Below are 72,089 nucleotides of genomic sequence, written 5' to 3'. Positions count from 1 at the left end.
GTCCTACATAATGTGATGCTTACTATTAATTGTCAACTTGACAGAATCCAGAATCATTTGGGAGAAGGGCCTCTGAGCATGCCTGTGAGGGACTATCTTGGCTAATTAATTGACTCGAGGAGACCCATTTTAACAGTGGGTGTGACCATTATTGGGGGATCCTCATTGCAGGAAATGGAGAAAGCAAGCTGAGCACTAGTCCCCACCCACCCACCCCTCTCTACTCCCAGACTTTGGATGTGCTCTGTATGACCAGCTGCTCCCAGCACCTGCTGCTCTGATCCATCCCTTCCCCCCCCCCCCCCGCAATGGACTGTAAACTGTGAGCCAGAACAAACCCTTTCTCCACTAAGTTTCTTCTGTCTGAGTATCTAACCACAGCCACAGAGAAGCAAGCTAAGACACGGGTTTGAGAATGAAAGAAGCTAACGCTTGAGAAATAGTTGGCAGATGGCAAGCGTACACTCGATCTCTGTTACTGTTGTTTCCTGATCAAGTCAGTTAGATAATTTCAGCCTCTCCCTCCATAGTGTTTGGTCTTACTAGAGTCAGATGATCTTCTTGCTTAGTCTGTGGCTGCCTGGAATTACAGGCACACACCAATCCTACCTTCAGATTCAGATTCACAACTAAAAAGTGAGAGTGACAGTTGCTTCTCAGACATTACAGTGGCCTTCCAAGCTTGAAACTTGATGTCTATGTGATATGTATGTATACACAGATATAGCTCATATATAACTAAACAGTCTACAATTAATTAATTAATTTGTGGTGTTGGGGCTTAAACCCAGGGCCTCACACATGCCAACCACATGCTTGCCACGGAGTTGGCCCTATGTTGCTTTTCTGTCACTCACAGAATCTCACACATGGCTGTGCACACAAGTTAATCATGAGCTTGTTAAATGCTTGTTGAATTCATGATAAATAGTAACATCATCGGCTATGTGTCTAACATGATTTATTTTGCATATAAGAAGTTGATGTGGGCTTAACTAATATATCCTGTCTTTTTTCCCTTATTCACTCATTTAAAAATTATGCCTTAAGTAATGAACATTTGTGGACCAAATCTTTACTAATCCCAGGGACTGAGCAAGGGGAGAGCGCTAAGGTAGCCAATGGCTCTAGTTCTCAGTGATCTGCTTTCTGCGTGGGGAGATAGACAAATGTAACACGGCAACGCATCACTCATGCTTGCGTGTTCCCCTTACAGCAAAGGTGGATGAGCTTGTCCTTCTGATAACTGCATGCCATGTGGTACGGCAAGACTTAGGGAGAGCCTACGGGGAGTGGTGGGAAGTAAGCAACTTACACATATTGTCTGGAATCTAGAGTGTACATAGCTGGGCTTGGTGGTCCACACCTTGAGCCTAAGGCAAGGCGGTCATAGGCGAGAATATTCAGAACCTAAGTCTGAACGGCCACATTCCAGGTCCAGTGTGCATAACATTCTGAATTTAAAATTTTATTAATTCTTTGAGAAATTCCTGTATTATATTTTGTACATATTCATTCTCTCTTTCCCCATGCCTCTCATATCTACATCTGCCATAGCCACACAATAGTGTGTCCACATAAACAAAATAAGACAACCCATTGAATCCAATAATTTGTACCTCACAAAGCTAGAGCTAGCTCTACCACATGGTCCCCATGTGCCATTGTGGGTTTGTACTCAGAGGTCCCTCTATCCTACCACAGAGATACCTCCTCATCCGTGTTCACTGCTGCTCTAGTCACAGTAGCCAGGGAATGAGAACAGCTTATACAATTTTCATTTTTAGTTCTTTAAAAAATATAAAAGCATTAGCAATTTGTTCTAAAAACTCTCTGTATTAGAATAATAGAACTATATTTTTATAATCTGCAACATTAATCATCATAATGACACATTTTTATCTAGGTGAACTGACCCATGTCTATAATTCTGTCTCAAAACAAACAAAATTCTAATTGTCCTTTATGTAATGAGCCAATATTATTTACCTGGTATTATGTTTAATATCTGACATATATCACTTTGCTTATTCCTAATCAGAATCTCTTGTACAAGAAGCCCATCCACCAATAAAGGGAATTAAATTAGGGGAGCCAACTGGGTTTATCCACTCACCACTGTATTCCTACATGCTGCCCAGCATATACTAGGGACTTATGAGATTTATTTACAGATAAAAATGATAAGACTTACTCAGGGTGGCATGACCAGTAGGTGGTGGAGTCAAGTACAAAGATGCTTGTTTTTGATGATCAGGATTTGATGTAATCAAAGCTAAAGGAAGTTTTCTTGTGAAATGCAGGAGAGACTCAAGTCCAGCCTACTGATCCTTGCTGGGAAGGAAAGCAGCTCTGGTACTCAGCTGTAGGCTTTGAACTTTTTCAAACCTACTTTATTTGCGGTTCTCTAATGCTTACACCTCCATTCCAACCCACCCACCCTAGACAGGAGAGAAAAGAGGTTAATGGGATCAAGAGAAGTAGAGCTTTTTAGACTCAGTTCCTTGGATGGATTCTGTTCTTCATAGTCAGGATTTCAGAAGACCTGTTAAACAGCAAACCAGCTATTCAGCAAAGATGGCTGCAACCACAGCAGCTGGAATCCTGAGCAGCAGCCGGAACCCAGAACCTTGGAGTGTTTCTCTCTAGGAGCATCTTGAAGCAGAGTGATGAACAGTAGGAAATTATGTGGAGACCAAAAAGCCCAAACCTCTTCTTTTGGGGCATATCTATCTATATCCATCCATCCATCCATCCATCCATCCATCCGTCCATCCATCCATCTATTCTCTCAGAGTCTGTACTAGGATGTTTGTCAATTGGCAAAGACCATACCCCTGTAAAAGGCAATTCCTCTTCTAATGGACAAACATTACGTGTTCTGTCACAAGTCTATTTCCAGCAGACAAACACTACACACCCTCATACAAGTCTGTTTCATATCCCACACTTGGGATCAAAACAAAAACAAGTTTACATCCACTACATTTAGGTCTTCTTCTTCTTCTTCTTCTTCTTCTTCTTCTTCTTCTTCTTCTTCTTCTTCTTCTTCTTCTTCTTCTTCTTCTTCTTCTTCTTCTTCTTCTTCTTCTTCTTCCTGAGACAGCATCTCTCTGTGTAGCCTTGGTTGTCCTGGACTAGCTTTGTAGACCAGGCTGGCCTTGAACTCACAGCAATCCACCTGCCTCTGCCTCCCGAGTGCTAGGATCAAAGGTGTGCGCCACCACTCCTGGCTTACATTTAGGTCTTCTGCACCTGATTTGTTGATTCTAGTGACACTGACTAGCTGAAGGCAGATGACAGAGTAAGGGCACATCTTCCTCAATCAGAACTAAGGGTGACAACAACAAATAGGATTTATGCTGAACACATCCTTTTTGCTTTGTCTTTTACTTATTAGTGGTCTTTTTTCACCTCTTGTGATGGCTCAGTGGCATTCAGGGAGTTCTTAATATGTGCTGTTATCTGTGAGACAGGTGGGCACCTTAAAGTTGGAAATAAACATATCTTCCTCCTCTTTCTTAGTTTGAACAAACAACTGAGTAAAATGTATTCTAAGATAATTTTAGCTTCTGGCTTCAAGAGTCATTTTGATCAAGGAAAGCTCATCAAAGTTTTGAGGACTCAACTTTCTAGAAACTTCTGAGATCTTTGAGTTTTAAAGGGAGTTTTACGTCCTCAAAGAAAGCAAGGGCTGGGGCGATGGGTTGGTGGATACAGTGCTTATTGCACAAGTGTGAGGACCCGAGGTCACACCCCCAACACCTATGTAAAAGCTGGGCGTGGACAGCACGCCTGTGACCCCAGCATGGAAGGGGTGGGCAGGTGGAGCTTTGCAGTTTACTGGCCAGCCAGTCTAGTCAGTTGGCCAGTGCCAGGTTCAGTGACACTGTCCCCCCAAATCAAGTGGAGGGTGGTGTGGTTTGAACGAGAAATGTCACAACGGTCTCATGTATTTTGATATTTTGTTATCTGTTGAAGGCTTGGGGAAGTTATGGAAGCTTTACCTTCTAAAGGGGGTGGGTGCACACTTCAAGGGTTTATAGCTCCACTTAACTTCCTGTTCACTTTCTCTGCTTCCTGTGTGTGGACAAAAATGTGACAGAGCAGCTTCCTGTTCCTGCTGCTATGCCTTCCCACCGTCAGGAACTTCAGTGCTCCAGAACTGTGAGCTGAAACAAACTCTTCCTTCCGCAAGCTGCGTTGGCAGCAGGAGGCCATTAAAACAGAGGGCTATAAAGGAGGACATGGGATATTGACCTCTGGCCTCCACAATGTCACAGGCACACAGGTGCACATGCGCCAAACATATATGCACACGATTGACTAAATTGGCAAATGGTTACTAGTAATTACTAAGCAGCCAGATCCCGAGGGCACAATGTGGTAAGACGCAGCTCTCGCTTTCAAGGGTGAGTGGTAGAGACAGACCTATGGGCAAATTGCCACTGTATTTGCTCTATGTAAGATCCATCCCGCCCCCCCAAGGGGAATATAGTCATGGATGCTTAAAAAGCAGAAACGGAGACCTCAGATCGTTTCTCACCATCAGTAACTGGAGGCTGATGGCAATGAGGAGAGGACGGACTTCCAGGGCGAGCACAAACATCTGCGGGGTAAGAAGGGGCACGTAAGCTGCAGTCCCAATGGTGTAATCTCAGCTCTCCACATCATCACTTAACTCACCCCACAGTGCTCCAGGTTTTACGGCCAGATTCGGCACGGCATGTGGTGTTATGACCTGTTTCATATGCACCAGCTGCTAGCGCCCAAGTCCTAATTGGCTGAGATGGCTCTCAGGTGGAGGAGCGGGCACTGTGCCTTTTTTTCTATCAGTGGTGGTCGGCTGGACGCACAAACCTCCCATGCTTGTCCTGGGTCTCAGCACTGGGTTACTGATTTGTCTTTGGCGATTCCCTTGAGCTTTCGACTTGATCCGTTCTTCCTGCAGTGCCGGCTTTCCCTAAATCCTCACTTTGTTTCTGGCCCATTGTTCAAGCCCAAGCTGAGATCATCTCTGGTTATTCTGAGGATGTGTGTATGGGTCACTGCAAAGTAAGTACGAAGGCTCCTGAGTGAGAAACCGGTTATCTCATCCCTGACTAGGCTCCAACAACACTCACTCGTCTGACTAACCCCTGGGCTCTCCTCTCCTCTCCTCTCCTCCCTCTCTTCCTCCCTCCTTTCCTCTATCTGCCTCTGCCTCTGTCTCTGTCTGTCTGTCTGTCTCTCTCTCTCTCTCTGTATGTAAGAGGACAATGTCAAGTATCTTGCTTAATTTCTCTCTACCTTTTCTTTTAGAGACAGAGTCTCTCAGAGCGCCTGAAGAACATTGATTTGCTAAGACCCATTCCCCAGTGAGCCCAGGCCTCTCCCCGTCTCTGCCTCCTCAGTGCTGGGACTATAGGTGCACGCTGCAGCACCCAGCTTTTAACACGGGCGCTGGGAATCTGGACTCTGGTCTTCATGCTTGTGTTTTTCACTGACTGAGCCATCTCCCCAGCCCCTCACTCTCTGCTTTTGATTCCCAATTTTAGTTCACTTTACTAGACAGGATCCTGTGTCAACACAGTGAGTCCATCTTAGGTGTGAGAGAGAGCCAACCCTACAGTTTGTCTTCTGACTTGAAGCAAAAAAGCAGGCAGCAACCATCCGGCTAGGGAATGGATCTTGAAAACGAGTCACCGAAACACTTTCTTTCCAAACATCTGCAGGTTGTTAGCTTGATTTATTTTGAATTAAAGAATCTTTTTGAGCTGGCTGACAGCTTATTTTAATCCCCAGCTGTTAAAATGTTTCGGCGGTTGGAAGGGGACTGTGCCTGTGGCTTTTGATGTGGTGGGAAGCAGTTGGGCACTCAGGTACACCTGTGGGACCTGCGCCTTCCCATCACAGCCCTCCACACTTTCATTTCTTCTGTTTAAGAGCCTGCTGCCTTGAGCCATTGTTTACAGTCTATTTGCTTGGGTCCTCGGGCCGGGTGGCTGAGGCAGTTCAGCTTACATCCTGTGATGTGGTGGCCTTTATCCAGCCTGTGATGCTTTGTGGATGCCTTAGATTCTTTGTGGGACACTTTGGGGGGGGGGAACAAACAAAATGCACAAATAAGTTAGTTTATCTTTAATTATTATTTCCCCTCTCCCTTCCCAAATTTTTCTGAATTAACTTTCTGTTCAGAACTGTGATTCTCATGAATGCTTTGAAGGTTTGTGGCTTGGTAAAGGGCCTTGACTTACTCTTACGTTTCCTTGGTTCTGAATGAACATCTTTTACTTTTAATGCAGTTTTGGGGCAGGGGACCCAAGGACTAAGTCCTCTTCCTCACAGTCTCTTGTAATGTACAGAGCTACCATTCCTGCCACCTTCGCCCATTGCAGGTGCCAAGCAGTGCTCCTGGCCACCTTAACTCCACCAGACTCTGCCCTGTCATTCCTTTGCTGTCTGGGTTCCCCAAAGAACTATCCCTACTGGTTATTTTTATACTAAACTCTCCTTATGCCTCAAAGACTTTCAGACTCTTGTGGCTCACTCTGCCTTTTTGCGGTACTGAGCTCTCAGAGTTCATTTGTGGTTTTTAAATCGGTTCTCAGTTGTTACTTATGTCTTTGTCGTGTAACCTCCTCTGGATCTGCTTGGAGGGACACCATGAAATTGAACCCTGGGACCACAGGCTTAAGCGCTAAGTGTGGGAGCACAGGTTTAGGTGGGCACTGGGGTCCAGCCTGTTTCTAAGCTGTGTTCAATTAATGAGTAAATAGAGTTACTCCGAGACAAAGAATGAGTAAAAGGGACCTCTCTGAAGATCTCAGCAGCATCCTGGAAAGGGAAAAGCTACTCTGGGCAGGAATCTGGATACTAGAAAAGAGATTTGAATAGAAGGCAAAGATCAGAAAGCCTGAAAGAGGCCAGAAGGCTCAAGCAGAGAGCGGTGAACACTGGGAAGGAAAGGAGAGGCCTACAGCTCCATGTGTCCATCTCAAATGATGTTTTCATTTTTATCCTTCAAACTCTATTTACATTTTCTCTCCTTTGAATATTCTTTGTTGGCCATTTATTTTTATAAAACTTTATACTTTTTTATCAGAACACTTTCAAAATATTTTTTTATGAACTCTATCTTTTTTCATTCCTCCTTTTCTTCTGCTACCTCCCCCCATGAACACATTATCTATCTTGTCTCTTTTTAATGATGGTAGAATTCTTTACCTATTAAAAAAAACACCTAATTTAACCTTCCTATTCTGGTCCTACACAACTTGTAAAGGTGTATATTTGTTGAGGAAAATAGTCTTTGATTTCATATTTTTTATAAATTAGTTTTTTTTTTTTAACCTAGGGAAGGAATGATTTCACTACGGCATTTTGATAGATCCTTTGTTCCTGTTTCTGTCTCTGTCCCACAGGTGGGCTCATCTTCTCTCCCCTTTCGTGTGTAAGCGTGTGCACACGTGTGTGTAGGTGCACACGTGTGCAAGTCAGAGGAGGGCACCAGGTGTTTCTATCACTGTCCGTCTTATGTGTTTGAGGCAAGGTCTTTTCCTGCACTTGGAGCTTGTGTTTTTCAGAGAGGCTGGCAGCCAGCGAGCTGCAGCGATCCTCTTGTCTCTATTCCCTGCAGTACTTGGCTTAGACTTGTAAATTGGAGCAAAGGTCCTAGGATCCAAACTCAGGCCTTGTGGTTACATGGCACGTGCTTCTAACCACTGAGGCATCGTGTCAGTCCCATCTCTTTGTGAAGACGCTAATTTAAAGTCCATCTTCAAAGATTCCTTTTGAAAGTTCTGGGATAAGCTGGGTGTGATAGAATATGCCAATAATCCTGACACCTTTGAGGATGAAGTATGTTGACTTTGAGTTGAGGGTATGTTGGGATATATAACAAGTTAAAAGACAGCATGGGCTTCATGGTGAGACATTGCCTTGAATCATCAACAGAACAAAACAAAGAACAAAACCAAACAGACATCTGGGATGGAGTCCAAGAGTCTGCATTTTCAATATCTGTACTACACCTGCCCATTTTGTAAGGATTTAGATAGTGCTGGGCTGTGCAATGGGCCATACTGGGAACACTGGGAGGAGCAGCTGTGCAATGGACCACACTGGGGACACTGGGTGGAGCAGCTGTGCAATGGGCCACACTGGGGACACTGGGTGGAACAGCTGTGGAATGGGCCACACTGGGAACACCAGTGGACAGGGCTGGTGATACTTTGCTCTTCATGACAACACTCTTTAGTTGGCTTGATCTACTAGTGAGTAACTCTTAGATTTGTAAATTTCTCCTAACATCTTTTTTGAAGGGTTCATAGGATTGTAGACCCCATAGAGACCTCCGGAAAGGATGAAGGGAACTAGGTGGCATTTGCGTACAAATTGGAAAGTTTTCTAAAGCAAATCTCCTCCGTCATTCTTAAGGGTCTCAATCTTTTGTTTTTATTTACATTTGTTTCATACAATATATTTTCATCATGTTTTTCCCTCCCCCAATTCCTCCCAGACCCTCTCTACCTCATTACCCACTCTTTTCTCTGTCTCTTAAACAAACAACTCAAACAACAACAACAAACCCAAACCCCAAACCCAAAACAAAAATCAAACAAAGAAGCAAAAGACCAACAAGACAAAAACAATTCTAAAAGGCTTCCAAAAGTACACACACACACACACACACACACACACACACACACACACACACACACACACACCATACCACACCATACCACCACCACCCATCCAAAAACCAGAAGCAATCCTTAAAGTTCATTTGTGTTAACGTCTTCTGGGCGTGGGCCTGTCCTGATTGATGTCTATCCAGTGAGACTCCATTGGAGAAAACTGATTTCCATTTGCCAACGGGCATCAAGTCTGGGTAACTTCACAGTTAGGCTTCTGTGTCTCAGTGCTGAGACCTCGTTTGGCTTGGATCTGTGCTGGTCTTGTGTATGCTGTCACAGTCTCTGTGGCTTCATTTGTGCATCAGTCCTGTTGTGTTAGAAGACACTGTATCTTTGGTCACCCACCACCTCTGGCTCTTACAACATTTCTGCCTTTTCTTCCTCATAGCACCCTGAGCCCCAAAGGCATGGGGGGGTTGATAGAGACATCCCATTTGGGATGAGGTATTTTAAAGTCTCTGGCTTTGCACATTGTCAGCTCTGAGTCTCTTGTTAATTCCTATCTAGTGCAAAAAGAAGCTTCTCTGATGAGGGCTGAGTGAGTCAGTGACCTATGGGTACAATGATGCCATTAGGAATCATCTTATTGCCCATGTCCTCTTAGTTACCTCCTAATCCTGGGTTGTGACAACTTACTGCAGGGATTCCTCAAAGAGACTGTTGTTTTTTTTGTGCTCTATAAAGTACACTAAAAGTAAAAAAAAAATATTTCTTTTAAAATGTCATATAAGGGTTTGGTCTTAATGATGTTGAAATTCTGTAATTCAATATAATATGTTTGTATCTGTTATATTCCTCACATAATTTTTACATAAGCTCATGGCACATTACGTGTTCTGTTCTCAGAGAATATACAGCTAAGACTGTTTATTTGCCTCTCATCTATTTCCAGCCTTTCTTTCTCCTACTTCATGTGGAATATTTGTCTTTATAATTGGACATGCTATTGTTTTAGTGTTTGGTGTTTAAATATGCCTATTGAGGATAACTGGGCTTGTGATTGGTGTTGTTTGACATGTATGAATAAACAACACTTAGGACAGAGAAAAGCGCTTGATGCAAGTAAGCATGAAGAAGTGAATTTAACCACCAGAACCCACATAAGAGCTGGGCACAGTGACATGTATTTGTTATCCCAGCCTTGGGGAAGTAGGGCCAGAAGGATTCCTGGCTCCCTGGCCAGCCAGTGTAGCTGAGGCGGTGAGCCCCAGGTTCAGCGAGAAAGAGCCTGTCTTCAGATCTACCGAGGGAAGTGATGGAGACTCTTCACTGTGACCTCTGCCCCCCCCCCCCACGTACTGCTCATGAGTGTGAGTGGCGATACATTGACTAGATTATAATGATATTGATCTTTTAATTTGACTGCCTGATAACATCTGATTATATTAATTAATTAATTAATTGATTGATTGATTAACTTTACATCCTGGTCATAGCTACTCCCTCCTTTTCTTCCAGTCCCACCCTCCCTCCCTCTTCCCCATTCCCCCTCCTGATGGTATTGATCCTATGGCTGTATATACATCAAGGACGGAGGGAATGGGCTCATGTTTAGTATGACAGATACCAACTGTGTTAACTTTTGCTGTCTCCTTTCTAAAAGCATTGTTCGTGCTCTTGCTATCTGTGACAAGGATAATTATCCCAGCTTGACAGAGGGGAAGATAGAGACTCAGAGGGTAATCTGCCCTACCTACATTCACCTACTGAGTGTAGGCATGATTCTAGCTGCCCGCTCCAGTATCCACACTTTCCCACTCTATTGTGCTGCTATGATGCTCAACTCAGTATAGGTGCCAAACGCACCCCAGCAGGCTTTGGCTAGTGTAAATTCTCTAGGATACAGTGATACCTATGTATCATTCCACATTTGTGGCTGGGATGTAGTTAAGAGGAGGAGAATTTACCTAGCAAGTGGAAAGCCCTGACTTGAATCCCCAGTGCTGGGAAAACCAAATGCTTAGTAACCCACTGTAGAGTTATTCGGCCGAATCCCACTGGAATCCATAGACTACAGGGCACCGAGGGCAAGCTCTTGTAGACTGTGGACCCTAGGTGACAGCGCAGCGTCCTTGTAGAGTCAGTGCAGGAAGCTCATGCTTAGGAGAGCCCACGGGAAATAAGTGTTACTTCTAATTTTGCTGTAAACCTAAAACCAGTGGGAAAAACCGAGGTCAAAGGGAATTTCTCTGATCCTAATGAGAAATGGACTTTTCTAAAGCTGCCAGCATTTGTATATCTGATGGCTAAGCATAGTTCAGAAGGTTTAGAGCCTCAAGGAAGGAGGGAGGGAGGGAGGGAGGGAAGGAGGGAGGGAGAGACAGAGAAAGACAGAGACACAGAGACAGAGAGACCCAGAGACAGACAACTACAGCGGCAGAGAGAAGGGGCTCATCTAGAGATGTCCAACCCTTGCTGCGCACTCCCCAGACTGCCTTGAGTCCTTTTCCCTCCATCAGCTCTTTTTATCTCAGTTTTTACCCCTCATGGACTTGGCCCAACTCTCACCCTTTCTGCTGGTGGCTCAGCATTCACAAGGTAGCCACCAGATGTGAGTAGCTGACAAACAACCTGTCACTGATTGTCCTTATGAGTTACACACCCAGGCCTTGGTGGTGGCACTGGAGCTTTGCTCTGAAAGCCTGGCTTTAGACGCCACTGAGTGGTGTGCAGGAGCTGGGCGTGGGAGTGAACTCCGGGCTCTAATTTGTTCTTTAAGTTTATCTAATGGTTCGCAAGGGTGGACCTCTCTACCCGGGTGCACGTGATATGCTCTCCTAGGAAACTGAGCTCAGCGGATAATTCTTTGGAGACTGCTCAGGAGTAGGACAAGAGGCACGAATGCTTTTACAAATGGAGCGTCCTCTGTGTCTGCTCAAAGGCTGAGGAAGGCAGTCCCACTGCGGCGGCACAACTTGTCTATCTGTTCAGGCTGCACAAACACACACCGAGTGATTTTCAAAGCCCTTCCAGGGCATTTCTCAGGACTTTAGGTACATTTTCCCATGTTGCCAAGGCACAGAAGAGAAGTCCTTTTTGTTTTGCTTGCCCAAGGGTAGAAATTTAGGGGTAAAAGGTCATCTATTCTTATCCCACAAAAGAATATATATTTATCAGTTGTCAAGTAAAAGAGCTTTAGAGTGTACAAATAAGGGGGCTGCTAAGAGTTTGTCAGCAGTACCCACCCCAGCCTGAGGCTCTGTGGAAGAAGATGCCATTCCTAAGGGGTTTCTTCTGCTAAAACATCTCTTAATTTCAGTGAACACACACACACAATCCAAAACTATCAAGCTATTTTTTTTTAATTAACAGAATTTTGAAAGAGAGAGAGAATAAACATATGAGCAAATGAGATAGTTTTTCCATTTCCTGTGATCTTTAATTCTTTAATCTGGGTGGTAGTGGTTTGGCCTTTTTTTTTCCTTTTTTTGAGATAGGGTCTCTTTGTGTACGCTTGGCTGTCCTGGACTCCCTTTGTAGACCAGGCTGGCCTGGAACTCACAGTGGTCCATCTGCCTCTGCCTCCCGAGTGCTGGGATTAAAGGTGTGCGCCACCATGCCTGGCTAGTTTGGCCTTTTTAATTCAGGCCCAGATGAATCTCACAATAGGTCTGTGCACTGGTGAGCTACCTGAGAGCCTGCGGGTCCTTGAGTAGTACCAAGGTGATAGATGTTGGCCAAGCAATGAGCTCCGACCATCAGCTCAAGTGGGTACTAATGAGAGCTGGCATGTGACCACAGCATCCCTGAATTTCCTTTTCATGTCACCCATGGACATGACAGTTCAGGTTAAGGCGTCTGGGAATCCATGGAGACCAGTGTAACATAAGGCAGAAGGCTGCCCTATGCCTGCCAATTGGTTCGTATCCCCTCAAGGGGGAGAAACTTTCTCTTGTAGCACGGAGAAGCAGTGGGAATGCCCCAAGATTTTATGGATCAGTTTTCACTTTTCCAGATGCAGAAAGAGGGGCCATAACAGTCTTGAGAACACATTGAGAATATCCTCCAGGAGGGAGGGAGGGAGGGAGGGAGGTAGAGAGGGAGGGGTAATTCACCAGAGATAAGCTGTGTGCTTGCTCCAGCATCGGCTCCTTCATCTCTCCATGGGGGTGTTGAGTGATGCCACAGGCAGCTGGAAGGACTCATTTATTTGACCTAATTATTCCCCATGTAGACCTGACTCATCCTAACGGGCTCTTCTTCAAAGGAAACGAGAGCCAGATTGCCTCCTTGGCAGCAATGAAAAACAAATGTTATCCACGGAATGGTTGTTAGATTGAAAAAAGATGCAACCTGCCTTTGGGCCCAGCCAATAGTTAATGATGTTACCAAGAATAGAGGACTGGAAAGAGAGTAGTGTCAGGTTCTGACATTCTAGCTTTCTAAAAATGGTCTTAATAAAATTAACTTGCCCTTGGATGCCATGGACAAAAAGCAACCCAGAGCCCAGGGAAGAATGGAAGCCTGGGGGTGTTTTTGTTGTTTTCATTAATGATCCACTAAATCCTGATGGTACCACAGGGGACTTTCACACAGGGCCTTATTACTTCTTAGTCCTCTTGGATGTGCTATTGAAGAATTAAGAGTCTCTCCCCCTCCATCCCGCCTCCCATCCCTCAGGAGATGGGGGAATGGAGACAGAACTGAAATGGCTCTCCCTTTACCACTAAGCAAATCAAACACAGAACAAGACAGCAGGCACATTCCTTCTGTGAAGCTTTAAAATGAACCAAGGATGCGTTTCTGAACGCTGTGAGTTCATCTGGGTACATCATGCAACCCATCCGTACCGAAACCTGGTTGAGGGTCAGGAAGAAACCTCAGCTATTAAGACAAACTTGATTCCTACAGCCCATGCATATAACTTGGGCCATGGAGGTACACACTTGTAATCTTAGCACTGAGGGGCTACCACCAGGCAGGCCCCTGGGCCTCACTGGCCAGCCAGCTTCCTACATCATGAGCTGTAGGCTGACGGGAGGCCCTGCTTTGAAAAACCATGGTGGATGGCTTCCAAGGAAGGACACCCAAGGGTGACACACATCTGCTTTGTGTGTGTGTGCATACATTTGTATTTGCATCCACTCACATATGAACACACAGGCTCACCAAGGAAAATAAATGTCTGAAAGCAATCATATGCGTCTGCCTGGTTCCCACCATCTTGTTTTAGAGTTGATGCTGTGAACGTCACAACTCTAAGACTGTGGGAAAGATGTGTATACAGGTGACTGACCTTTTTTCCATTGTAATTTTGTGCCTTGTCTAGGCGACTTCAAAAGTCTGAGATGGTTAGAATCTTAAGGGCCGCCATGTTTGATCTTAGGCGAGGTTCTGTCATGGAGATGAAGAGGGAAAAAAAAAATCCCCTGATCACTTGTAAAAAATAACCTGCAGCTCAGTCAAACCTTTCGACACCATGGCTGCCCAGCCAGCATGCTGCTGCAAATCGCATCCTGGCACGCCCAACTGTGTTTACATCTCTTCCCTGGTGTTGGAGCCAGAGCCTGGGGTTCCTTTTGAAACAATTCTGAAAATACCTGGGGCTTGTGCTCCTCTGGGCTCTGCAATAACAAACCTGCTCTGCGGCGGCTCGACTGGTGTTTACCTAATTTGTGGGAGGACTTTTTTAATATCAAAAAGAAAACACCGCCGAGCATTCCACATAGGTAAGATGTGGTCTGTGGTGCTATGTTCTGGCGTGGGGAGACGATGAAGAAAAGAAAAACAATTCAGTTTCTTTTTTGGGCTAAAGTGAAGGGCAAGGTGGGGGTGGGCGAGCAAGAGAGAGAATTGAGCAAAGGATGGGGGGCGGGGGTGGTGGTGGAGATGAAGGCTCAACAGATGTTGTTTTAAAGGGAGTCATGACTGAGCCTGTGTTTCTTTTGCAGTTAGCTCCAAAAATAGATGGTAAGTAGTGAGAAGCAACTGGTTCCTGATGCTTATCTGAGGGTCAGTTAATACCACTTCCAACTGTTGGGGTGAGGAATGGGGCACACTATATATCCAACAGAAAAGGATCACTGTACCTCATGGCGCCTTGTGTTAGATTTCATATGGTTGTCTTCTGGCCAAAGCTATTTAGCTAAGTAAAAGGAATGTACCCCAGGATAAGAGGGGGTGGTAGCTTACAGTGGTCATTTTAAATACATGTGGATGTGTGTGTGTGTGTGTGTGTGTATGTGTGTGCACGTGTGTGTGCATGTGTGTGTACTCACAATCACACACACACACTTACTTGGAGTCTTCTCATTGTGTAGCTTAGGCTGCTATGAGCCCAGGCTGGTCCTGAATTTGCCATATGCCTGCCTCAGTCTCCCTATTGATGTGACCACAGGCATGTGCAACAATGCCCAGAAGAATACCATCTATTGCTATTAAAATTTTTTTGATAAGCTGGCCTTGAATTCCAGAAATGACTTTGAAATCCTGATCTTCCTGCCTCCACCTCCAGAGTGCTGGACTGTAGGTGGGCACCACCATGCATAGCTTGGCATCTGTCTGTCTGTCTGTCTATCTATCTATCTATCTATCTATCTATCTATCTATCTATCTATCCACCCACCCATTCATCTATCTATTTTATATGTATAAGTATTTTGCCTGACTGTATGTCTGTGTACCACATTTGTGCAATGGTTAGATGAGGGCATTGGATCCCATGGGATTAGAGTTATAGATGGTTATGGGATACCATGTGGATTTTGGGAATCCAACACAGGTCCTCTGGAAGAGTAGACCCATCTCTCCAGAGCCCTAGAATCTATTTTATTGGCTATTACGGAGCCATCAAGGAATGGAGAAGGAACCGCGACAGCAGGGGTGTATGTGGGCAGCGGGGAGGAATGCTTGAAAGAGCTATTAGGAGTAGACACATGATGTGAAGGAGGAAGTCAGAATTCTATCTACAGATCTCAGAGTGAATGACTTTGGGGCCATAAAATTCCCAGAGCCTTCTATCCCGCCTCAGAAATTTAGAGGCTGTGTATATGTGTACACAAGGAATAACCTCATTCTAAGTTGTGCTGGCAAATTATTTGTCAACTCAATTCTATTTCTTAGTTTCCTAAGAGTAGAATTTGCCAAAGACTCTCCCCAGGCTTTGGTGCTCTAAAAGGACAGAGGCATCAGGATTGGTGGAACAGAGCCAAGGGTGAGGACACGGCCACAGGAGACCCCAACACTTACCAGATGTGTTGATGTGACTTCTCTTCCAGATGTGTCTGGCTCAGCGCCATCCCTCTTTAGGATGGAGGCAGTGCTGCAGGCCTTAAAGTCAGAATGCTCAGGTCACCAGGCTGCAGGGACCTGCAATGAACACCAGAGATGGACGTGCTTCAGATGGAAGACACCACCTGTATTAGTCCCTAGGACCATTGCACCTTATGGTCACTAACACCTGGTTTGCATGTTCAGGCCCAGCTCGGAGCAGCTGCTGCACCTTTGATGCCCACACCGAAAGAGGACAGCGTCTCAGTTGGCCACTTGTTGTGAGCCCTGTGTTCTGGGATCCTTGAAGGAAGTCATGGGCTTATGCTGGTAAGCATCGTTGAGAGTGGGGCTGAGTGCAGTGTGAGCTGATCTCGTCACTGACTTGGCAGCAGACGGACAATGATGTAATGCAGCCTTTAGTATATTTTGTAGACACTTATTGGAAATCTACCTGGGTCAAGCTGAGTGTAAGGTTTAATAAGACGTTGAACAGCCATCAGGATTTTATATTTGCTTACCACATCTTTTCCTTTGCTTGGCCAAGGTCGGCAATATTGTTAATTATTCCCCAATCTCTAGATCTAACAGACCCCCCTCACCCACAATGAGTGTGTCAGTACAGACCCCGTCACCCACAATAGGTGTGTCAGTTACTGTTCTCATTGCTGTGACCAAATACCCCACAAGAAGCAACAGGGGAGGTAAGTGTTTCTGTTGGCTTACAGTTTGAGGGACACAGGCCGTCTCAGTGGGGGAAGGAATGGTGGCAGAAGCAGGAGATGGTTAGTCACACTGTGTGCTTATAACAAGCATGAGGTGGCTAGTCACACTGTGTGCTGATAACAAGCATGAGGTGGCTAGTCACACTGTGTGCTGATAACAAGCATGAGATGGCTAGTCACACTGTGTGCTGATAACAAGCATGAGGTGGCTAGTCACACTGTGTGCTGATAACAAGCATGAGATGGCTAGTCACACTGTGTGCTGATAACAAGCATGAGATGGCTAGATACACTGTATGTTGATAACAAGCATGAGATGACTAGTCACACTGTGTCCTGATAGCAAGCATGAGGTGGCTAGTCACACTGTGTGCTTATAATAAGCATGAAGTGGCTAGTCACATTGTGTGCTGATTATAATCAAAGTGGACAGGACAGAGGGCCAGAGACTAAAACCTTAAGACTTTCTTCCCCAGTGAACCATTTCCTTAACTGAGGAGCTGCCTCCTAGGTTTCGAGAGCAATACAACTAACTCAGGTCAAAGTGCTCAGACACAGGAGGCTACTGGGAGACACAACAGACTCCATGTTGAAGTGAAGTGCAAAGAGAAGTTTGCCCTTTTCCATTTTTTTTTTTTGGTGTGGAGTGTGTCTGTCTATATGTATATGTATATATATATGGACATTTTTGCATATGTATGGTGCACTTGTGTGTGAGTGTATGCGCATATATGTTGAGGCCCAGGATGGAAGCTGGGAATCACCGTCTGTTGGCCTCCCTGAGTGACCAGGCTTGCTCTCTTGCTTGCTCTGGGGTTCCATCTCTATGGCTTGAGGCTGTATAGTTGGACCACTTGGCATCAGGACGGGATCTGGTTTCATGTTTGTATGGCAAGTGCTATAACAGCTAAGCTAGCTTCCCAGCCCCAGCCGGGCTTTCCCCTCCTAACAGTCTTGCCTTGCATGTACCATATGATCCCCCCCTGTAGTGACATCCTAACCTCTTACAATTCTGCCCTTTTTTCTATGATAGGAAAATGGCTTCTCACTAGTATATATTATGTCCCACAGAGGTTTCCTTTCCACTGTTTTGTATCCAACATAAGAAAATTGCATGAAATATACTATGTTATTAGTCAGTAACTGTCAAATAAATATATAAAATTGGGATCAGGACAAAATATGTTGTCTATAGGAATCAGGTTACTGCTTCGCTGCAGTAACAAACATGCCAGGAAATCTCCATTTCTAGCATCTTTAGGTTTGTTTTTCTTTATGCAAAGATAGCTGTAGGTCTTACAGTTTTCCAACACAGCTTCTTTCCCAGAGCTATCTTGCGGACCCAGTCTACTTGTGTCCTACAGGTGTCCTATTCGGTACATGAAGCTTTTGAGTTGCTGTGGTGTGAGAGAGGCTAAAACAGGCCCATACCGACTCACAAATGCTTTGGCCTTGGCACGAGCCAGGTCACTTCTGTCCACAGCCTTTTGGTATAAAGACTGGGAAATTTGATTGAGTTGTGGGCGTGTCCCAGCAAACACCCACACCAGTGCTAGCAAACGAGTGAGATGATAGCTGGGCGGAGTAACCGGTGTTAATCTTAAAATCTGACCACCTCAGCGCACACCGCTAGCTTCCAAAGGGTAAGAGCCATGCCGCTTTTCTGGCCCCAAATCTGTGTCAGGCTGAGTGGGATTCAGAGTAACAAGACAAACTACCATTGGCTCAAATGAGGACTGCCCAGAGCTGGTGTAGGAGCCCTTTGCTCTCCTCACTGCTCAGGTGGTGTGACACAGGCATGCACTTTCTACTCTGGCTCCCAGGCGCTAGTCACACTGAACTCCAGTTGCCCACAGTGGTCACTTGCTCAGCAGCAGCTCCCTCACCAGCTGTTTCCTGCCATTCCTAGTCTAGTCTCCTTACTCCTCTGACAGTGTCTCCTGGGACTCATTAAAAGTTAACCAATTGCATTTGAATAATACAGTTTGTAAGGTCTGTATGTGTGAGAGAGTCCCAGATTAAGAGAGGTTACCTGGATAGTTTGTGTGTGTGTGTGTGTGTGTGTGTGTGTGTGTGTGTGTGTGTGTGAGAGAGAGAGAGAGAGAGAGAGAGAGAGAGAGAGAGAGAGAGAGAGAGGGAGGAGAGAGAATGAGAACAAACACTTTACATAGGGGTGGAGGCCTCCATTTTCTATTGTAGCTTGGACCAAGGAAACAAGAATGTAATATATTATTGGTTTTTCTTTCCATCTCTCTCCTCCTTTCCTTCTCTCATACCCTTCTTTACAAACTAATGCCCAGCTGTCCCAGTACCACTTGTTGAAGACTTGTCTTTTGCTGTGTGGGTTTATGTCTGCGTGTGTGTTTTTGTACCAGCGTCATGCTGTTTGGGTTACCACGGCTCTGCGGTGTAACTTGAAAACAGAAGCTGTGGTGCCCTCAGCGTTGCTCCTGTGCTCGGGTTTACCTTGGCTAGTCAAGCTTCCTGATGCTTCCACGTGACTTGTAGATACCGTTTGTACTCCACTGAAGAATGTCACGGGATTTTGATGGGGGATTGTACTGAATGCGTAGACTGCTTTAGCTAATACAACCACTTTCACAATCCTAATTCTGCGTGGGCAGCCTCCTCATCTTGTAGTGTCCTTTCCAGTTTCTTCTTTGTGCTGGTGTCTCACGTTTTTCTTTCAGCTTTACTCCCCGGAGTTTACGCTTCTGGAGGCTGTCATGAACGTGATGGTTCTCATGCTTTCTCAGCAGCTGTGATGCTGAGTCCAGGGAACCAAGACTCTTACATGTTCATTTTGGATCCTGCGTACGCCGCTGAAGCTGTTTATCAGATCTGAGAGTTTTCTGGTAGAGTTACCGCCTTGTAGGTATAGGATCATATTGTCAGCCGATGGGGAGAATTTGAATTATTTGCCCAGTTTTTAGCCCGTTGGAGTCTCTCCCTCTTGCCTTAGTAATGTGGGTGAAATATTATATTGAAGTTTTACATTGAATAAGAGCCCCAAGAGTGTACATCCTTATCTTGTTCTCAGTTTCAGAGGAAATGCTTTCAAGCCTTTCCCCATTTAGTATGATGTTAACAGTGGGTTTGTCTTAAGCAGCCTTTACTATATTGAAGCATGATATCTAATTTCCTCAGGGCCTTTTAAAGGACAGGATATTTAATTTTGTCAGTGCTCTTTCTGCATCAGTTGAGATGACCATGTGATTCTGTTTATATACTGTATTACATTTATTGAGCTATATCGGCTAACTCATTCCTGCATTCCTGGAATGGTGCCAATTTGATTATGATCTTTTAAACATATCATTGAGTTCAGCTTGCAAATATTTTGTTGAGAATTTTTGTATCTTTGCTCATCAGAGGCTTGAGCTGTAGTTTTTCTTCCTGGTTGTGTCTGTATCCGGCTTTGGATTTAGAGCAATACTAGCTTACAAGAATGACTTTGGAAATATTTCTCTTTCTATTTGATAGAATACTTTCAGGAACATTTGTGGTAGTTATTCTTTAATATTCTAGTAAAATCCATCAGCCAATCCCTGCAGTCCTGGGCTTTTCTTTAGTGGGAAAATATTTTATATTACTGCATCAACCCGATAAGTTGTTATTGATCTATTTATTTGGCTTTTTGGTGTCTTTTTAGTTCAATTTTATTAAGTCATTTATGTCTAGAAAGCCATCCATTTCTTCTAGGTTTGATTATTGGAGTATAAGATTTTAAGATCGCCTGTAACGAGCCCTCTGCACTTCTGTGCCGTCTGTTGCAATTTCCTCTGGTTCTGTTGGTTTATATCATATTTCACTGTCTTTTGGTTGGTTTATCTAAGTCTGTATCAATATTGTTTATTTTTAAATTTTTTTTGAGACAACATTTTACTGTGTATCCTTGGCTGGCCTGGATACACTCTCAGTGTAGACCAGGTTAGCCTCAAGCTCACAGAGATCAGGCTGCTCCTCCAGTGCAGAGACTAAAGATGGTGTGCCACCATGTCCAGCCTTTTTTGTCTGTCTCACTGGCACTTCATGTTCTTTTAGCCTCGAGTCCATTACTGTCCACTCTCATGTTTTCCCATCCTTTGGATTTTGTCTTGAGGTGTATCCTTAGGTTGCTTGTTCAAGATTTCTGTGATTACTATCTTCCTACATGTATTTAGTGTGTGTGTGTGTGTGTGTGTGTGTGTGTGTGTGTGTGTGTGTATGTACATGTGCATCCAACCTTTGGATGGTAGTTAGAAAGCAACTTGCAGGAGTCTGTTTTGTCTTATGGGTCCTGGGAATTGAACTTGGGTTCTCGGGCACTCTTTATCAAGCACTCTTACCCAGTGAGCCCTCCCATTAACCCTAGTTTGTTTTAAATATAGAAAACCATAGCTGTACATCTTCCTTAGAACTGTCTTTGTTATAGCCCTTAGACTGAGATCTGTCGTGTTTTCATTTTCATTTGGCTAAGTGACGCACTCTCATTTGAAAACGCACTGTTTAGTGTACATGTTAGCTTTATTGTTTAGAGTGCTTCTCTTGGTGTTGATCTCTAGTTTCATTCCATTATAATTTCATAAGATGTAAGCCATTACTTCAATTAAAAAGAGATTAATATTTATTTTTATTTTCCGTGTATGAATATTTTGCCTGCATGTGTGTATATGCATGGTGCTGAAGGAGGCTAGAAAAGGGAGTTTCAGATGGTTGTGAGCCACCATGCGGGTGCTGGAATCCAAGCCTAGGTCCTCTGAAGAAGTTGCAAGAGCCTCCTAAGTTCCAGCAGTATGTTATTTTTATGTTCTTGATGCAGTAGTGCCTTTACCCACATGCATTGTCTCTGCACCTTCATTGTCTCTGGCATGAGGGCTGCTTTGAAGCAGTGAGCTGCTACTCTTTCCTCTCAGGCTCTATTTGCCTGGAATACAGTTTCTCGTGCCTTAGCCTCAAGTGTTGCTTAGCCAAGAAGTGTGTTTCTTCCAGGCAGCCAGCTCTTGGATCTTGCTTTTACCCTGAACAGCCAGTCTAGATTTTTTTTAAATTTGAGAATTAGGACCATTTACATCCCAGGTTATAATTGGAAGGTATGTGCTGATTCCTGTTACTTTGTTATTTTTCCAGTCTTTGATTTTTTTCTCTCAGCTCTGCCTTTCTCTTCTTACAATGGGGTTTCCTCTTTCCTGTGTCAACTGTGCCGTGCAGCTGTTCTGGACAGTTTTATGCCAAGTTGACAGAAGGTAAAGTCATTGGAGAGGAGGGAGCCTCAATTAGGAAAATGCCTCCATAAGATGGGGCTGCAGGCAAGCCTGGAGAACACTGTCTAAATCAGGGACTGAAGGGAGAGGACCCAGCCCACTGTGGGTGGGGCCATTCTTGGGTGGTTCTGGGCTCTATAAGAAAGCAGGCTGAGCAAGGCATGAGAAGCAAGCCAGTAAGCAGCACCCCTCCATGGCCTCTGCATCAGCTCCTGCCTCCAGGTTCCTGTCTTTTTGAGTTCCTGCTCTGACTGCCCTCAGTGATGAACTGTGATGTGGAAACATGTGCTGAAAAAAACCCTTTCCTCCTCAGCTTGCCTTTGGTCATGATATTTCACCACACCAGGAGTAACCCTGCTAAGGCACCATTCTATCACTGCCAACACCCAAAGGGCAGCTGTGACACCCACCTCCCTAGTAGCAGGCATGATGGGGACAGATATATTTCAAACCGGAAAGTTATAAAAGATAATTTTAAAAAAATCAAGGAAAAATTGAGAAATGGGAAGCAGATATGGGAAGAAGCAGGAGGAAGGTGGAAAGTAGAGGCCAATTTAAAAAAAGAGAATATAAATTTCTGACTATTAGAAGAAGATTAAAAAGAAGACCTAAAGAACATAAAAAGAAAAAAAATGTTAGAAAAAAAAAAAAAGGCTGAGCGAGGTGGCGTAGGCCTGTCATTCTATCATTCGGGTGGCTGAAACAAGAGACTAGAGGAAAGGTCAGTGTTTGAGAGAGCTGGTTCTTGCAGAGACTGTGAGCTCAGTTTCCAGAACCGATGCAACTCCAGCTCCAGGGGATCTGCTGCCCTCTTCTGGCCTCTTTAGGCACCCGTACATAGATAGGACACACAAACACACACACACACACACGCACACGCACACGCACACGCACACGCACACGCACACGCACACGCACACGCACACGCACCCATGAACTCACAAGTGCACACTTATAGGTAAAAGTACGTCTTTAGTAAAAGCACGGAGGCAGGAGGATTGTGAGTTAGAGATCTGTGTCACTCCTTTCTGGGTCCCCTCGGCCTGTGTATCCCCAAGGGACAGCGCATCAGACCCCTCCCTCCCGCCGTGCTTTCTCTCTCCAGTTACCCAGGGACAGCAGTTTGGAGTGGGGGTGTTTGGAATCGCTTGTTCTTTGTTTCCCAGCTCACTAGGCCACGGTCACCTGGGACCGAAGGCTACTCAGAATTGATTAGCTTGAGGAAATTCCTTCTCTTCCATCGCCCTCTATCCCTGAAGCCAGTCTTTCACCGAAATGCCATTTCTGGGTCTCAGGTCCCCACGACACACATGGAAAGCCAGGCAACAATGACTGTTGTGTGGAGGAGTCTCATCAGGTCGCCAGCTTGCATTGCCCGCGGCTGTGGCTCCCTGAGGTCCAGGCTCTGCCACCCACCCGTTGGGTCAGCTTAGTTTTGCTGGCTTTAAAAGAAAACCAAATTCTACTAGTTTCTGGGTCTCCTGTCACAACCCCCAAGCTCGTTACCTTTGTTCTTCAAATGAGCTTGTTTCAGTTGTGTTCTTCTGGGGAGACCCTGGGTCAGATGTCATGGGGGGGGGGCGAGATCCGGAAATGCTACTGTACAGAGGGGTATGATAAGGCCTGTTGTGTGTTCTGAAGGAAAAAGCACTGTTGTGCCTTGTTTCCTATGGCAGCAAGCTTGGTCTCATTCTTCTGGTGACAGCCCAGGCACAGCAGGGCTCCTCCCAGGAGCCTGCATCTCCTGTGCCTGTCCACGTGTTTCTATGCCAGTCGCTCCCCATTGCCCTCCATGCTTTCTGTCACCTCTGCCCCTGCCGCGCCGCTCTGGCCTTAGTGACCACATGCTATTTCCTGTGGTCTATATCAATAACTGGAGTCTGCTGGTCTCTCCAAGGTGTATGTCCCCTCACTAATCCAGCTCTCTGAGAACCTGTTTTCTGGTTTGATTTGACTCTGAGTCACTGAGAAGCTAAAGTTTAATCCACCATCTTTGGCTACCCCAGATGTTACATTTTGTTCCTGAACCAGCTGTCCACATGTGCCTGGGGCATCTTTGTGTTCTCTCTTGCTGACCTTTTTGGGTTTCTGCTGTAGAAACACAGCATCCTGCTGTGCTAGTTATTACAGGTTTGCAATGTTTTGGATCATACGGTTCCCGTCTTCTGAGTTTGCCTTATTTTCAAAGTTATTTCATCTACTTGTTCTTCTGCATCACCTCATGCATTTGAGAATTAATTTTAACAGTTTCTATGAACTGGCTTTCTGGAGCTTTGATGGGCTTTGTGTCAGTTCCACTGAGAACTTTGCAGAGAATGAAATACTGCGTTTTCTGAACTTTGAACATACAGACTTGGGGGCATGTTGGGTATGCCAGAAGAGGCAGTGGGAAACTTGGATAATTCTGGGCCTGCCTAGAAACTGTGGTCTTCCTACTTCATGTCCCACTGTCACTGTGTGATAAAGTCTTACTGATGGCATAGTTCCTGGAGCTCTTTTTCACACCCGTCAGTATTATGCTTCTTAGCATAAATATATCAATCAAAAAATCTAAAGTCACCATATCTCATTGACCATTTTTTTTACGTACGTCAAAAGTGACAACAAATAGCCTGATAAATTAGCCCTGAGTAAGAGTTACACAACAGATGTTTTTTCCTCTCACTTTCTTCACTCAGATATTTGTTCAGCACACATATGATGACCAGTGGGCATTGCTTGATAGTTTTCTTTTTTCTTTATTGTTTTAGGGCTCATTCTGAAGGTGAGTTAGAGTCCGAGTGGTTAAGTTGTTGGGTATCCTTCTCTCTAAGGCACATTAAACAGCAGATGAAGATGCCTTGGATTGTTGTTTATGCGTGTTTAGTCCTTACTGTGTTCTTCTCTTCTGGAGTACATGGGAGCATGGGCAGCCCCTGGGGCCTGCCAGGAAGGGCTTTGGAGAGGGACAGAAGGGTGTGAATTGGGGCCTTCCTATATTTTGGGTGGATCAAAAAGAGCAAAGCTCATATGAAGTTGGCAAAAGAAAACCTCAAAATGTACTGTAGCAAAAAAAAAATCTTGATAATTCTTGATATTGCTGCAATCTGGTAAGACACTGTGGATGCAACCTTCATTGCTCTTTGCTGTTCTGCACTCAGGGTCAGGGCTGCTGGGACAGAGCAAGGAAGGAGGTGGTGACTTTGGAGCTCCTGCTATTATCAGGAACAGGAAGTGAAGCATCAAGAATGTTCTTCTAGAATTCTCTCTCTGCTTAGTTCTGGGTCGCTATGGCTCCCTGTCTACTTCTTCCAGATCTGGGAGGCCTTGAATTCATTCGAGTGGCCCAGAGGATTATTAGCTCAGCTGGCTAGAGAGTGTGGCTACTTGAAGCAAGCCAGCAGATGGTGTGTTCACATGAGCCTGTGACACTGGCACACAGGGCCATCTTCCCAAGTTCTCAGATTGCCTCACTGACTCCGCACAGCTGGCTTGCGAATGTGTGCCGTGCAGAGCCAGCACATGGATGGCCCATCCCCAGCCCTCCCGAGCTTCCCTTAGGGGGTGACCCTCAAGTCAGAAGCTGCTTCTTAGCCTCTGGAAGTGTTCATGAATCTGGCAGCCCAGCACTTCAAGACTTTGTGTTTATCTTGAAGTAATTTATGAGTGACTGCGGGGTTTGCATTGTTGTAAAAATTGATTGTTGATAGTATCCCCAGCCTACTTGATAAATGGCTCTTTGTGTCAGTCTATTAGAAGGTGAAGTCACCTCACCTTGTAGATCCAGGCATTGGGCCAGGGAGGGGGGACTGCAGCAGTAGAGTTATTTCGTTAAAAGCTTCCACAGAGTGCTTTCCCATAGGCCAGGCATGTGTCAGAGGCCAGGGATGTAAGTCCTCCTGAGCTCCACAAATGTTTTTGACCTAGTGGATGTAGGGCAATGTTCTGGAACCTAAAAGCTCGTCAGTGAGACACAATCCATGTCCTCAGGAGATGTGGACTCAGTGCAGGACATCTCCCTCATTTACAACATGGATCCTTAGCGATGAGGAAGCCTGCAAAAGGCTTGCTAGACTAATGATTGTAGTGGCAGCCACTCAAACACAAGCAGTGATTGTGAAGGGAACCAATTATAACACAACGTAGTTGTCAAAATATTAAACAGACACATCAGTGCTAAGTATTGAACATGCAAACCATGGTGCCTGGTGTTCACAGATCCTTCTCAGGGAATCTATCCCAACATAGATCTTGCTATGAGGACAAGGATGGGTCTCACTGTGTTCCTTACATCTCCCAGGGACAGTTGAATAAAAGACAGGAAAGACCAAACTCCAAAAGTTTCCCCTAGCGACTGAGATGTTCTGGCTACTCAGAAAAGTGCTGTCAATGACAGAGAAGTGAAGGTGTAGAAAAGCCAAAGTAGACATGATAAACAGTCCAGTGGGGCTACTTTAGATAAGATAGACAGGGAAGAGCCCCTCCTCCAAGGAGGTGACATATGATAGACAGGGAACAGCCCCTCCTCCAAGGAGGTGACATTTGATAGACAAGGAGGTGATATTTGTGTTGAGATCTGAAGGAAATAAAGTATCTGTGGCAAAGCCAGGATAGTCCATTCCAGGTAGATGGGTCATGAGGACATTTGGGAGGGATGAGTGAGACCGACGCATGGGAAGGGAGCAGGACAGCAGGACGCACGAGGCTGAAGATAAGGCTAAGCCTTATCTTTTTTATTGATTTTTTTGTTTTCACATGTACTCCTGTCCTAATGATCTCCCTTAATAACTACACTTGCAACTTCTCTCCACAAATAAATACACACACACACACACACACACACACACACACACACACACACACACCACTACCACCACCACCAGCAGCAACAATAACAACAACAAAAACATCTCGTCATGGAATCCGTAGTTTGTCACAGTGTGTCCCACAGTATACCCCTCTGTCTACACACCTTCAGTTGCAAATGTTCCCTGTGGTGGGCTGTTGGTTTAGTTTGAGATCTCTGGGATCTGTGACACCATTGGACTCCTCTCAGTTATCTTGTTGCCCTGTGTCATGGAGATTGTGCAGTTTTGCATTGGCAGGACTGGACCTTTCTTATGCCCTAACGTTCATAGGTGATGTAGATTTTGGGGTGGATCTGGGCCTGGGTGGCAGCTGAGCTGGTCAGTGGTGCTGGTTCTCCCTTATCGTCACCACCAGGGCAAGCTCTGCTCTGGCTAGGCCACCCAGTGCTGCCATCAGCAGGAGGCAGGGTCAGCTCTTCTGTTCTCCTTCCCTTGGGCTGGCTCACCTGCACCCACTCCTCCAGAGCGAGCAAAGGAGGGCAGGTCTGTGGGCCCGAGTGTGCCTGGTGGCATGACACTCGGCAGATCTATCATGATCTTAACTGTGTGCTTTGGGTGGTTTTTTGTTTGTTTGTTTTTGTTTTTTGGTTTTCAAGACAGGGTATCTCTGTGTAGCCTTGGCTGTCCTGGACTCACTTTGTAGACCAGGCTGGGCTCGAACTCACGTCCATCCACCTTTAACTGTGTGTTAAACCACTGAGTATTGGGTGCCCTTGATGATCTAAACTCTGCCAGGGCTGGAGACACAGCTGTAGAGAGAGTAGACAAGTACCTTTACCTTTACATGACTGATGCTGACCAGAGCAGAACGTGCCTGTGGGACACGACAGAGCTAAATCTTAACCTGAAGGTAATGAACAGCCTCTAACATGCTCAAAGCTGTTGAGTGACATATAGATGTGCACTTTAGAAAGAGCACTCTGGTAGCAGTGTGGTATGATGCAGTCAGGAACCAAAGGGCTGTGAACGAGGCTACACAAGGCAGATGCCACTGTTCTAGATATAGGCGATGCAGCAGGCAGGAGATACTTGGGAAGCTCCAGACACACTAAGAAGGTATGAGAGATAAGGTAGTCAGATCACGGATGGTGAAAGACCTAGGAGACAGTGTGCAGCTGCAAGGAATAAGGGGTGCGAATGTGTGAGTAAGTGAGTAAGTGTGCATGTGTGAGTGTGAGTGTGTGTGTGTTAGGTGTTGTGGCTGATTCCCAGCATAAGAAAATGACGAAAAGGAACAGAGGGGACGATATTGGCATTTATTTGCTGGCCACAGCAGTGGGAAGAACAGAGTTTTGGAGAATACCAAACTGTTATCCTTCTGTCCTTGAAGAGGTTTATGTATTGAGACAATGACAGAAATAAGATCAATCGCTCAGCTGGCAAGCTCTCCAGGATAAGCTGCACGGTGCCATGTTAATCCAAACCATCAGGACAGCAGATTAGCACTGCATTTTCCTCTCCCGTTGTGTGTCTAAGGCAGATCATGGGGTTGTAACACAGCAGTGGACAGGCCAAGGCCACAGAGGATCCATCTAAACTCATGGCTACATGTAGACATGGCAGAACTGCCACTTCCCACAACAAAACAAAGCAACACAGCACAATAACACAACACGACACCAGAAAGCATAAAGTAGCTGTGGTGAATTACGTGCCCATCTTTTAAGTGTTAAATGGAATCCAGGAAGGAGTTCTGGGGCCCGTCTTCCCAAGTTTTACCATCAAATTGGTTCATTTGTGGAAAGGAGAAGGAAGTTCAGTTGCTCACTATGTGGCTAACACCAGGCTGGCTCACTGGCTCACTGGGTAAAGGCCTTACTACCAAGGCCAAGGAGCTTAGTTCTATCTGAGGATCGTCATGGTGGAAGAAGAGAACTAACATTTGCAAATTTTCTACACACACACACACACACATACACACACACACACACACACACACACACACACACATACACACACACACCTTGCCCCGTTGATTCAGTTTACTTGTGTGAACATGATTTCAGGGCTGCCCAGTTGGTATTGGATAGCCAATAAGTGGCTTATCCCTGAGGAAGTTTCTCTCCCACTCTTAGCCTTTCTTACTGCCTGTGCAATTCTTTCTTTCTTTCTTTCTTTCTTTCTTTCTTTCTTCTTCTTCTTCTTCTTCTTCTTCTTCTTCTTCTTCTTCTTCTTCTTCTTCTTCTTCTTCTTCTTCTCTTCCTCCTCCTTCCCTTCTCCTTCTCCTCCTTCTTCTCCTTCTCTTCTTCTTTGATAACCAAGTAAGTATTTTATTAACATGTATAGCATTTAAAGCAGGTTACACAAGACACTTCTGTAAGATAGTATGTTCTACTGCAATGTCCCTCTGAGGCCTTGAATGCTCCCCACAGTGAGCTCAAGTGTTGCTTTCTCTCTGTCCTGGATCATAGGAATCCCTCATGAAGCACTCAGCATCTTGCTGTTATTTTCAACCATTTCCATTCTCCTACATCTGAAAGTCACCAGGTGGAGCCCACAACCTAAAGTGTCTAGTTCCTCTTGGGTGTACACGTCCATCTGTTTAGGTACTCTCCACAGCTGAGGAAGCCCTTCTACTAAATTCTTAAGGATATCTTCTGGAATATCCTCATCTGGAAAAAGATGCAACCTTTGCATCATGGTTCTTCTGTGTGGGTTTTTGGGCAGCATGCCATAAGTGGCTAATTTTACAATCGCCACTGGGCCCATCAGGTGGAGTTGCACAGCTGTTACTTGTCTGAACCTGCTTGGTTAGCCAATACGTGAGGAGTACACTTTTGGTTCCCATTTGTTTCCAGGAAATGCAGTGGGTCTTGTGTTGATTGTGACAACATGGTCTCCACAGTCACTCAGCTGATAGTACATGGGCTTAGGTAATCCCTGAAGTTTTCTTGATGCTATGACTGCAAGTTTGCCAGGGGCCTGCATCTTGCCATCTAAGAGATACCACATTTGAGCAAAAGTGGCCATTGCTGAGGAGCCTGAGAGGAGCTGGACGTGCTTCCTGGCTGGCAGTGTCCTTTGATTTCTCCCTGTGTAGTTCTTTATCTACTGGGGCCCCATGAGATCCCTCCATGTCTATTGGTTATGCCCTTGTTTGGGCCTTGTTTAGGCAGCCAATATTGGATTATGATGAGTGCAGCTTCTTGGCCATTTCTAGGAGACACAATCCCACAGCAGCTCCTTTGGCTCTTACAGTCTTCCCAAGCCCCTTTCTTAGATGTTCTTGAGCCTTGGGTACAGAACAAAATGAATGAAAATCTTCATTGTTAAGACTGGATTTAGAATTACTAGGAAACACACACTTCTGGGAATGCCTGTGGGTTTCTAGAGAGGCTTCACTGAGGAAGACACACCCACCAAGAGTGTCTGTGGTCTTTTCTGTGGGCACGGGGAAGGGTTGCAGGGGCCAGGCTGAATACAAAGGGGAAAGAAGAAACCCAGACAAAGGCCAGGATTCCCAGTTCTTTGCTTCATGCTCTACCCAATTTAGTGCCTGTGGCTAAAGTTGGTGGCCTGGTGGGGGCAATGCTGACAGGGCCATCACACCCAACGCTGTCTCATCTGTTCCCATCTGCATTAGGTGTACATTTCAGCATAAGCTTAAGCTAGGGCGAAGTGTGTCTGTACTTCTACCTCTGTTTATTTATCTGTTATCTATCTTGACAGCCATCAGGTCACATGGATGCCTCCAATTCTAATCCCACAACATGGCTATATATTGTTTCTATTCATGTACTTACAAATCCTTTCTGCCTTCATCCTTACATCAGAGCCCTGGCCATCCTTGACCCTTGACCTCCCATGCTGGATGCTCCTTCCTTAATCTGCTTGATCACTGACACCCAACTCCTGCATGGGCCTTGCCACCTGATTCCTTTGAGTGGGGGCTCTCCACTAGCTGACTTCCCAGTGCAGGCTGATGGAGACCCCACCCTAGAAAAGCCATCTTTCAGTGTAGAACAGTCTACATCCTGTTGAGCACCTACTTTTTTTTTTAAATGGGGACCTTATTGTACTAAGAATGCAATCCAGCCAACAAAGAGTTAGAAACCCAAGTTTTCTGATTCCCAGCTCCCCTAACCCCCAAATTCCTGGCCCCTTGAGCCACTGATGGAACCCATGCAGGATCTCTTCCTCAGTCTCAGCCTCAAACAAATTTATTTTGGAAAGTAAATGTAAGTCCACTTACCCATTCCAGAGTCATCTAAAGGCAAAAAACAAAACGAGAACACTATTTTTTCCAGCATCTCAGATTTTTTTTTTTTGTCTTCAGAGTACTCAAAAGCAGCTTTGTTTGGATATTTCAAACTTGGCATCAAGGGTGTGTAACCCTGAGCGAGGAATGTATGCGTCGCCTCGTTTGAGACATTTTGTTTTGAAATAACAAAGTTTTGGATGTTTAAAAATACTGCAGGATGCAGACACAGTGGCTGTGTTCCTTTACCTTTGAAATGTACTCTGCATTGCAAAGCTCGTCATTTTTCAGGGGTCTGGGTGCTTCATGGCACATACTTATCTGATTCGACCTGGGAATCTACTCAGTCATTTTTACCCAGTACATTCATGTGATGTCAGCATAACTCCCTCTTCTTTCCTCCCTCCCTCCTTTATATTTTTTACAAACCTATTGCATGTGTATGAGTGCTTTGCCTGCATTATGCATGTATGATATGTTTGCGCCTTGTGCTTTAGGAGGTCAGAAGAGGGCATTGAATCCCTTGGGGCTGGAATTAGTTAAAGCGTGGGTGCTGGGAATTGAACCGTGGTCTTTGGCAAGAGTAATCGTTTCTCTTAACCACTGAGCATTCTCTCTCCAGCCCCTCTGCTTTCTTCCTGGAGACAGGGGCTGATGTAGCCCAGGCTGGTTTTGAGGCCATAGCTGAGGGTGGCTCTACCCCGTGAGTGCTGAGACTGTAGGCCTGTGCCACCACACCTGCTTTACACAGTGCTAGGGACTGAGCCCAGGGCTTCATCCACAATGTCCTCTGTCTGCCAAGCTTCAATCATAGCCCTTCACTGGTTACTTCTAGTTCTTGACCTGGGCTTTGTGCATGGACTGAATACAGCCTGCATGTGCTTGCATTTTGTGCTTTTTAGTCTACAGTCCATCCTGATGAAGATGATGATGGTGATGATATTGATGATGATAGTGATGATATTGATGATGATGGTGGTTGTGTGTGCATGATTGTGTGTGGCTATCAGATCAACTTGTGGGCGTCAGTTCTTTCCTTCTACCATGTATATCCTAAGGACCCAAGTCAAGTCATCTATTCATTGAACCATCTAGCTTGCCTTAGGCTTACAGTTTTAATTGTAGCATAAAATGAATTAAACAAAGGCTAACATTTCATAATCTGAGAAAGATCACATAGGACCCATATTTCTATATCCTAATTATAGTTCTATCTGAAGACAGCCAGTGCTCATGTCATTGTCTAGGACCACTTTCCTATGAGGATGGTGGAGCTGACAGCATGACAGACTCTACAGCACACATGACTAACACATTTATGATCTAGCTATTTATGGAAAGAGTTTGCTGTTCCGAAGTCTAAGGGAGAAGCACACCTTGTTTACTTTAAAGTTTGCTTATAACATTTGGAAGGAAACATTTGGAAAATATAGGTTTTAGATCATCCTTGGTTGACTGGTGTTGATCACAGAACAGGAACGTGTGCTAGGAGAGTAGATGGTTTTATGCAACACTCATTTCTTATGTTAGGTACGAGGCTCTGTATTAGCTGCTGTATACAAAAGGGAAAAGATGCAATTACGTTTATACCTACGTGGGTGTAAAGAAGAACTAAAAAGCATTACTTTGTAATTTTTAAAATAAAAATGTTAATTAATTTTCTAATATTTTTGAGAACATCACACACCGTTTATATTATCTCCTCCCTCCTTCTTCCTCTATTTTTTTGTGCGTCTGTGTGTTCATGAGTGTCTACAAGTACACATGTGTGTATGCACATGGAAGCCAGAGGACAGCCTCGGGTGCCATGTCTCAGGTGCAGTCCACATTTTTTTTTGGTTTGAGACAGGGTCTCTTGATGATCTGGAACTGGCTAGGTAGGCTAGGGTGGCTGGTGAGCCCCAGGGATCCTCCTGTCCCTGCCTGCCCAGCACTGGGGTTACATGTGCATACTACCACACCTGCCTTTTTAAGTGGGCGCTGCAAAATCAAAGACAGATTTTCTAAGCACCTGCTGGAGCCATTCCTCAGACCTCCCATGAGGCAAAGGTTTTTTTTTTTTAAAAACTAAGATACAGGCAAGGAGGACGCAGAAGGAAAGCTGGACAAAGCCACTGAGCCAGGACAGGGAGAGATCCAACAGTGCAGAGCTTACATCCCATGTGCATTTCTGCACGGTCTGTTTTGTCCTCACCATTGCCTGGTATAGAGTTGGTCTGGAAAGTGATTTCTGAGCTGAGTTCCCTGTTCTGAGCCCTTTGGAGTGTCTTACTGTTTGTTCTCCCTTCTGTGTGAACACCTTTTCCAGGCCTGCTCTGGCTTTTTCCTTATTACTGTCCAGCTCCCAACCTTGGGGGAACTCTCTCTTTCTTTAAATATGTTTTAAATTTAGTTTTTGAGAATTTCATATGTACATGCAATTCATTTTGATCATAGCCACTCCTACTCTCCCCCTTCAGCTCCCCCAAGACCCCTCCCCACCACATCATCCTCATAACTTCATGTTTTCTTTCTCTCTATTATAATAACTCATTGAATTAGTACTGGTCATTTGTGCTTGAGTGTGGGGCCTTTGAAAGTGAGCGCGTGTGGCTCTGGTCCAATAAGGCTTTATTTAAGAGTGCTGTAATTTGAAATTTGCATAATTTATATGCTGCAACATGTTAGCCACCTTTTGATTTTGAAAAATCACTGGAAAATGTTTGTAGTTATACCAAGTCAGGGCTCAAAATTTGTACCTTTCTAATTCCTGTTCTACCACATTACCAGTCCTACTGTCATTTTTAAAAATTTTGACAGTGCTGAACATGAGCTCACACTCGTCTCTTGGAGTGCTTTCCTTCCCTCTTAGGCCATGGCTGCCTAGAACCCAGAAACTCCATCTGACTTGTGCACCACTCCGGCCGCAGAGGCCACACAGTGCTTGATTAGAGCTTCCTTCTCATCCACCTAGACCCAGACTCCTTCCCACAGCTCTCTCCTTTTACTTTCTTCCCCAAATTTATAGTTTCTAAGTCACTGTTCACCTCAGGAGAAGAAGCTAGTAAATTTGGCATTTGGTTGAGATAGGGGTCCAGCTTCCAGTGGAAAGGGGCCTGATTTATTTTGCTTAATGCCAAATAAACAACACTTATTCTTCATCCACCCCTCTGTCTACCCACCCATCTATTCACCTACTCACCCGCCATCCATCCATCCATCCATCCATCCACCCACCCACCCACCTACCCATCTACCCATCCACCCATCCACCCACTCACCCTTCCATCCACCCATCCACCCACCAACCCAACTATGCATTTACCTACCTGCCCATCCATCCATCCATCCATCCATCCATCCATCCATCCATCCATCCACCCACTCACCAACCCAACTATGTATTTACCCACACACTCATCCACCACCCACCTACCCATCCATCCACCCACCTACTCACCCATTCATCCATCTACCTACCCATCCACCCACTCATCTACCCACCCATCCATTCACCTACTCACCCACCATCTACCCATCCATCCATCCATCCATCCATCTATACATACATACACCCACCCACCCACCCATCTACCCATCCACCCATCCACCCACTCACCCCTCCATCCATTCACCCACCCACCCACCCACCCATCCACCCACCAACCCAACTATGTATTTACCTACCTATCCATCCACCCACCCATCTATCCACCCATCTATCCACCCATCCATCCACCTATCCATCCACCCATCCACCCATCCATCCATCCATCCACACACCCATCCACTCACCAATCCAACTATGCATTTACCCACACACCCATCCACCATCCACCTACCCATCCATCCACCTACCCATCCACCCATTCATCCACCCACCTACCCACCCATTCATCCATCCACCTACCCACCCATTCATCCATCCACCTATCCATCCACCCATTCATCCACCCACCTACCCACCCATTCATCCATCCACCTACCCACCCATTCATCCATCCACCTACCCACCCATTCATCCATCCACCTACCCACCCATTCATCCATCCACCTACCCATCCACCCATTCATCCACCCACCTACCCACCCATTCATCCATCCACCTACCCACCCATTCATCCATCCACCTACCCACCCATTCATCCATCCACCTACCCATCCACCCATTCATCCATCCACCTACCCATCCACCCATTCATCCATCCACCTACCCATCCACCCATTCATCCATCCACCTACCCATCCACCCATTCATCCATCCACCTACCCATCCACCAATTCATCCATCCACCTACCCACCCATTCATCCATCCACCTACCCATCCACCCATTCATCCATCCACCTACCCATCCACCCATTCATCCATCCACCTACCCATCCACCCATTCATCCATCCACCTACCCATCCACCCATTCATCCATCCACCTACCCATCCACCAATTCATCCATCTACCTACCCATCCACCCATTCATCTACCCACCCATGCACCCATTCATCCACCCACCTATCCATCCACCCATTCATCTACCCACCCATGCACCCATTCATCCACCCACCTACCCATCCACCCATTCATCTACCCACCCATGCACCCATTCATCCACCCACCCACCCACCCATCCACCTACCCATCCACCCATCCATTCAACAACCATCCACTCACCCATTCACCCATCAATCCATCCATCCAGCCTTCCCATCTATCTACCTATGTATGTATGTATGTATGTATGTATGTATGTATGTATGTATGTATCATCTAGTGTGCATACACATGTATGCATGCATGTGCACATGCACTGAGGACAACTTGCTGGAGTCTGTTCTTTTCCCATCATGTGGAGTCTGGGGATTGAAATCAGGTAATTAGGCTTGGTGGCAAGTGCCTTTACTCACTGAGCCATCTAGTCTGCCCCAAGAGCTTGTTCTAATGCATGTATTTCACTCTAGGGATAAAGAAGAGATTCTCCCTTCATAAATAGCATGAGACACTTGACTCTGTGTAGATGGGACTGTTAACAGCAACAGACAAGTCAGTTACATGAAATCAATTTGGAGGAGGCAGACATTGCATGCCATCAAAGGCCACAGCACTTATTTCAGAGACACAGTAGAGCTATGATAGGCAGGCTTTGTAAGGTCAAGAGGGCAAGGTGATTGGTCTGTTTGAATGACTTAGTGCCTGTCAAGGGCAAAACCCTTCAGGTTGAAGACTGGATGGGGTATAAGTGATCTGACTGATGGGAAATTAATGGATAGGGACCTTTTCCTGTTCATCAGGGGTGCATAATGGTTGAGGGTAGGAAAATACATGGCCATCTTTTGAGGACCTATGAAGCTCAAGGAGTCAGGGTAGTACTTGGAATTTAGGTGTTATGATATATGAACACAATGAATGTATTTTGAATGCATGGATGATTTTATTTACATTTGATTTAGTGTCTCTCATAAACCAGGCTCTATGCTGCCTACTACGGACAGAAAGAGTGAGTGTAATTATGTTTTTTTTTATTGCCTACTGTATAATCCTATCAGAATGATAAATGCTTGTTGGATGGCCTTGTGCCCCAAGATGGACGAGATCTCTTATGGTGGGCTAGTGTGTTGTGCGGGGCAGGCACAGAAGGAGGGACAGCCATCCGTTCCCTCACTCATCTGTCCATCCAGCATGCACTGAGGAGCTGTCCCGTGCCAGGCAAGGCAATTTAACTTCGTTGTTTTAAGTCAGTGGCTCTCAACTTTCCTAATGCCATGACCCTTTAATACAGCTCCTCATGTTGTGGTGACCTCCAACCATAAATTTGTTTTTTAAATGTATTTTTATTTTATGTTCATTGGCATTTTGCCTGCATGTATGACTGTGTGAGATCTGGAGTTACAGGCAGATGTGAGCTGCCATGTGGGTGCTAGGAATTGAACCCAGACCCTCTGGAAGAGTAGCCAGTGCTCTTAACCACTGAGTGATTTCTCTAACCCTCATAAAATTACCTTTATTGCTCCTTCCTAGCTGTAACTTTCCTACTGTTAGGAATTGTAATGTTAATATCTGATATGCAGATAGGGGACCACCAAAAGGGTTGTGACCCACAAGGTTGGGAACCACTGTCTAATTCAGGAGACAAGTAACAGGCATGGAACACAACACTAGATTGGACTCCAATATGAGATACTAATGTGTCTATGGCGGTTGGCATGCTGGACAAGAACAATAGTACTGAATCACATTTCTAGCCTGAACATGGTCTAAATAGCCCGCAGGACTGTGGGAATATCCCATGTTCCCACACAGGCGTAGTGCGTCAGGGGACACCGGAGGGGCATTTGGAGGTCAGGGTGTGATGAATACGGGCTGAGAGGAGAGGAGAGGAGGTGGTCCAGCCATGAGTCACTTTCTGGTTGATTTCCGTGTTAACAGATTTCTCTCAGAGAAGACTCATCTCTGTATAGTTGCTTTCCTCTGCTGGGTCAGCACATCTACAGAGCACACTGGGACTCTTGAGTGCTCTAAGCCTAGTTTTGCACTAAATTTTAATCAGGCAGAACCACACATGATCCAGAGCCAGGTGATTGCCATAAAAACAGGCAGGCGGACATGGAACAGTCTCTTAGCTCTTCTGGGCCAACTCTTTCTTTTCCTTTCTTTCTTTCTTTTAAAAAATTTCTAGTCTTTTTTTCTTGGTATAGTGGGAATTTAGAAGTTTATTAATTTATCACATTTTGAGCAAATGCCTGTAATATACCGTAAGAGCAAAACCACAGGGCTAGAGAGATGGCCCAGCTGTTGAGAGCATTGGCTGGTCTTGCAGAGGACCCAGCATCAGGCTCCAGCACCCACACTGCAGCTCACAGCCATCTGTGGCTCCAGTTCTAGCACACGCTATGCCCTTTTCTGGCCTCCGAGGGAACTGCACACACCTGGGGCATTGATGTACATCCATGCAAAACACCCACACACATGAGATAAAAACCCACATGTCTTTCGCCCTTTTTTGTTCTCCCACCCTCCACTCTTCCTAGTCTTCCCCACTTCCCCAGATACATTCTTCCTCTGTTCTGCTTCCAAGAAAACAGAAACAAAAACAAACAAACAAACACAGTCCACCCAGGGAACACAGCATAACAAGTTACTACTATAAGACCAAGTGCAAACCCACATATGAAGACTGCATGAGGCAACCCAGTAGGAGGAAAAGGGTCCAAGGAGTTCCACAAGAATACCAAGCTACACAGTCCTAACATATATGCAGGGGACCTAGCTTAGAGAGGCAACAAGGCTGTGATAGGCAGGCTTTGTAAGGTCAGGAGGGCAAGGCAGTTGGTTAATTTGAATGATTTAATGCCTGGGGAGGGGCGAAACCCTGTAGGTTGAAGATTGGGTGGGTATAAGTGACCTGACTTGTGACTGTCTGTGTTTGTCCCTTCAGTCTCTGTGAACCTTTATGAGTTGAATCTGTGGGCGGTGTTCTCGTGGTGCCTTTCTCCCCTTTCTGTGGAGTTCCCCTGGCTCCACTAGTGCTTGGTTGAAAACACACAAACTGAGCCAAGTCAAAAGAAAGCAGTGGCAGGTGCAACAACACCTTGAGCTGGAAGCCAACGGAAGTGGCAGATGCCCCCGTGTGTGGAGTGTAAGCTAACGCATCCTCACAACTGTGCATTCTAGGTTGAGCTTTGATTCAGCCATTTTCTTGCCGGCAGCCTTTGGAAAAGCTATCTTAACCTTCCTGCTTGCTCATTTCCAAAATGGGAATTTTAGAAAAGGTTACTTCACACCACTAAGGAATACCAGAGACAGAATAGAGGCTGCACAAAGCAGCCCAGCCCACAGAGCATCTTTATCATTGTCGTGATTGTGAGAGAGACACAGTCAGCGTGCAGCCAGTGTACACAGCGCGAGCACCTGGTGGAGGAAGGGGTTGACGGATGGTTTGCTACCAGTGATGATGTTTGAATCGTATCTGGGGAAGAATTGGAATGATGATAGCTAAAGCTGCCCACAGCCAGACGCTGGTCTGAGAACGTAGCACGAGTACCCAGCGTTTCTTACTTCTCATACGAGCCCTCTGAAGTGCGTGCAAACGTCGTCTCCATTACTGCAGATGATGGACACGTGGGACTTCACCCGGCAGAGAAGAGGACTTTGGGGAAGACACTTGGCGTAGCGGTGCTAATGGAATGGATCAAAATGAAAGTGCTGCAGATTGATGGGGCTGAACGCAGTGTGTGCTCGGGCTGGGAGAAGAGGGATGTGTGGGCAGGGGATGTGGGGTGATGCCGGAGAAATCGGCAGGTCAGATTATCGCTGTCGTCTGGAAGATTTATTGAGCTCCCAACTGAATATAGTTCAGCACTGTCTCCTGCAAAGTTCCAGCAATCTCTTTCCCAGCATTCTGATCAGAAGCAGATGTCATGTGCTCTTACGTGCTCCTCATGCAGAGAAGTACTCCAGCAGGTTCTTGGGAATAACTGAAGAAACTGGTTCATTAGAAAAAAAAAAACTGGACCAACAGATAAATGTCTGACTCCTACAGTCTCTTTTCACATTATGTGGCTGAAGTGATTTTAAATCCACAGGTTAAGTGTACATAAAGATGAGCTCATGTCTACGCTTGGAAATGCCAGCCTGAAGGAGATTTGTCTCCATTGTGTGGCTTCCACAAGGATTGCTTTCCTCCTAGGCCTTGTTCTGTGCACACCCCCCACCCCCCCCCCCCCGCCATCCCCCAGATGCTTTAGCCAAAGCACAGAAGGTGGCTGTGGGCCCCTAGGAAGGGAAAAGGGGAGCAGGATGGTTGCTATCTGCCCCCAACAGCAGGCAGCATGCTTCCATTCCTTAGTGGCTTTTTATCCTCAGCAGGAAGTGTGCTTCTCTGAAACTGCCCATTTTCATATGTGGTGACTCTCCCTGTACCTGTTAACCACAAAAAACCAGGTTGTGGTAACTACTCTTAACCTTGCCAGTAAGTAATTATGGAACAGAGGCCCAACCCCTACTACAGAAGGAAAACTATAGTCGCCTTCAGAGCAGCAGAAAATGGAGGGAGCAGAGACTCACCAGGTGGGACACCCTAGAACACCCAAAACACCCAAACCCCTTTAGAGTTGGCGTCTTCCAAGCTCTGGGTCAGTACAGCTTTCTGATAAAGTCCTTCAGTCTGCACTGTGTTGTTCCCATTCTTCAGTTCTCTAGCTGATGGGGGATGGGGCAATGTCCTGACTCAGTGTCACTCCAGCCTCCTGAGAGATGTCTAAAAAGCGCCAAAGTCATTTGTGCCCGAGACAGAAAAGCAAGCAGATGCAAGCACTAAGCAAGCACTGGAGTAGAGCACAAAAGTCCGAATGGTGCAGGGCAGGTGCTTGAAAGGTGTTGGGAGCTTCTAATTCTTAAGAACCGAAGGGCAGCAGACAAGGTGGGACACACACGCAAAGAGCCCACGGTCTCTGGTTTGTGACGTAAGAATGACAGGTGGCTCATTACTATGCCCCTCCCTGTGCTGGTTAGTTTTGTTGACTTGACACAGACTAGAATCACCTGAGAAGAAGGGACCTCAGTTGAGGAACTGCCTCCATCAGACTGTAAGGGTGTCAGGTGTGTGTGTGTGTGTGTGTGTGTGTGTGTGTGTGTGTGTGTGTGTGTGTGTGTGTGTGTTCTTAATTGCTAGTTGATATGGGGGCGTTCGGTCCACTGTGGATAGTGCCATTGGTGGGGAGCTGGGTCTGAGATATCTAAGAAGGTAGCTGAATGGGCTATGAAGAGCAAGCCAGTAAGGAATGCAGTAAGGAACACTCCTTCATAGCCTGTGTTTCAGTTTCTGCCCCCTTGATTCCCCACCCTCATTCCTCCCTTCTGCCCTGGCTCCCATCCATGATGTACCATGACCCATAAGTCAAGTTGCTTTTGGTCAGTGTTTTATCACAGCAGCATAGAGAAGGCAAGGGATATTCGTCCACCCTTACCCCACTCACAGAAGCACTGGGGACTTTCACCAAGAGCATGTGCTATTCTGTGAGGTGGGTCTTTGGACGTGACCATCAGCTTTCTGATTGCCCTTCTCTTCTGTCTGTTTTTGAATGTTATTTCTGGGGTCCATACTAAAGCCAGGAGTACTTCGGTGGCTTGTTCACTTTAACTGGGAGCTGAGACCAGGACATTGAAGATGCCCTTGGACTTGCAGAAGGAGGAAGGATGTGTGTTGTATAGTTATTTTCTCCCAATTGAAACATTGCTTCCTTGAATGCAGCGGGCGAGTCAGAAGACCCGAGAAGCAAGTGAAACTTAAAGGACACAGGAAGGTCAAGGAACTGAGGAGGTTCAGAAATGTACAAGATTCACCAGGCCCCCTTTGAAGAGTATGAAAGCAGTAAATACTTGCTGGGGGAGAGGAGACTCTTTGGTGGAGCTGCCTGTAAGGTGTGTGTGTGTGTGTGTGTGTGTGTGTGTGTGTGTGTGTGTGTGTGTGTACTTAATTGCTAGTTGATATGGTTCATAGGCCTTGAACCAGACCACTGACTCATTGCAATAAACATTTGTATGTAAAGCTGTTTGGGCAAAAATGTACAATGTGTGACACACTGCAGTTTCCAATGCCACTGTGACAAAGGAGTATGTGATGGAGAGGCAGCACTACACAGATGAGTAGTGCTGAGCACGTGCAGTGTAACTGGAGTTACCACAGCTGTGACAGGTGGGAGAGAAGGCTGCCATAGATGGAGGAACAGGTCTTTATCCAGTAGGGTTGGTGGCAGGATGGTATGCAGCAGCCTAGAGCCTGTGATGACTCATTCTCAGAACAAGCAGTCCGGCTACACAATCGCTCTGGCTCTGAGCAGCGACAGGATGTTTGACATGAAGAACGGTCCATTTACTGGACTGGACCTCCGTGAAAGACCTCCATGGTCCGTACTTCTCCCAGAGGCCATGCTGGTCATGGGCTGTGCTTTGGCAGATGGTCATGTTGATGTCATCCAAGGACTGTAGAACCACAGGAGACTTAACAGAGATCCATGGCACATGCGGATGATAGAGACCACGTGGATGTCTGTGGTTCATGCAGACATACAGTTGAGAAAGAGGAACATAGAAGGCTTCTGTGACAACCCCTACTTTCACCCCTCCCACCCACCCAAAAAAGTAACTGCCTAAAAAGGGAGCCAGCAAAGGGAACTCTTGAAAAGTGTAATAGGGTGCTGAAGTGTAGCTCTCCACAATTGATGGGTTTTGGCAGGGGAGCAGGTGGGGAAGACTGCTTTCCTTAGGGGGTGGGCCACCAGGAGTTTGGCCATGCTCCAGTGAGTATATGGACAACACAAAATGGGCATTTTTTTCTCTTATTTTTCTTTTAGGAGAAGGTCACAAGGGATGGGGAGTGGACATGGGAAGATTGGAAGTAAATGTGACTGGGGTGCATGATGTGAAATTCCCAAATAATAAAAACATATTGGAAAAAAAAAAGAGAATAACTTTTATGGTCTGGCTCTAGGATAACTTTCCAAATTTGCTCACTGCTCCTGAATAACCACTTTTCTTTCAGTCATTTTTTTTCTCTCTCAGCATCCTTGCTCTCTGTCACACTGGGTTCCTTACAACTTTTGGTGCGATGAATCTGTCTTGTTCTGGATGGGCCCTCTGTTGAGGCTATCTGGTCTCCATCCTGACCATAGTTTCATACATTCAGTGTCAAACTCAAGACCCACATAATCTCTAAAGCTTTGCTTGAATTATTTATGCTCATAGCTCGTATTAACAGAGGGATATTTCCTTTTATTAATCTGTGTCAAGTTGTTTGTTAGACAAATATACATATAGGTTTTTTTTTTAGCTTTTTGTTTTTTTATATGACTAGAATCATTTTTCTTTAGAGTGCATCACTTTAAATTTGATTTTATCTACTGTATTAGTTGAGCACAAGTTAGGGTAGTTTTAAAAGGCAGGAGGAAAGAAGGATGATTGACTGTTTTGTTCTAGACATCTTTTTTACCTATAGTCCTTAGTCACCAGTCTTTTTAATAAAGTCAAATACTGGATGAAGCATCATTACTTCTTTAACTGGTAATAATGCAGAAGATCAGAGAGGCTATATGTTGGCAAAACTACATAGCACACTTGTCAGCCAGGAATAAGAACCAGATGTTAGAGAACTGACTTGTGGATGCCCACAGCAGGTAGGGGAGATGACATGAGTTGGCTGCCCCTGAAATGACTCAGAATATAAAACAGTTACCTGCACTTAGTGCTTCCGTGAACAGTAGGTGATTTGGAACTGCTGAGCCACTGGAGAAGATTGGCTTTTGGGGTAGGAGCTGAGGAGAGGGTTCATGCCAGGGTGGGAGTGGGTCTCACGCTCAATTAGGGATGAGACTGGCCAGAATCCAGAGCTTGACTCAGAGATGAGCCCTTATCATCCAATAACACTCTCTCTAGGAGAACTACAAGGCCAAGACATGCTTATGTTTTTACTGTATGGGATGAGATACAAAGACCAGAGGATGCAGGAGCTAGAAATAGCCTGTGTAAGCCTCTTAGAAGTGGCGGTGTGTGTCTTCGGGCAGCTCTCCAAGGGCTTTGAATTGTTCAGTGAATCCAACAGCATGCCGAAGGAGCTCCTTCTAATACAGGGGAGAAAGATGAATTAGAAATCACCCCGAGGGCTCCTTCTTAGCTCCTTATGTGTTAACTTAAAAAGCCTAATCCAGGCCATCATGAGCTTCTCTGGAATGTTCTGAGACACATGAATGTATATCCAGTTTATTTATTTTACTTTTATGTGCCTCTGTGTATACCTGTGCACCACATGTGTGTCTGGTGCCATTGTAGGCTACAAGAAGATATTGGATTCCCCTGAATCTGGGGCTAAGGATGCTTGTAAGCTGCCATGTGGGTGCTGGGAATCAAACCTGGGTCCTCTAGGGGCACAACTAGTGCTCTTAACTACTGAGCTGTCTCTCCACCCTCCGTGTGTGTGTGTGTGTGTGTGTGTGTGTGTGTGTGTGTATATATATATATATATATATATATATATTAATATCCATGTTGACAGCACCTGATGGCCAAGGATACACTTGGGTGTTGTTATCTCACCATTGTGCACAGCATATGACTTGTGCCATCTGGTTTGATGACCACAGTGCTGAGAGTCTGCACTGTGGAGGCCACAGGACTTCTTTAGAGATTGGAATTCTGGAAGACATTGAAAGGGCTGGGATTGAGGATGACAGTGGGAGTTAGGGACACAGAAGGAGCAGGCATTTAGTGTCTCCTACATGATAATTTGTCTGCTGTCCGAATCATACCTCTTAAATCATTCTAAGGCCTCCTTGCCTCCTGTTTCTGTCCTTTTGGTCCCATCCCATGCCTGATACAGGAGAGAGGTAAGGTAACAGGAGCCAAGGCCCCAGGGTTGAGAAATATATGATGAACTATAATTGTCCTTCCCTCTCCCCAAGCTTATGACTCATTTCCAGCAGAAACGGTAGCTGTTGATTTCAGTCTGCCCCAGAGCTTATTGTGTAGCCGCGGGTGGCGCTGAACTTTTGATCCTCCTGACTTGACCTCCTGAATGCTAGGATTATAGGTGCATACCCAGGGCTGCTGGAAGGCCACCCACCGAGCTACATCCCCTGTTCATTTTCTCTTGATCATAGCAGTTGCAGGGACGAACGGAACTGACTATGTTTATACCCAATCCAGGATATTTCCCACTTCCAATTCATTCTAGGTCTAGGATTATGGAAAAATGGCTTTTTGATTGAGCAGCTCCAACAGACGTTCACACAGAGAATGGAAGGCACATGGAATTCCCTACCACCATGGAGCACAGTACTGTCTGACCTGGTGCGGTCTCTTTCCCATTCATTCCTTGACAGATTGCTGACCTGGTCTTTATCCGGGGTAGCATCTTCAGGAATGATCTAATTTGGAACACTTTGTTGCCGTGGGTGCCAGGGGAAGTAGCTCTTTGTTTAGCTTCCTTGATTTGAATGTTGAACTTCCTTCTTCATTGGTCAGGGGCAAAGGTCCTTCTGTTGCCCCTCCTTTCCTTACCAGTGGGAACCTCCTCTAGGGCACATTGGGCAATACGTTTATACTGTGAAAACACACACACACACACACACACACACACACACACACACACACACACACACACACCGATTCACAAACAGTTAAGGGAAATAGTAACAACATTTTGACACTGCGTTGGATTTTCGTATGTATTGCATTTAATACTCACTTTTGCTGCATCACAGTAATTTTACTGTGCCAAGGGAGCCAAAGATGAGAGAATTTAGTCTATCTACTAAGAATGCTTCCATAGCACACGAGGGAGACAAGTTTTGAGCCAAGCGTTTTATCCAGGTGTGGGTCAGAATCCAAGATATTTCTCCTCTGTTGCTGCAGCCAGTCCACACAGATTAGCTTATAAATGCATATGCTTTTCATATTCCTGATAATATTATGAATTGTATCTCTTATTGGTGCCCATAAAACAACTTGAATAGAGCAGAATTCACTGGGTTTACTTCAAAGCCATCCCTTACGCTTCCTTAACTTAGTCTAAAGGTATCACGCTTTTCCAGCCATCCTAAGAGTGTGTGTCAGTTTCAGCGCCATTGATATTTGGCAACAGTTACTTCTTACTTGTGCTTTGTAGATTAGTGAGAGGGATCTGTGACCTCTACCTGCTAAATGTGAGTGGTGTCCCCGTCTTCCTAGTCACAAGGGAGTGGTTTGAATAGGAGAACGTTTATCACTTTCCGAAGAGGCTGAGGTGGGAAATGCTGTCTCCTGGCTTCTTCCCTAGCCCTTCCCGGTTCTGGCTTGTGGGCTGTCCACCTAAGTGAAACTCAAGGAAGGAATCTGGGAAGGGTGCCTTCCCCTCCAAGCTTGTCCAGAGGTGCAGAAGCAAGGAGGCATCCAACTTTCATCTGAGGGGGGCATCTGCAAATGGTAGGGTTTCATTCAACTGAAAATGAACTTGCAGACCTCTCCGATGAACCAATGAGATCTTGCAGATTTCAAGAGCCTGCTGTTCTTGGCTTGCTAGGGCACAGCCTATTTTTGTCATTTGCTTAAGGGACCTGCAAGTGTAAAATTGTCTCTTCTTCTTTTTATATCCATGCCAGGAAAACAATTATCTTCTGGGGAAAATATAGCAGTAAGGTACTCCCTCTCTCACCTTCCCCCTTCTCGCTCTCCTTCTGTTTGCAGTCCTGAGGCTTCTCTCTAGGTCCCTGAGAATGCTAGTTTATAGCCCCAGCCACCAAGACAATACTTTTTATTTTATGTGCATGTGAACATGCTCTTTGATGGCTGGTGCCCCCTTGTCTTCCCTGTCTTACTTTTTGAGACAGAGTCTCTGACCCTAGCATTTACTAACTGGCTAGATTGGCTGCCACCAAGAAGCTTCCGGAATCCACCTGACTCTGTCTCCCACTCGCCTAGGGTTAGATTTACGGGCATGTTTGACTACATGTAGCTTTCCCCAGCCCTTTTACTTTTTTTTTTTTTTTTTTTAGTATTTTGAAACCTAGTCTCACTAAATTGCCCAAGCTGGCTTTGAACTCACTCCATAGCCCATGAAATTCTTGCCTTTGTTATCCTCCTGCCTCAGCAACACCAGGTCACAGACTGTATTGGTAGCTCTTGAAGGCCACGGGGGCACGACTTGCTTTATGCAACTTCAGGAAACAGAGTATTTTCTTCTTTTCCCCCGCACAAGGCAATGGTCGCTCAGAGGCACGGGTCACACAGTAGCTAGCCAGGCTAGGCTCCCAGGGACTTAAACACTGGTCTTCTACATGCTGAAGTAGAGGCCTCCTTTCCCACTTCCCAGCAAGCCTCCAGCTTCTTACTGTAGACCTTCTGCGTCTCTCCATCTTGGCTTTGCTGCCAGTGAACTCTGGGTAATTGAGGGGCCTTGGGCAGTAATCATTGTCTTTACCTCCCTTATTTGATTATTGTCCCTCTTGTAGCTTAGGTTACTTTTCATCTTTCTGGTTTTTGCTTGAAACACTTCAAGAATATGTGTCTGGGGTTTTTATTGCAATTGACCTCTGATTTCCCCCAAGTTTTGAAGTTTAGATTATAAATAGATGGCGGCCAGTGTTATTCAATTGTCAGTTCTTTATTTAGCTCACGAGGCTCCTTGCTGTGGTTGGATTTTATTTGGACGTTCACTTGCTGTGTGCTGCCTTGTCTTGGGTGTGCATTCCATATACGCAGAGGCCAGGCTCGGCCAGGCTGATCCAGTTCTTTCCTTCTCCTCTTTCACGGCCGTGTGCAATTATCTCCTTGGCACACCTGACTTCATTTTCTTATCACACCTCTAGCCTTTCTTTCATCTCTCTTTCTTACAGCAGCTCCGTGGAGGCTGGAGGGCTTGGAGAAGTTGGTTCTCTTCCTCATCCTGTTGATCCACCGTCTCAGGGACATCAGGCGTGGTGGCAGCAGTAGCCTTTACCCACTCACCCTCCCACTGGCCCCCCGTTTCCCTTCCTTTAAGCAGGCCAGGGCTTGAGCATTGCTCTTGACTTGTTCAATTCTTTTCTGAGTAATCTTGTGGTTTCTAGTTACCCTCTTATCAGTGCAATCTTCATAAAGTGATGGATGGGGTTATTCTATTTACTGCTGTTAAGCCAACAGACAATTGACAGGCCACGAGGAATCATTTCAATAAGATCATCTGGAATCTTGCCTCTGTTTGCCAGATCTACCCAGCTTTTCACTATTCTGCTGCAAGCCCTCTGACAGCATTAGGCACTTCAAGCAACTTTTGTTTTCTGGACCGCCTTGCTCTCTTACTCGGTGTTTTCTTAAATCTTGTCTTCTCAGTTTGCATTGTAGTTCACGAGCCCTGACGTCATCATCTGAAGTGTTTCCATGTGTGATGCTTTCTTGAAATCTTTCTGTGTAAATTGATTTATGCAATCTGTTGGGCTCATTTGCATACAGCGCCCATATCTTATTTGTGTGCATCTATGTAAGTATATATGCCCGTAACCATTGGATGTCTTCATCTATCACTTTCCACCTTATAGTGTGAGACAGGATCTCTTGTTGACCCCAGAGCTCATTGATTTGGGAAGATTATTTGGTCAGTCATTCTATGGGATCCTTCTGGATTCTTTTGTCTTTCTGCCTGACCCTTTCCCAGTGCTGGGATTATAGTCAGGTTCTGTGGTACTCTATTTTTCACATGGATGTTGGGGACTGGATGCTTGTTTGGCAAGCATTTGAATGAGCTGTCCTCAGCCACTTGGCTTTGTTTGGGGTCTCTCATTGGCACTGAGCTTGCTGAATAGGTTAGGCTGACTGGGCAGTAAGGCCCAGGACCAATTTGTCTCAGTCTCTTCAGCTTTGGGATTACAATGTGTGCCACCATGCTCAGTTTTCTTTTTCTTTTTTTTCTTTTTTAACATGGTTTCTGGTGTGTGTGTGTGTGTGTGTGTGTGTAACTCAGGCCTTCATGCCTACAAAGTAGGAACTTCATCCACTAGCTTATCTCCCAGGCCTCATTATCTGTTATTGTATTCACCCTACAGAAAAGCTACCATTGGCCTTTGTTTAGCTATCTATTTTCCCCATGAGTTTGTAGACTCCTCAGAGGTTGGGGAGTAATGGCTGCAGAAACCGTAAAGTACCACAGGATACGTGTAATGTTTCCATACACTTGTCATTGCATTCATGGATTTCATGTAGTCCTGGCTGGTGTAGAAATGGATTTGTAGAAGAACTCATAAAGATCTTCCTGTCTTAGCATCTGGAGTGCTGAAATGAAAGGTACTTGCCACCATGCCCAGAACATAGTGGCATAGTGGAGTTTTATTCAGTCAAAGAGAAGTATAAAATTATGTCCTTCAGAAATATGGTTGGGCCTGGAACCATCACGCTAAACTAAATAAGGCTGCCTTAGACAAACACCACATTTCCTTTCCTTTGTAGACTCTCGTCTGTTTGTCTATCCACTTACCTACCTGTTTTATGTATTTGTTGATATTTGTGTATGTCAAAGTTGAAGTGAGACTATCAGGGAGGGGTGGTGGAGATCAGAGGACAGGAGAGCAAGCAAAAATAACAGGTGGGTATGAGCAAAGCACCTGATATACATGTATGAAAATGTCATAATGAAACCCATTGTTTCAATACATGCTAATTAAAAACTAAGAGCCAAGTAAAACACATGCAGACAGTATTTTATATCTACACAGAATAGAATGCAATAGAATACAAAGATTGAATTTCTCAAGTGGAACAGGACAGCCAGGACTTCCTATTAATGGCAGTACTTACAGTCCAATGGTGTGTATGCTAAGTGTGTAGTCCACTGCCTATTTTGGTAGGTAATCCCAGGAGATCCAGAGGAGGAGTGTGGCTTTCAGAGGGAATCTAGCATGGTCCTGAGAGGCATTCCCACCTGGTGGGAAAGAGGCCAGGTAGAACACTCACACAGAAATCCAGAGCCAGACTGAACATAGAAAGAGGAGAGTGGTCCCATGTGGGGCTGGTATGAGGCACACTGACAATGTCACATTCCAGGGCCTCCCTCCCATCTCCTTTTGTCCCTTTACTTCTACATTGTAGTGGACCAGCTGTCCCTCAGTGTCTGTGGGGATTAGCTCTAGGACTTTTCAAGATTGCTAGAATCTTTGGATGCTCAAGGGTCTTCTGTGACATGGACTTGCATTTGCATATGACTTGTGTATCTTCAGCTCTTCAAAGCATCTCTTGTTTTGCTCAGTATTAGAAATGTGCAAGTAGTTACATCCTATAAATTAGGGAAGAGTGTCAATGGAGAAAGTCTGAACATACCCAGCAGACTTGCAGGTTTCCCTGTTAATATTTTCTGTTCCCACTCTCTTGAGTCTCAGGATGCCATACCCTTCATGTACCAACTGGAATATGTAGGGGCCATAAAAGGCGGAGTCTCCATCATCATCTACTGAGAACTGTGTGAAACTGGGAGCTGAGCACTTTGACTTTATGCCCCACTTCCACATGTGAGATTCCCCTGTCATTCATGGAGTTCAACCGCTTCTCTGTACAGTTTCATGATGAGCTCTCTTGAGGGGAGCCCCAGACAGAAGGTTGTTTTCCTGACATCCGTGTCCAGATGGAGCCAAGGATGACCTTTTAGTTCATGATCAACCCCAACTTCTAATATTGCCAACATACATTCTAGCCTGGAGAGATTTGAGAGAAGCCTTCCTTGGTCAATCAGCGCATTTGCTATTAAGGAAAGAGCCCAAGGCATTTAGCTAGAGTCATTATTAGCTCCAGTGGGGTTCAAGGTCCAGTAGGGACTTAAGGATGCAGAGACAACCACTGGAAATCACTGGGCAACGTACTCGCTCAAGTTCCCTTCTGCAATTTTGTCAGATAGCATGTTGCAACTCTTCTTCCTTGATTTTCCTTTTCCATCAAAGGGGCTGATAACTATTTAAAAGAGTCATTCTCAAACTTAAATGTGCACAGGATGTACTGATGATCTTGCTATGATGAAGGTTGGGTTCTGTTAGTCTGTGCTGAGACCCGATCACCTTCCTACTAGCCTGTCAGGTCATGGCCAGGGTTGGTCCAAGGGCAGCACTTTGAATGACAAGGATTTAATTCCTACCTGACACTCACCAGCTGGTCTGCTTTCACAAAGAGCAATTAAGCACACGTGTTTGGATATATTGGTAGAAATATTGACAACAATATGAATTTGAGCAGCCTATGAGCTGAGTGGTAGACTCTATTATCAAATGAATTTGGATTTTAAAGATATGAGAAAAATGCTTCAGTATTTTGGGCGACATACCACTTGACCCATTACCCAACCAAAGTGGTTGGTGGTTTGAATGAGCATTGTCTTCTATAGTCTCGGGAATATGAACACTTAGTCCCAGTAGGTGGTGATGTTTGGGGATAGTTAGGTGGTACAGCCTTATTGAAGAAAGTATATCACTGGGGGTGGGCTCTGAGTATGTGTACTCTAACCCCACTTCCTGTTTGCTCTCTCCATTTCATACTTTCATTAGAAGATGTGAGCTCTCAGCTTCTTGTTTCTATTGCTATGCTTTCCTGCTATGCCGAGATCTTACCCCTCTAGAACTGTGATCCAAAAAGAATTTTTCCCTCCCATAAGTTGTCTTTGGTCATGGTGTTTTATCACAGAAACAGAAAAATAACTAATTACTTTTGATTAGTGGGATCGTAATTATGCAGTTTAGAATGTCACTTAATCATTACACCTTTAGAATAAACAGACATAGAAAAAAAAATAGGATCTTCCTGGGATGTGGGAAACAGAGTAAAACATTTACAATGAGACAGTGAAGAGAAGGAATGCGTGTAGAGTTGGGATGGAGTACCAGAGGAAAAACCCAACGAAAACACCCAGGGTCACCAAGCCTGACATTTTGGTCTAAGCCAAAAGAGCAGGCTTGAGATCAGTGAGTCCAAAGACCCTGAGTTCTGAAGGCAGCAGAAAGGCTTAAGTCAGCATGTGCGGCTTCCTACACATGGAAAGTAATCTAAAGCAGATACTCTCCAAAGGACACTTCTAATGACTCCTGGCCCCTGGCCAGACACTTCAAAGCTCCATTATCAGTGGGCTGTGTTCTCCGTTGGGAACACTGGGTGATGCTCTGAGGAAGCGTCAGTTCTGGGTCACTGTGTTTTCCTCATTCCTCTGTAAGGAGAGTGGCTGGGAGCCGCCTAAGCTCTGCCCAGAGGCCAGCGACCTTGCCAGCTCTTACTGCCCAGTGGGGCTTGTCTTCAGTCTCACCATGGGTTGGATGAACTCTGACAGGAAGCAGGGCTTGACAGGGTCTCTGCTGGCTGATTGAAGACTGCTCTCTAGAAACATCTTTCTTCCCCACCTTCTCCATAAAATGAGTTCAGGGGGATTCCATATTCTTGACTCTTTGACTTCTTTTGGCTGCATTGGTCAGGCACCTATGCAGTAGAAAGCATCATATATTAGCAAGTGTACGGAGTCTTAAGTCTACTTCGAAGACTGTATGAAGACAGTCCACAGTTTTGCTTCCCAGTGTATGGAGTAGTCTCTTCATTGCCGAGAAGTGGTACTTCCTAAATTGATCTGTACCGGGGAGTTGAACTTATTCAAACTCAAGAAGTCCTTTACTGGGAGCATGGAGTTGTTTATAAGATGGCATAGGACAAAGATGAGCCTTCCTCTGCCCAGGCCTAGACTCTGCCTAGACTCTGTATCTAGGCGCCAAGCTGGGTGACACCAAGGACAACTGGATTCCTGGTCTTCAGGAAGTATAGAGAGATTAATGTGAGCAGTGGGAGGCACAGTAGTTGTTCTGTTGTTTGCTGTTAGTGATTGAGTCTATTTTCAGAGCTCTGAGTGGTGACAGGAGAGAGAGAAAAGGTCACGGGTCACACATTGTGAGGAAGCATAACTCAAAGTCAAATATTCATTCCGCACTAGGTTTAGCGATACTTTTAGGTGAAAAGAAAACACCCCTGGCCACCCAGTGTTACAAAGTCATTGTCAAGTCAGCTCTTAGGACCATGGTTTGCTTGGTAAATGCTCAACAGAGCCAGGTTTAGGAAAATTATAAAATTTCTCCTTATCACTCATTGTCTTTGCCATAGCCATTGACGTGCAATGGGGCCATCTCAGGAATATAGTGTTGTCTTGGTAGGCCACTTTTATCATTTGCATTTTGAAATAAGAAAACAGTTTTATGGTGGCATAATCAGTGTAAAGTGAGTTACATATCCTAATACATCATTTCCTAATGTTTGACATCCGTACATGAATATAACCAGTACTTGTAGGGTTCTCCCTGATACTGTGGGGCTTCTCCCACTTTTTTTTCTGAGTCTCCCACCACTAAGAAACCCCTTTGCCAGCTTAATTTTCATGTTCTGGAACTGTGTGTAGGTAGAATCCACACGCTTTATTATTGGCGTGCCTTCTTTCACTGAAAAGTCATTTTTATTAGAGTCATTCGTGATACAGATGTATCAGTGTCCCCTTCTGCTTTGATTGTGTAAATATTCCACCCAACTGTGCGATGTTTGGATGGTTTCCAGCTGTCGACTGTTACATTCTGCCATGGGCACACTAACCACACTGACCATTCTCGCCCAAGCATTTGAGAGAACACATGGTATCACTTCTTCCAGGTAAATACCTAGGATAGGAGTGGATCTATCATTTTGTTGAAGATGTTTTGCCCTTTAAGAAATCAATAAATTGTTTTCCGAATTGTTTGAGCCATTTTCTATCCTTGTCTCCTCCTAGATGCCTTCACCGACACTTGATACAGTCAGCCTTTTGCATTTGACCCATCTCAATACGCACATAGTGATACGCTGTGGTAGTTTTATCTGATTTTTCATGGCCAGTAATGATGTTGAGAATACTGTACTCTTATTTGTCGCCTATATTTTCTTTGGTGATATGTGTACTAAAGACTATCTTCATTTTTATAACGCTTGTTCAGGCATTGCTTTCTGATTAGGCTTTCAGATTTTATATGTATTTGGAACACAAGTTCTTTTTAAAAATTAATTCATTCATATTACATCTCAATTGTTATCTCATCCCTTGTATCCTCCCATTCCTCCCTCGCTCCCACTTTCACCCTATTCCCCTCCCCTATGACTGTGACTAAGGGGGACCTCCTCTTCCAGTATATGATCATAGGGTATCAAGTCTCTTCTTGGTAGTCTGCTATCCTTCCTCTGAGTGCCACCAGGCCTCCCCATCAAGGAAACGTGGTCAAATATGGGGCACCAGAGTTCATGTGAAAGTCAGTCTCCACTTTCCACTCAACTGTGGAGAATGTCCTGTCCATTGGCTAGGTCTGGGTAGGGGTTTGAAGTTTACTGCACTTATTGTCCTTGGTTGGTGCCATAGTTTGTGCAGAACCCCTGGGCCCAGATCCGCCCATCACAATGTCCTTCTTATAGGTTTCTAGGACCCTCTGGATCCTTCTATTTCCCCATTCTCCCATATTTCTTTCACCTAGAGTCCCAATAGGATGTCCTCACATCTATCCCAATTTCCTGGTAAGTGAAGACTTTCATGGGACATGCCCCTTGGGCTAGTGTCCAATTATACGTGAGTATATACCATATGACTCTTTCTGCTTTTGGTCACTCATAATGACCATTTCTAGTCAATCCATTTGTCCACAAATTTCAGGATTTCCTTGTTTTTAATAGCTGAGTAGTATTCCATAGTGTAAATGTACCACAGTTTCTTTATCCGTTCTTCTACTGAGGGACACTTAGGTTGTTTCCAGGTTCTGGCTATTATGAATAAGGCTGCTATGAACATGGTTGAGCAAATGTCTTTGTTGTGTGCTGGAGCATCTTCTGGATATATTCCAAGGAGTGGAATAGCTGGGTCTTGAGGAAGCCCTATTCCCAGTTCTCTGAGATAGCGCCAAATAGATTTCCAAAGTGGTTGTACTAGTTTGCATTCCCACCAGCAATGAAGGAGTGTTCCTCTTTCTCCACATCCTCACCGGCATGTGGTGTCACTTGAATTTCTGATCCTAGCCACTCTCAGAGTCATTTTGATTTGCATTTCTCTGATGACTAAGGAGGTTGAGCATTTCTTTAAGTGTTTCTCAGCCATTCAATATTCCTCTGTTGAGAATTCTCTGTTTAATTCTGAGCCCGATTTCTCAATTGGGTTATTTGGTTTGGTGGTGTTTAATTTATTGAGCTGTTTATGTATTTTGGATATTAGACCTCTGTCAGATGTAGGGTTGGTGAAGATCTTTTCCCAGTCTGTGGGCTGTCGCTTTGTTCTGTTGACAGTGTCTCCTGCCTTACAGAAGCTTCTCAGCCTCATGATGGAACACAAGTTCTTTATCAGACACAAGCTCTATGTTTTTCGTTGTCTAATCAGTATCTTTCAAAAGTAGAAGTTTAAAATGTGCTAATTGATTTGACCCACGGAATTGAACTTATTCAAACCCAAGTTATACTTTAATTTTTATGAATCTTTCTTTAGTACTGTATCTCAGAGCTCTTTAGCCAACCCAGGGCTTTTGTTCTTCCTTAGGATTTTGCTAGGTTTTAAGTGGTCACTGGGTCTGTGATCCATTTGAGGTATTTTTGTTGTTTTTGTTTTCTTTTTTTAATTTTGCTTTGTTTCTAAGACAGGGTCATGTTGTGTAGCTCAGTTTGCCTCCACCTCCTGAAAGCCAGGATATATCATGAACAATACCAGACTAGCTTTGAGCTGCTTTTGAAAACAGTGAAAGGTATGAGTCAATATTCAAATTTTTGCATACAAATATATAATTTTCCAGTACAACTTGCTAAAAATACTTCCTTAGTCCTATGAATTGTATTTGGTCTTTTGTCAAAAATCAATACACACACACACACACACACACACACACACACACACACACACAAACACACGTACCATGTCTGTACCAGCAGTCTCTCTGTTTCTGTGGATGCTGTTAGCTCATCTCTTGATGACTGCAGCTTTAACAAAGCTTAAAACAAGAGAGCACTGAGCCTCCGTTTTTTTTGTTCTCCTTTTTCCAAGTTGCTCCTTTGTTCTAGGTCCTTGCATTTCCTGTTACTGGAATTAGGTCATCACTTTCTGCAAAAGAGCCTGCTTGGAATTTGATTTAGATTTTAGGGAACCAATTGATCAACATAGGAAAACTACAACAATACTATGTCTTGAAGCCCATGGACACATTCTACATACTGTTTTGTTTTTGTTTCTTTGCAATTTTTGGAGATTTCAGATATGTTTTTTAATAGACATTGTATGAGTTTTGCTCCTAAGAATGTCATATTTTTGTAACTTCAGGAAATAGCATTGAAATGTTTCATTGTTGCTGTTGTATAGACATTGAGTTAGTTGCAGACATGGGCCTGGTTTCCAGCAGTTTGCCAACCTCATCGTTCCTAGCAGCTTTTTGTGCACCCATTATTGGATTTCCTACCCAGACAAGAATGCTGCTAAGATGTTCTTCAAGACAAAAAATGGCTTAAGAGTAATGTTTTATTTTAAGCGCAGAACTTTTGGTACATGCATGTATGATTTTAATGAAAGCCATTCATGGACAAAGGAGAGTGGACAGTTCTGCTGGTTGCTCAGGGAACCAGAAGGTGCTGAGTGGCACGGAAGTTGTGTGAGCACACACGTGCACCGTGAGCCTTCTGTTTCTCTGCATAGCACTGGCCCACCTCACTTTCATGTGCTGGCTGTAAATCCCACTTAGGGAATCTCGGCAAAACGCAGTCAAGCCCTATATTAGTGGTGAGCTGCTAGCACACATTTCAAATTAATTACGGCTTTTAATTCATTGAGAGTGAGTTGTGACTTTTTAAAAAACACTTTAAGCACTTTAATTCATAAAAGGAAGAAAATGGAAAATGGAAAACCCAGCGTGTAGAATCACTGCTGAATCTTTGTCTTCTTGGCAGTCCCATCAGTTTAAACATAGAAATGAAAATTTTCTTTTCTGTTTTCTTTTTGCCTTTGGAAGGAGGGCAGGAGAGGGAGCTAAACTGCATGATGAAAGCTCATATAAAGTCTGCACTTTTGGTGTGTTTATTTTTGCTGGCTTGGGGAAGGATGGTAATTGACAGGTAAAATTGCTGACCTCCCAGATGCTGCAGGCAGAGGGCTATGAATGCGCTCTTACCTCCCACCCTTTCTTCTGCACAGAGGCTCAGAGATGGTGCCCTCAGACTCTCACTGATGTGAGTGAGCGAATGTTCTGCATCCCTCATCCCAGGCACCCCTCTTCCACTGTTATCCAGCCTTCTCTCCTCCATTATCACTGTATCAATGCACTTGGAGTGTGCGTGTGCATGTGAGTGTCTGTCTGTTTGACAAGGTTGGGAGTTTTCACACCACAGATATGGGCAAATAGTATCAGTATCAGCGTAACATTTGACCCAGTACCATTTCTCATTTCAAATAGAAGGAAAATATAAAACAAATGTCTTTTCATTATGGACGCACAAGGAACGATAATGAAATATCCTCCAAAGATTTGCTTGTTTCGGTTTCTAGTTGTTTTTAATTTTGTTGTTTTGATAGCCACTTAATGTTTCTTACCAACTAGGAGAAGCGTGTGGTCAAGGGTATCCAAGAGTCATTCCAGTGTTTTCCAGGTCTGTTTTTCTCATGCTTATTTATATGACATTATTAAATAATGAAAACATTATTATTAAATAATTCATCAAATGAAATTACTAGTTTTGATGTTGGAGGGCTGTGAAACTTGAATCCGTAAGATAGGTGATAATAACTAAGTGACTTCTACATTTCTAAAGTTTAGGTCCTTTATTTATAAATTTAGAGAGCCCCCATGATTTCACATATGGAGTATCTTTGTGGTCTGAAGGACTCCATTATTGCTGCTCTACTTATTTTTACACAAACTCTTTCAGCACGCAGTAATAACTAGATTATTGGGGTTACCAGAGGCCAGTTAACTTTTTTTCCCAAAATAATCAAGTCCTACCTTTCTTTCTTTCTTTCTTTCTTTCTTTCTTTCTTTCTTTCTTTCTTAAGCCTTGATTGCTGTATGATACAATATCCAAACATTTGATTGCTCAAGCCCTTCCCTTTTCCTGTGACTGCAGAGGAGGTCTGCTAGGTCCCACATGAGCAATTGTTTCGCATTAACATTTGAACCATGCAAATAGGGCAGGCTTGCCCTGCTGCTGGTGGTCACCCTGTGCAGTGGCGGACAGCAAAGTACAAATACACGTGGTTTACAGAACAATAAAGACAAAGAGGGGAACCCTTCTCCATTCATTTCCCTTCGCCCCATCCGGATCCTTTCTCACGATGAACTTCCTCTCTTCTCTGGCATCTTTGGAGTGGCCGTTGCTGATAACTCCCTGGATATGGGGCAGGCTGGCGGCGTTGCCCTTTGGAGAGCCTTGATCAACTGCTCTATCATCCACTTGACTGGTTCAAAGGCTTTTGACTTCCTCTCCTAACTCTGGAGCTTCTTGGCTGTTCCTGGCCCACACCCATGTCCAGCTCTAAGCATACACTCGCCTTAGGGTGCTCAGCCTTCCACGCTGGTTGTGGCACAGCTGGCTGTTTAGATCCCCGCAGCGTGTATTTAACACACCACAGTGCTCACTTTCCTCCCATCCACTTCCTCTCCAGCAAGGACGACCAGTGTGGCTGCATCTTTACAATGATTCCATTTGTGTTTATTCTGCATGGAAACCAATGATAAACTTTTCTGTCTCCTCCCCACAGCTCTGCCAAGCCTGTTTTTTTTTTCCACTTGTGGAAAGGGACAGAGGGGACACTGTCACTTTTCTCTCAGAATCCGGTGGATGTAACAAAATGGTGTCTGCTACGTGTAACTCAGTGCCCTGAACTTGTAGGCACCAACAGACGCTTACGTCCATCTTGTCCCTTGCTCTTCTCTTCAGTGTCAGAGATAAGATTTGTTTCTGAGGAAGCCATCAGCTAGATAGGGAGTGAATTGTAGTAAAGCCCGTATACATAGGATATAGTCTCCCCTGAACTTGATGCTTCTTCCTCTTTTGGAGGGTTTCTATTAGTGGAATACCCTAGTCTAAATCTCCACTATGAAATAATACTGAAGAATAAGTTTGAAATGCAAACGTTTGAGATATGGAAGTGAAGTGAAATTTGTAATGAGCAAGATGAGGAAGCAGCTACCTCCCACCCCTGTATGTGAGTGTGTGTGTGTGTGTGTGCCTGTGTACGTGTGTGTGTGTGCATGCTTGCATGTGTATGTGTATGCGGGTGTGTACATGTGCGTGTGTGCATGTGTGTGTGTGCGCGGGCAGGTGTGCGCATGTGTGTGTGTACGTGTGTGCCCGCGCAGGTATGTGCATGTGCGTGTGTATGTGTGTGTATGCTTGCGTGTGTGTGTGTGTGTGTGTGTGTGTGTGTGTGTGTGTGTGTGTGTGTAGAGGTTAGATTGCTTACAAACACATGATGTCCTGCTCTTTCATGCTGCGAGTTTTACAGGGCAAGCTCCCACACGTGGAGCACTATGCTTTCCAGACTTGCACGCACCTACTTCTGGACCTCAGTCATAAAGGGCTCACTGTGTTTGCATGTGTGAGCCACGCCACATTCTTCCACATGAGACGGATCAAAGATAAAAGTGTCACCTTTATCTCCACATTCTTTTTTGTGCCTCTCTGTGGGATCTGGACCTGGGTGTTTTCCTAAACTCTCTTATATCTCTTGAAGTCTTTTCCTTTGTACAGTCTTAAAACTATGTCAGGTAAACAACTTTTTTTTCTCCACTAGACCCTCAGAAGTCTCTTCCGTATGAATTAGTGAGTGCTCTGAAATAAGTGGAGAGTGTCCTTGTGGTTTCCAATTCTGCACACCTTGCATTATCTACATTTCTTAAAGGCGAATCTTTTTCGTTTCTTGTTTTTCTGAAAATACCAGCTTGTTTTTGATACTTTTGAGCCTTTCTAGCAAATTAATCTGTCACAATCATAATTTCTGTTTTCATCTTGATTTTTATTTTACTTACAAATTCTTTTCATTTTAGTAATAATAATAATAATAGCAATTATTATTATTATTATTAAAGTTCATACTTGCTCTTTCCCAAGTGACAGGATTTTCTTCTGGAGCATGGTTACAGACCAAAGTTGTCAACTTCTGAGTGATTATAAAGTGCTTGTGTGGAGTCTTTTATCCTTTTCCCTTGGTTCTGACTCTGAACCTCTGCAAAGGGTCATGGAGAAAAGAGAGTGGGAAGGAGGTGATGAATAAAGAAAGGGGCAGAAGGATCGGCTTGGCAGCCAAATAGGCTTGTGACTGGGAGTTGGAAGACTCGGGTGCTCTTCATGCCAAGCTGAGTTTTCATAGCCCAGTGAGCCCAGGGCCGATTGATCATCTTCCTGTGACACCAGTGGGAACGAGTGAGCGCCCTTGTTGGAAGAAGGGCCTGTCAAGCATAGAGAGGCATTGGTGCCAAGTACAGGCTCTGGTCAGCACATTTTTGATGGAGAGAAAGATTTCCCATGAGCCAGTGACTCAGGGCATCTATGTGAAGCTAAAGGAGAGACACAGGGGGCTTTCCTGAATCCTCATAGGGTCCATCCAAGGCCATGCTCAGAGCAGAGGCTGGAGAAACAGTACCATGTGCTCCAGAGCACTCAACATGCCTGTTCACTGCTGGCTCTTCTTCCACAACCGTGGTTGTGTCCACCGCTCATGAGATGAAGGTTCTCAGACAACAGGACCTACAGACAATGCCAGTTCCATGAACTCATGACCTAAAGAACACAGTTGGTTTTCATATTTTACTTTACTGGCCACAGTCAAACAAGAAAGAAGGCCCAGGGTCAGCTTCATTATTAGCAAATTAAACATTAGTTCATTTGAAGAATGTGGGATCTCTTACATTGGACTTGTTGATGGCAGTATGTAAAATCAGATTCATATGGCCCCTGGTCTGCTCATGGGGGGGTGGGGACTCATGGTCTATGGAAGCATATATGCAAATGGACAAAGTACACGCTCAGACAAAGCAAGAATTAAGAGATATGGGACCTTGGGGAAAGAGAAATGAATTTTTCTTGTGCTGTGAGGATGTGTAGTATTTTTCCACAGGAGAGAAGGAAATAGAAATAAATGCCTGATGTTCTTTGAAGCTGCCTGGGGCTTGAATGTCGTCACTGGAGCTTGTGACTGAGTTGCCTCATCCTGAGCACACAGACCACATCCGTGTGAAGATAGGCTACTGCGAGCACATGATTTCGTTATTTCAGTAATCAGTATAAAACCCGAATAAGCATGCTGGAGGAAGACAGACCCCATGCAGGGAGTCATACAAAGTATGAGCGAACTGTCTTATTATAGGTGCTGGAAAAGGCTCACAAGCATAACCAGGAGATGTGCTGGCAAGCAGCAGAGGCCAGTGTTACCCCCTTGTGACTGGGAGTGAAATGATCTGAGTTGTTTGTGCCTAAGAGAAGAGAGAACAGGTTTTTATTCTGCAGATCACTTATCAGATGTGGATAAATCTGTCATCCCTTAGATATCTGTTGGATGACACGCTCCATTGGGGAAAACCACTCCTGAGAACTCTGCTTTTTCATGTGCTCTGAGAGCCTCGGCTGATGGTCTGTACAATTCCTGGAAGCCTGGGTTGACTGTGAAGATGGTGCAGTGCACTAATGCTCCAGTGTAGTAGGCTGCTAGTGTTCTTCGTAGTAAAAGCAATGGTCAGGATGTGTGCTGACAGGATGATGGTGCAAAGGAGCAGCGTTCTATGACTCTGTGATGGATACCACAGCCTTTTCTGAAAGTGGCTTGCATATTATGCAAATCTTATTGAAACCTGCGTCTCCTAAGCAGCCACCAGGTGTGGACATGAACTTCCCAAAAGCAAAAAGGACTTTGCTTTTGTGTTGGAAAAGACATAGGATCTCGTTATAAGCATTTGGAAGCCGGGGCATAATTCTACCATGGGATTGTTGGGTAGAGGGAAGGAAAAGAATCCCTTAGGAACTGAGTTTACTTAATCCTTAAAAATGGCAGCTGGAGAGCATTGCGAGACATCAGTAAATCGAAGATAACTGAGTCACAACCGGAAGTAAAAAGGAGACCGGGCCAAGTTTAGAGCCTGGAGAATGACTGGTGACGTTCAGTTTTTACTGTTGGGTTGACAGTGATTTTCAGTGAGGGATTGTGCAGAGCAGGCTGGTTTGTGTGCATGTCTGCGGGGGATTGTCTTGATGGCCCTGCCTGATGTGGGGACTTCCAGCCTGAAAGTGGGTGGCACCGTTCCCCGGTTTGGGGGCCATGACCTGTATATGAGTAAAGCAATTGAGTACTGAGCACTCACTTCTCTCAGTTCTTGACTGTGATGTGACCAGCGGCTTCAAGGGTCTGCTTCCATGATGGACTCTAACCTAACCCTGTGAACTATAATAAATGTTCTTTTCTCCAAGTTGGTTTTTGTCAATTGTTTTTGTTTTTGTTTTTGTGTTTTGTTGTTTTTTTAATCACAGGAGCAGAAATGAAACTAGAAGGCCCAGCTACTTATTCTTTTGCAAGGCTATTTTAGCTCCATATCTAATGTCTCAGATTAATAACTAAAATAATAATAATCTAAATAATAACATATTGTTATGCTTGTTTGCAGTTGGTAGATGATTTTAATATGATTTGTTTATTTAGTTTTCCTTTGTTAACACCTGTACATGATAGCCAGAGTATGGATGTGTGGAAAGTGCTAGAATCCTAGGTTCCAGCTCTGTCTTCAGTCTGCTCTTTGACATTCAACCTCATTTTTAGAATAATCAAGATGAAGATATGTGTCTCGGAGCACAGATGTGATAGCTGATGGAAGGCAGGTAGACAAGTAGGCTTCCCAAATGGGGGAAGCTCTCTCTCTGAGGGTGAGCAGAGACACATCCAGGTGTGACATGATTTTCCACAAATCACACATATTCTGCCTGGCGTGGGATGCAGAGTCAGGAGCATGGCCTTAGAAGTTCAGATCTACGTCTGGACCCACTTCTCCCAAGCCCTGCGCCTGGGTCAAGGGCTTCATCTTTCTGAGCTTTAGTTTTTCATGTGTAAAATTATCTGTAAAAATAAATGCAACCTTACCAGTGGGTGGCGAGGGCAGTGATGTGATTAAAAACAAACAAACAAACATTACGCAAAACATCTTACGGAATGAGATATCACCTTTATCACAGGAGGTCGGAGTTGGAAGGCTGATGTCTTGGTCCCAGGGGTCCTGCCTGCCACTTGGACTCAGACATCCTACATACTCCCTGTCACCAGGCCCTTGACTCACCTTTGCTAGTGATGCCCATATCACAGGGTCCCTGCAAGGGCCAAGTGAGATGATGACTCTAATGGTGCTTTGTCATACCTCAGAGACAGGGAAGTGTGATTGCGTATGCAGAGTGCGGGCATCAGGTGTTGGCTGTTTGAGTGCTGTGGTCTATGAGCCAATTTTAGTGCTAGACACAAATGCTTCCTGAGTAGAACGAGATAAATTTTCCTCCTTATTGTGTTGCTTCTTGTTCATTTATATAACCTGGGGCCTCGCTGCCTAGTAACTGACCTACTTCCTGAAAGGAATCCATGTGTTATTCAGACATAAATATATTTTCCATCCAGTGGATTTTAAGAATAGATTTACTGTCATTATTTTTGCCAAGGATTTTTTAAAAAATCTTAACAACCAACAACAAAAACAAAAACAAAACAAAACAAAAAGCCCAAGCAACCAACCAACCAAACACAAAACCATGACAGTAAATGCTAGAATCAATTGCTCTTAAAAAGGGAAAGCCATTGGTGTAACTGATTCTTTTGAAATGTTGTTATTGTTTGGTGGGCATGGTGGCACACACCTTTAATCCCAGCACTCGGGAGGCAGAGGCAGGTGGATCGCTGTGAGTTCGAGGCCAGCCTGGTCTACAAAGTGAGTCCAGAACAGCCAAGACTACACAGAGAAACCCTGTTTCAAAAATCAAAACAAAACAAAAAGTTATTGTTTTAATTATTACCTGTTTAAAAATTGGATGCATGTGTATGGTATCTGTGCATTGAAGTGTGTATCTGAGTGCAGGGGCCCATGGAGGCCAGAGGAAGGCATTGGATCTCTGGAGCTGAGTTACAGACAGCTGTGAGCTGCCACCTAATGTGGAAACTAAACTTGGGCCTTCTGCAAGAGCAGTGTTGGCTCTATACAACTGAGCCCTCTCTCTCAGCCTGGACACACTGCTTCTTATTTATCTCCATATCCAAGTGTGTAAGTTAGAGTTCTATTGCTGTGAAGAGTCACCATGACCACAGCAACTCTTATAAACATTGGTGGCTTACAGGTTCAGAGGTTTAGTCCATTATTGTCATGGCAGGATGCATGATGACAGGCAGGCAGACATGGTGCTGGAGTCCTACATCTGGATTGACAGGCAGCAGGAAGAGAGAGTGACACTGGTCCTGGGTTGAGCATTTGGAATCTCAAAGCCCACCCTCCTGTGACACATTCTCTAACAAGGCCACACCCACTCCGAGGCCATACCCCACTCTGAGGCCACACCTACTCCAAGACCACACCCACTCCAAGACCACACCCACTCCAAGGCCACACCCACTCCAAGGCCACACTTCCAGTAATGCCCCTCCCTCAGAGTGTATGGGGGCCGTTGTCATTCAGACTCCCGCACAAGTGTTTCCTACGCTGTGTTAGAATCTAGATGACTAAGTGCATGCTCACTGTTTCTTCGCTGACCCAGTTCCTTCTTTTGAAGTCTGTGGAGTCCTCTTGACTCAGACTCCTGGATCTTTTCACTCGAGTTGGTTTCTTTTGTGTTTGTGGAGTTCCTGCTCCATTGGAATCTAGGATCTTATAAGAGTTCCCACTCATAATAGTTGGGTGTGATGGTACAAACCTGTAGTCCCAGCACTCAGGGAGGCAGAGACAGGAAGATCTCTGTGAGTTCAAGGCCAGCCTGGTCTACAAAGCAAGTCCAGGACAGCCAAGGCTATACAGAGAAAACCTGTCTTAAAAAAACTAAACCAAACCAACCAACCAACCAAACAAAAAACCTCAAAAACCAAAAAAACAAAAGGAAGAAATTCAGCTCTTCAAATCCCATCTCTTCCAACATAGGACATGAGCTCATGCGGGGTAGGCCGCATACCCCCACAATATCTCAGTGACACTCAGGGTTCCTCCCCTCTGCCTTGAGTGGACGGAAGAGGAAGAAAAGCATCAAGCCGCAGTGCACTATATGACACCTTGAAAGCTTTCATCGATTAGCGTGTTCATTATCATGCCCACGGAACAGAGCTTTAGGCAGAATGTGGGGGAATGGCCCACTAAGTGGAAAGAAATGGCAAAGAGATCCTGGAGAGATCTTGGAAGGGGGACTACGGTCCGCAGGTGCTTTGGGAAGAACATCTATCATACACTCTGTGCTCTGCTGGGTTGTCACACAGCGGCATGGACAGTGGTGTCTCACGGTGTTCCAGGGTGGGGGGTGTTTGCAGCTGTTGGACTGTGGAGGTACGCTGGAACCGAACCACAGGTGTCACCATCACTGGGCAGACGTCCTCATGAGGGTCCAGACTCTCTGATATGTTTGGATAGCAGATTTATTTTGTCCCGGGGAATGTCCTTGGGGAATAGATGTGTGACCTGGATGCTAACACAGTTCTCTTCTGCATACTGGGTGTGAAGGATGCGTGAGTGGACGGTAAACGTCAAGCTCCTGAAGTTGCTGGAATTTTAAATTGAACACATGGTTTAGGAAGCCCATGCCTCCATTTTCATGTCATTTTGGCATTTATTCCTTTATATGAACTTTACTTGTTATATAATTTCAAAATTACCTCACCTATTAAGATTCTAATTAGAGGCCAGGCATGGTGGCGCATGCCTTTAATCCTATCACTTGTGAGGCAGAGGCAAGCGAATCTCTGTGAGTTCAAGGCCAGCCTGGTCTACAGAGTTTAGAATAGCCAGGGCTATCACACAGAGAAACCCTGACCCCTCCCCCAAAAATATTCTAATTAGAATCACATTACATATATATTGAATTTATTGATCAATATTGAGCTTTCTTTTGCTATGAGAAGTTTTCTTTTAAAAAATTTACAGTGATTTACATGTGTATGCGTGCATGTGTGTGTGTGTGTGTGTGTGTGTGTGTGTGTGTGTGTGTGTGTCTGTGTGTGTCTGTGTGAAGGTCAGAGGAAGCTTGTAGGAGCTGGTTCTCTCCTTTCCCCTTTGTAGGTTCCAAAGATTGAAAATAGGTAATGTGGCATGATGGCCAGAGACTTTAGCCATAGAGACATCTCACTGGCTCATGAGAAGTTTCTTTTTTTTTTCTTTTTCTTTCTTTCTTTCTTTCTTTCTTTCTTTCTTTCTTTCTTTCTTCCTTTCTTTCTTTCTTCTCTCTATTGTTTTTATCCTTGAATTAGTACAAAGACAAATACAAGTGAAAAGAAGTTCAGTTCTCCCTGTTGAAATTAAAAGAAAAAGTCTCTGTTTTTTTTTTAACTGAAATTCTGTGTTCAGAAAATAATTGCCTCTACGAGCTTGACATTTAAGTGATAATGATTGGCCAGTGATGTAAAAATGAGAGTCATCTGCATATCGCAAATCCAGGAGACTGCCTGAGATTATTAATGGGGCGTAGAGGGAAAGAGTCAAGGACAGCGCTATTAAGAGCCGGGGAGTGATAAGGAACGGTGGGTTGCTGTGAGGAAAGAGACACGTGTGGTGTCTTGGAACTCAGTGGGGAAGTAGAGAAGGCATTGTTCAGCCAACTTGGAATGCTTCTTACGGCCCAGCAAGTGACTTGGTGTGGGGTCACATGGAAGTCACTAGTGATCCTGACCAAAGGCCACTGATGGAGCTGACAGAATTCAAGGTTGATACTGAAGTCAGTCCTTGACTGAATTTTGGGTTAATCTAATATCACCTTCCCCACATCACTGTCATCATTATTACTAGAAATGATAAAATCTGTAACGGATGTGACTGGGGACACTAGAGACATTTGAAATGGATTACTCAACACTATTTGGAATTGGTAAATCCTCTGAGCATGGTGGCTGTATTAAGTCTAATAGGAAACTGCTTTTACGATATACATGCTCCCATCAGCAGGAGTGATAAAAATCATTAACTTTGAATGTTTCAGCTAAAAAAAGGAATGTGTGCACACACATACATATTTATATATATGAATTTTTGTATAGGCTTAAAATTGAAATAAGTCTTCAAGAAAATACAGAAATTGATAGTAATTAGTGTATTTAGAGGCATGGGGTATAAAATGTCTATTTGGGTTAGTGTATATGTGTTTTCACTGCACTATTCTCAGTTTTCTATGCAGTTGTGGATTGATCCCAAGGCCTGGAATGTGCTAGGCAAGGTGCTGTACCGTTAGACAGAAACACTTTCAGATTCAATACTGTGGATGTAGAACTGCACTCATTTGTTGAAAAACAGCACCTTTGCCGAAATCAAATAACAGTATTCAAGTATATTGGAATAAAATTAAAATCTTGTGTTATTTGGAAAACTTGGCCACATGTTGGACACACTACATTTAAGAAAATTGGAGTTTTAAATCCATATTGTCTTTTTGTAATCTGCATTACTAAGGATTTCACTATTCGCCCCCCCCCCTTTTTTTCTTAGTTTTTTTTTTGAGACAGGGTCTCTCTGTGTATCCCTGGCTGTCCTGGACTCACTTTGTGGACCAGGCTGTCCTCAAACTCACAGTGATCCACCTGCCTCTGCCTCCTGAGTGCTGGGATTGAAGGCGTGCGCCACCACGCCAAGCTTACCACTCCCCCCTTTAAAGTCTAGGTAATGAAAAGAAATAAAACTCTTACCTTTGGCTTTTGCTGGTTTTCTTGGTGCAAACTGGCCTGTTTTCGTTGAGTTAAGCCACAGGCGTGATGTTCCTGCTAAAGGACCTGGGGCCAAGTGTGCAGTAAAATGCCATCTTCTGGCATCTCAGGTATGCTCAGGGCATAGACAGCTGGACCTCAAGAGGGCAGCTGAGTGTAAAACACACTTAAACAATCCAGTAACAAGAGTTTTGAGTGTTTATTATCTTTCATTTCAGATTGATTAATTTAGTTGTAAGCTTACACAATTCAATCTTGAAAATGTTTGTGTTTGATCTTGCCTTGCAAGACCCCTGAACCATGAATGTTTGGCTCTTTGTCTGTGCGGGAGCTGCGTCACACCCTGCTGAGACTACTGTCTCGGAACTAGGCTAATTCTGGGTCAAAAAGGGAATCTTCCTTCTTCCTTCCTCCCTCCTCTCTCTTTCCTTTTCAGAGCACAGTCTTGTTTATTTTTTTAACTCCCCCATTGACACCGAAACTATCACTATGACAAGCATTTTAGGTCACTCTTACCCAGTGTGGGAGCCCTGCACCTATTCTAGCCTTCAGACCACTATTATCAGTCTGCCATAAGTGCAGAAATTGAGTAGTTTAGAAGCCCTCTAAATTGCTGTGATGCCCAAACATATACTTTCATATTTCACATGCTTTCAGGCCAGGATGGCTTGCAAATGTAAGGCTGACCCATCAGCACAGGTTGGCTGAGAAGTTCGCCTTGGATGGTTCTCATGGCTCTTTTGTTGCTGTTGACCCAACCCCTTGCTATAACAAGTACAACTATAATATTATCCTCCCAGCTACCGAGTGCCCCATTACATGATTATGACTATATTCCTTGCCAGCCTTTGTCTTATGCCTTCTTAAATAATTTATTTTCATTTATATATTTACTTTATATCCTGATCATAGCCTCTTTCCTCTTTCCCTCTTGGCCCTTCCCTCCCACCCTCTTCTTCCTACCTTTCTTCCCTTGTCCCCAGAAAAGGGGAGCTCCCCCAACCAACCCACCTTAGCACATCACGTTGCATCTGGACTAGTGTCTCCTCATCCACTGAGGCCAGGCAAGGCAGCCCAGTTAGGGCGAAGTGATTGAAAGCAGGCAGCGGAAACCACGTCATTGGCAACACTCACTCAGGGATGTTTCAACATATAAAAATCCACCAATGTAACCCACCATATAAACAAACTGAAAGAAAAAAAATTACATGATCATAGCCTTTGACAAAATCCAACACCCCTTCATGGTAAAAGTCTTGGAGAGATCAGGGATACAAGTCCAATACATAAACATAATAAAGGCTATATACAGCAAACCAATAGCCAACATCAAATTAAATGGAGAGAAACTCAAAGCAATTCCACTAAAATTGGGGACAAGACAGGGCTACCCACTCTATCCATATCTCTTCAATATAGTACTTAAAGTCCTAGCTAGAGCAATAAGACAAATAAAGACGATCAAGTGGATGCACATTGGAAAGGAAAAAGTCAAAGTATCCCTGTTTGCACATGGTATGATAGTGTATATAAGGGACCCCAAAATTCTACCAGAGAACTCCTACAGCTGATAAACTCCTTCAGCAAAGTGGCTGGATAAAAAATTAATTTAAAAAAATCAGTAGCCCTCCTATATACAAACAACAAATGGGTCGAGAAAGAAATTAGGGAAATAACATCCTTCACAATAGCCACAAATAATAGAAAGTATCTTGGTGTAACTAACCAAGCAAGTGAAAGACTTGTAAGACAAGAACTTCAGATCTCTGAAAAAAGAAACTGAAGAAGACATCAGCTTACAGAAAGATCTTCCATGGTCATGCATCGGTAGGATCAACATAGTAAGAATTTCAACTTTTTGAAGCCAAATTACCAAGAGTAAAAGGAGGCCTGGAGTCTTTTTAGGCTGCACTTTCCTCATGGCCTGCTCTGAACAGGAAGTACTGAACAGGAAGTATATCAGCATGCGCAGTTTCTTGCCGTCTACCTACATCAGCATCTTCCATCGTTCTTTTTCATGGACACATTTTCTTAAACAAGGCATGTGGACTTTGAGAAGACAGCTACATTGTCAAATAGCAGTGATGGGTAGCCCTTAGAGAAAGTCCATATAACTATCTTACAGAGGTGTCTCAAGAGATGGAAAATAGAACTCTACATGACCTAGCCATTTCACTCCTTAGTGTTTCTCCAAAGGACGTGAAATCAACACACCAGGGAGATGCTTGTACACCAGTGTTTCCTACAGCAAAACCAGGGAACCAACCTGTGTGTCCAACAACAAAGGAATAGATAAAGAAAATGTGCTGCATATACACAAAAGATTCCTTTTTCATTCTAAAGGATGGATTTATGTCATTTGGGGGAAATGGATCCAACTTGTTGGATATTCATATTAAGTAAAGGAAGCCAATTTTAGAAAGACAAGTACCATGTTTTTATTCACTTGTTCCTAGATTTTATATAAACAAACTGTGTGTGTGTGTGTGTGTGTGTGTGTGTGTGTGTGTGTGTGTGACATGAAAGTAAAAGTGAAAATTAGGCTTTAGAGGGACTCACAGGAAGGGGTATCCTCAACTTATACCATATATGAAATGTCCTTAATGAATACATTTAACACAATAAAAATTTTTTAAAGAGGGGGAAAATAGAAGAAAATGAAGTTCTTGGTCTGAGACCTTTTCCAGGGAACAAAATCTTTCATGCTGTCATAGTCCCTGGCTGGAGCTCAGAAGGCCTGGGGTGTTCTGTGTACTTTACCTTCTCAGGAGAGGGTAGACTGTTCCTCTGCTTAATGGGTTGTTTCATTGGATGCGTTAAAATGCCCAGGCCATAGCTACCCACTCTGTGGGAAACCTTTCCATGTTTGAGGCTCTCCTCTTGCAAACACTTGGTTGACTAGGTAGATTCTGCAGAGCTAGGTCATCAGTATCTGGAGGCACCCATCAACCCCTGGAGGGGCCACATCAGTGTTTCTAAGGAGACAGGGCTCTTATCAAGGGCCCTGCTTCTTTTTGTCTTTTAAACAGGCAACCTTCCAGCTGCAAAGACAGTGTCTTCTTCTATTGCCAGTGCCATGGGTGACATCTGTGATGATAGGACAGAACTCAACCTGAATTTGCTGTCTGTTTATGAGAGTTCCATTTCATCAGCAAAATGCTCTGTCTGCCCCAGTGTGACAGGCAAAGATTAGCAGGGGAAATACAAAACACAGCGAAGACAACAAGGGTAGGGCTTATAGGGATGTTTGTTGACAAAGAGGGGAAAGCAGCTCTGTTCACGTTTCCTTCAAGCTTTACTGAATCCATGGCAACTTGGCATGGTGTTTTGGTGTTTTTGAAACATCAATGATGAGAAAAGAGCTTGGAGAAGTTAAGTTTCTTTGATCTTCTTGATCCGATAAATATAACTTAGATAAGGAACTAAAGAGAGCCAATTAAGAGCGACCACAGACTGTTTAAGATGTTCATTCAAATGAAAGGTAACAACCACGTCTTGTAAAACGTTTTGGTGTTTTCTTCCTTGCCTACCTACTGTCGAGATGACCCCATTGTCTTATAATTTAACACCTTTTTCTCTAAGACCCTGAGGTCTGGTTTCAGAACTGTGGTCTCTGAGCTGAAAAGCAAAGTCAGAAGAGGAGACAATTGCTTTCATACAAAGAGCTGTTCATTCAGAGAGAATTAAGGCTGGATGTGTATCTCAGTGGTAGAGCAGTTTCCTCACAAGCATAAGGTCCCGGGGTTGATTCTCAGAACTGCAAAGGGACAAACAAGCATTGAGGAAAAGATATTGTTGGCGAAGGAGTTTTCCAAGTAAACACAGGCCACAGTCAGCTGACCAGAGGCTTTTCTTAGGAAGCAGATCTTGTCTTGGATGAAAGCAGTGTGTTTGTCAATGTTTCTGTGCTGTGCCTCCCAGGACAACTGTGGGGAGTCTGTGCTTCTCTCCAAGGGCGAACTTGACAAACAAAACCCAGTTACAATAGAATCCTTTAGAAAGCGATTCAACATTATGACATTTTGCTAACCAGTGGCTGTCAATTTGGGAGTTCACAGAATGCTTGTGCAATCACATAATTAAAGATCACATCTGGCGTTTCAGTCAATAGATATGTCATTTGTTTCCTTCAACACAAATCAGGGTGAGGAGCACAGAGGGTAGTTCTGGGGGAACACGTGAGCTTGGCAGAACCACTCACAGCTCTGTCATTCGGCTAATTTATTTCTTGGCTGAACACTTTCTTCCCTGGTGAATACTGTAATTTTAGATGATTTTTATTCTCGTATTTTATAAAATAAGTGCTTGCAACATAGGACCAAAACGATGAAGGTGAGACAGGCATAAATCTGTAAGTTAATCACAAGGTGTTTTCACTACAATTAAGTTTTATTTATCTGATAGAAAAGCTTGTATCATACATTATATGTTTTTAATGCTTCCTCTTACAGAGAGAGAGTGATAGTGTTTGAGAAGGCAGACTACACACAACCCTGACATTATTTGTAGGGGGGGGGGCTATGTTAGTCAGTTTTTTTCCTACTGTAATGAAATACCTGAGACAGGCTAGTGTTCTAAGAAAAGGTCTTCTAAGAAAACACAGCGATGCAGGTTTGGGCAGTCCCTTCCTGTTTCAGCTCTATTGTGTTATCTCATGAGGTTGGCCGTGCGTGAGTCCAGTGCCTGGTAGAGAATCAATGTGGTCAGTGAAGCCAAAGAGGCTGCAGGGGGCCAGACTCAGGGATTTGCATTGATTCTCTAAGGAGAACTAACCAGGGCCATGTGAGCAATGCTTCAATAGCTACCAAAGACCTGAAGGTCCCCACTGGACTG

General features: G+C 44.6%; 1 pseudogene across 1 annotated transcript; it reads right to left on the bottom strand.

Annotated features, from left to right (window-relative positions):
* Positions 1-29,079: 29,079 nt before the first annotated feature.
* LOC311597175 (large ribosomal subunit protein uL13m-like) lies at positions 29,080-31,215 on the bottom strand (annotated as a pseudogene). The gene is made up of 2 exons: positions 31,150-31,215; positions 29,080-29,734 (listed from the first exon to the last, which is right to left on the bottom strand). The product of its transcript is annotated as a large ribosomal subunit protein uL13m-like (transcript).
* Positions 31,216-72,089: the final 40,874 nt, after the last annotated feature.

Source organism: Acomys minous, assembly GCF_964271855.1.
Source record: "Acomys minous genome assembly, chromosome: 1".
NCBI lineage: Eukaryota > Metazoa > Chordata > Mammalia > Rodentia > Muridae > Acomys > Acomys minous.
The sequence above is the reverse complement of the archived record's forward strand: the minus strand, read 5'-3'. Positions and strand labels throughout refer to the sequence as shown.